General features: G+C 35.9%; 6 protein-coding genes, 2 long non-coding RNA genes and 3 pseudogenes across 15 annotated transcripts in view; 4 read left to right on the top strand and 7 right to left on the bottom strand.

The window, feature by feature from the left end:
• The first annotated feature begins 5,866 nt into the window (after window positions 1-5,866).
• On the top strand, window positions 5,867-8,163 carry LOC146921108 (mitochondrial Rho GTPase 1-like; annotated as a pseudogene). Its single transcript, XR_015011111.1, has 8 exons — window positions 5,867-6,053; window positions 6,219-6,467; window positions 6,597-6,665; window positions 6,764-6,819; window positions 7,015-7,096; window positions 7,486-7,697; window positions 7,784-7,853; window positions 8,131-8,163. The product of XR_015011111.1 is annotated as a mitochondrial Rho GTPase 1-like (transcript).
• Window positions 8,164-8,226: 63 nt separating this feature from the next.
• LOC146921107 (mitochondrial Rho GTPase 1-like) lies at window positions 8,227-11,046 on the top strand. The gene is made up of 4 exons (XM_085711249.1): window positions 8,227-8,255; window positions 8,851-9,001; window positions 10,031-10,217; window positions 10,628-11,046. The coding sequence occupies exons 1-4, from the start codon at window positions 8,227-8,229 to the stop codon at window positions 10,717-10,719; spliced, it is 459 nt and encodes a 152-aa protein (XP_085567375.1). The 3' UTR covers window positions 10,720-11,046.
• Window positions 11,047-14,407: 3,361 nt separating this feature from the next.
• Window positions 14,408-18,903, bottom strand: LOC146921106 (uncharacterized; annotated as a pseudogene). The gene is made up of 4 exons (XR_015011110.1): window positions 18,775-18,903; window positions 16,697-18,295; window positions 15,929-16,514; window positions 14,408-15,054 (listed from the first exon to the last, which is right to left on the bottom strand). The product of XR_015011110.1 is annotated as an uncharacterized LOC146921106 (transcript).
• Window positions 18,904-22,618: 3,715 nt separating this feature from the next.
• Window positions 22,619-25,041, bottom strand: LOC146921105 (uncharacterized). Of its 2 annotated transcripts, none has more exons than XM_085714523.1 (5): window positions 24,471-25,041; window positions 24,336-24,373; window positions 24,012-24,113; window positions 23,012-23,068; window positions 22,619-22,846 (listed from the first exon to the last, which is right to left on the bottom strand). In XM_085714523.1, the coding sequence occupies exons 1-5, from the start codon at window positions 24,925-24,927 to the stop codon at window positions 22,718-22,720; spliced, it is 783 nt and encodes a 260-aa protein (XP_085570649.1). In that variant the 5' UTR covers window positions 24,928-25,041; the 3' UTR covers window positions 22,619-22,717. The 2 variants fall into 2 exon arrangements, with proteins under 2 accessions (XP_085570649.1, XP_085570648.1); XM_085714522.1 differs by having other exon boundaries at window positions 23,012-23,071; window positions 24,471-25,040.
• A 4,216-nt stretch (window positions 25,042-29,257) lies between these two features.
• LOC146921104 (uncharacterized) lies at window positions 29,258-30,994 on the top strand (annotated as a pseudogene).
• Window positions 30,995-38,984: 7,990 nt separating this feature from the next.
• On the bottom strand, window positions 38,985-40,988 carry LOC146921103 (uncharacterized). The gene is made up of 4 exons (XR_015010758.1): window positions 40,925-40,988; window positions 40,592-40,651; window positions 40,299-40,368; window positions 38,985-39,213 (listed from the first exon to the last, which is right to left on the bottom strand). It is a non-coding gene; the product is annotated as an uncharacterized LOC146921103 (long non-coding RNA).
• A 17-nt stretch (window positions 40,989-41,005) lies between these two features.
• Window positions 41,006-47,233, bottom strand: LOC146921102 (uncharacterized). The gene is made up of 10 exons (XM_085711248.1): window positions 46,479-47,233; window positions 46,335-46,372; window positions 46,144-46,233; window positions 45,264-45,323; window positions 44,937-44,984; window positions 44,619-44,675; window positions 44,280-44,336; window positions 43,944-44,000; window positions 41,251-41,322; window positions 41,006-41,017 (listed from the first exon to the last, which is right to left on the bottom strand). Exons 1-10 carry the CDS (start codon window positions 46,915-46,917, stop codon window positions 41,006-41,008), a joined length of 930 nt encoding a protein of 309 aa, XP_085567374.1. The 5' UTR covers window positions 46,918-47,233.
• Window positions 47,234-50,421: 3,188 nt separating this feature from the next.
• On the bottom strand, window positions 50,422-52,042 carry LOC146921101 (uncharacterized). The gene is made up of 3 exons (XR_015010757.1): window positions 51,961-52,042; window positions 51,726-51,782; window positions 50,422-50,857 (listed from the first exon to the last, which is right to left on the bottom strand). It is a non-coding gene; the product is annotated as an uncharacterized LOC146921101 (long non-coding RNA).
• Window positions 52,043-52,154: 112 nt separating this feature from the next.
• On the bottom strand, window positions 52,155-53,215 carry LOC146921100 (uncharacterized). The gene is made up of 4 exons (XM_085711247.1): window positions 52,717-53,215; window positions 52,518-52,555; window positions 52,258-52,317; window positions 52,155-52,169 (listed from the first exon to the last, which is right to left on the bottom strand). Exons 1-4 carry the CDS (start codon window positions 53,186-53,188, stop codon window positions 52,155-52,157), a joined length of 585 nt encoding a protein of 194 aa, XP_085567373.1. The 5' UTR covers window positions 53,189-53,215.
• Window positions 53,216-59,957: 6,742 nt separating this feature from the next.
• Window positions 59,958-65,131, bottom strand: LOC146921099 (uncharacterized). Of its 5 annotated transcripts, XR_015011999.1 has the most exons (6): window positions 64,741-65,131; window positions 64,601-64,638; window positions 64,400-64,501; window positions 62,721-62,780; window positions 62,372-62,580; window positions 62,172-62,222 (listed from the first exon to the last, which is right to left on the bottom strand). XR_015011999.1 is itself a non-coding variant. In XM_085714517.1 (5 exons), exon 5 carries the CDS (start codon window positions 61,191-61,193, stop codon window positions 60,084-60,086), a length of 1,110 nt encoding a protein of 369 aa, XP_085570643.1. In that variant the 5' UTR covers window positions 61,194-62,580; window positions 62,721-62,780; window positions 64,400-64,501; window positions 64,601-64,638; window positions 64,741-65,131; the 3' UTR covers window positions 59,958-60,083. The 5 variants fall into 5 exon arrangements, 4 of the variants coding, with proteins under 4 accessions (XP_085570643.1, XP_085570644.1, XP_085570645.1 ...); XM_085714517.1 differs by having other exon boundaries at window positions 59,958-62,580; XM_085714518.1 differs by having other exon boundaries at window positions 59,958-62,580; window positions 62,721-62,777.
• Window positions 65,132-67,115: 1,984 nt separating this feature from the next.
• Window positions 67,116-70,150, top strand: part of LOC146921098 (uncharacterized) — a 13,744-nt gene continuing 10,709 nt past the window's right edge. The window contains exon 1 of the mRNA XM_085711245.1: window positions 67,116-67,198. Coding sequence (XP_085567371.1) covers window positions 67,116-67,198 — 83 coding nt within the window. The remainder of the gene's footprint in view (window positions 67,199-70,150) is intronic.

Here is a 70,150-nt window from a genome sequence, read left to right as displayed (position 1 = left end):
TCAAGTATAATGTTTTGAATTTGATTGCTCGAAGTGATTTAATGACTGGAGAGTTTAGCATGTCCGCCTAGCTTTTTGTTACCTTGACTTGATGAAATCAAAGTTTTGCCCTTTTCTTCCCAAGTAACTTTGTTTGGAAAGTTTTTACCTTTGCGTTGTTTTGCAAGGAAGAGTTTGGGCAGGAGGTTTCCAACTGTTTATGCGGAGTATTAGTTAGAAGTATTGCACATCGAAGAGATCGTTTATCTGAATGTGTGTCCAAAGTTATGGACGTGTAACAGCGGATGAACGAAGAAACCATTCTAAGTTCAACGCACTGAGGCGTGAATCACCCATCGCGAGCTGGAGTTCTACCTAACATCCGAGCAGTGATGTCGCAGCGGTAAGCGTACATACTGAGGAGTGAGAGGATTTGTTGTGTTAATTTCTCTCATCCTTTTTCTTTTTGAATTTGGAGTGGCACGATTTTCCTCCTCCGTTTATTTGCTCGTTTGAGAGCAATGAGTTCGTTGCATAGAACTGAGTATGTACACTAGAGTAAATTGGCGTTGTTTGCCATCTAAGTGTAATACCTTTTGAGTTTTTCTGCATTCCAAGTCCTTGGAATTGCGTTTTGGTGGAGATCTTCGAGTCCGTAAGCCCCCGTCCCGGTCTTCATCCGGATCCTGTAGGGGCCGTCCCAGTTGGCAGCGAGTTTCCCTTCTTCGGAATCCTTCTGGTTTCGCCGAAGGACTAGGTCGCACACTTCGAATTCTCTTTTTATGACCTTCTTGCTGTGACGAGCGGCTATCTTTTGTTTCAGCGCTGCCTCACGCAAGGTCGCTCCGATCCTGACTTCATCAACAAATTCGAGCTCCTCACGTAGATTTGCCGTGTTTGCAGGGAAGTCAGTGTTGGCGTCGGTACGCCATGTGAGTTCGGTTAGCTCAATGGGTAAGACGACCTCTGTCCCGTACGTGAGTTGAAAAGGTGACTCTCTAGTCGTGGAATGGGGAGTAGTTCTGTAAGCCCAAAGGACCGCGTGTAACTCTTCAGTCCACTGAGTTTTGGCCGTGTCTAGCCTTCTTCGTATCCCCCGTAAAATGACCCTGTTTGCAGCCTCGGTGAGACCGTTGGCTTGAGGGTGTTCGACGAAGGTGAAGATTTGTTTGATGCCGATATTCCTTAGGTAGTCCTGGAACCTCTGGTCCGTGAACTGTGTACCATTGTCGGATATGACTAGGGCAGGTACTCCGAACCTTGCTAGGATGTTTCTCTTGAAGAAACGGAGTACATTTTTAGTTGTGATTTTAGCCAGTCGTTCAGCTTCGATCCACTTTGTTGAGTAGTCGATGGCGACTACGAGGTATTTCAGCTATCCGGCGGCTTAAGGGAACGGTCCCAGAAGGTCGATGCCCCATCATGCAAAAGGCCAAGGAGAAACCAAAGATGTTAACTCAGCGGGGGGCGCTAGATGCATGTCCCCATGTCGCTGGCATTTATCGCAGAGGTTTACGTAATCTTGGGCGTCTTTTAACATGGTGGGCCAATAGTACCCTGCTCGTAGGACCTTTTTTGCGAGAGCTTTGGCACCAAGGTGTTGTCTGCATATGCCGTCATGAACGTCGGCAAGGACTTCTTGGGTCTCGTTGGGTCCTAAACACTTGATTAGGGGAATGATGAAGCCTCTTTGGTATAGAGTTCCTTCCACCAAAGTGATTGAGCAGGCTCTTCGCTTCAACCTTGTCCTTTCTTGCGGGTCAGAAGGGAGTTCCCCATTCTCTATGTATCGGGAGATGGGTCCCCTCCAGTCTTCCATTCCGATGATTGTATTGATCTCTTGAGGGAGAGTTCCTCTATCCTAGATGCTTGGTTCGCTGAGAACCTCTTGTATGACTGTTTTGTTTCCGTTCGCAGTTCGTGTACTTGCGAGTTTTGAAAGAATGTCCGCTCGAGTATTCTGTTCGCGAGGAACGTGGGTTACTTCGACGGTTTCAAACTCTTTCATTTTCTCTAGTGCCAACTGGACGTACTTTTGGAGGTGGTCCTCTTTTACCTGGAACTATCTGGTGACTTGGGAAGCCACGAGTTGCGAATTGGTAAATATTTTCACCTTTCGAGCTCCCATGTCTTTGGCGGTTCGCAAGCCAGCCAAGAAGGCCTCATACTCTGCAGTGTTATTGATAACAGGAAAAGACAAAGCGAGGGAGATTTCGACACTTGTGAATGTGTGGGGCAGCGTGTCAAATTGGAGATGTCGGAAAAACAAATATCTTAAGTTTTTTTTTTTGACAGAAAATATCTTAAGTTTTATTAAGTGTTTTTGTTTTTGCTAAAAAAAAAAAGTGTTCTTGAGGATTTAGATTATGTAAATTTCTTTTTGACCAAAAAAAAAAAGATCATGTAAATTTCTTCTATATTTAACATCTTTAATAAAATATGTAAATGTAAAAATATCTTTAACAATTAACATGTATATTTTATATTTGGTAAAATCTTGATAATCAAGTCAGTAACGACTTGGTAGTTAAGACTCTTGTATATATACATATATGTTCATGCAATGAAATAAGTGAGGCATGTTGAACCAAGATGGGTTTTAAAATAATGACTTTAAGTTTTGACAATAACAATGTATAAAAGAACAATTTGGTATTCTAAAGTTTGTTCAAGTGTGCAGGATCATATGATAAAATTCTAACTTCTGAAGTCAACACTTTGGCTTTGAAACACTATGCTATAAACAAAGAACTTATTTGGTACCAAGACGAAGCTCCGATGACAAAGCTCTGATTTGAAGATGGTTAATAGAAAGTCAAACCAATATTGATCAACTATGCATTAAGTTTTGAAGACAATCTCTTATCTGAAGATGAAGATCTAAAGCATTAAGTCAACGGTTAACGCTCTGAAGAATATTTGACCAGTTTTGTCCCCTGCTTATGTTTTGTCTTCTTTTGAAGAAATTTCATTGTCTGCGTTTTCCAATACGTTCTTGCCCATGCTAAATTAAATAAAGAAACGTTGCAGAAACATGCAAAGCTCTTGTAAGACAAAGAGAATGCATCATATAATTCTAAATGAAGCAAATAAATTATGAAATGTTCAACATAATTATCCCTTACAACCAAAAATTTCAAATCTAAAGAAAGCTCTTGATGCGCTGGAAATTCCTTCAAGAAATTTTTTTATTCATTTCTCCTATAAAAGTTGAGTGACTGAATCATAGAGAACTACACACTTTCAATTGTGTTAAATCCCTGATCAAATCACCAGCACAAATAGAAACTTTTATTTTAGAATTTCTTAAGTGTTTGGAAAGAGTCTATGCTTAATTTAGTTTACTACTCTTTGAGTTTGAAGTGTAAACAAACATCAATTCTATCGAAAACTCTGATCTTGTTGGGTTGTAGGAAGTCCTGAAGGAGAGGCAGGAAATCATAGACTAGTGTGTCTAAGTACTCTTTAATCAAGGCTGATTAAAGGTGAAAAATCTCTCAAGTGTGAGAAGATTGGACATAATCCCGGATTGTGGGGTGAACTAGGGTAAATATTTGTGTTGATTTTCTCTCTCACCGTTGTTATCTTTTCTCAAACGTTGTTCTATCCTTAACCTAGAAAAGATTTTCAGAAAAAGTCAACGCAATTCAACCCCCCTACCCCTTGACTTTGTCTAATGAAGAGTAAAAAAGGGGTTGGCGATCTTAATTTGTTGATCTGAAGAAGATTGTTGCAAAAGATTTCTTGTGATACTTTAGTTTGAAAGAAATCCGAGAGGAGGATTTGTATTCTTCATGTTGAATAGACTTGCTGAGGATGAGATGCGAGGCTATCTCTCAGCTGAGCATAGGATCTCGGAAAAAAAGGACCTGGATGAACGTAGTTTGTTGTGGTAATATTTGTGATACCTTAATTTGTTTTCACTGACATTTGTTTTCCTAAATGATATCGGTGGTCGTATGAGTTTTCTGCCTTGATGTGTAACTAATCCCATTTACGAAATTCAGAGTCTTGGGCTAGTCCACAACAGTGCATACCCACAAATTTGGCATTTTGTAGTTCAAAAAGATGATTGTGTATGATGCAAACACTACGAAGGTGTGTCAAACAAAACAGACAATTTGTATCTGGTATGCATCAGATGAGGATGGATTAGAGAATTAAATCATGTGTTGAACATCCATTCGAGTTATTTATGTTCGACGGAAAGTGTTGAGAATAAATTGTATCCATAAAAAGAATTTGGTTGACATGATGTGTGCCGAGGTAGATAGCCTTTTATTTCTTTGATAGCCTCGCGGGGAGACGGTGTACTGGAGAATTGTTTTGATATCCTTATGTTTTGAGTGATTTAACGGTGGAGGAACCTTCATTGGTTCACCGTCCTGAGGCATGAACATCCCATCTCGAACTAGGCGTTCTGCTCGACTTTCTTGTAGATGGAGGAGTTGTTGGATGCTTCCTACCCTGAAGCGTAAGTTATATCTATCGAAGAGATAATGCCTTGCCTGATTTTTCTTTGACGAGAGTGAACTAGCATGAAGGTATCCATGGTATTTGTGCTCCATTGTCTTAAGTTTTTATGAATTAGTACCTGGCTACATAAACAAGTTGTGGCAACTTATAGTATTGTTAAATATTGTATTTTTTTTTTTGTTCAGGGTTCGAACCTCGAACCTTGCATATATTATGCATTGTTTGAGTTAAGCTCACGAGGACATTAAATATTGTATTTGTATTGGGTAGGAACCTGACAACTTGTCGTAGTTTAGTTGATCTAATATATGGTGATATTATCGAGGTGTCTAATAATATAGTATATGAAATTTTTATAATGTTTTAAATGTCTTCAATAAATATACATGAATTTAACAACAAAGATTAAAACACAAATTTTACAAGGACGAAAACATGTTACTTTCTTAAGGATGAAAAAATTTATTTAATCCTTTTAAAAAATATTTAATTTAATCCATAAATAATAAATAAATGATCACAAAAATAAAAAATTAAAAAAAAATCTGCCAAATTTAGTTTTTGAATTTGCGTGAAAAAATATCACAAAGAAAAAAGGGCGAGTTGTATTGGTTTCTTCACGTAATTTTACCCCCCATTCATTCATTCTTTCGCGTTTTGATTTTAGGTTTCTTCTTCTTCTTACTCCATGCTGGGAGTGAGACGCGGTGGTGACGTAGTTCGTGTTGTTGTTGCCGGAGACACTGGAACCGGTAAAACCTGCCTCGTTCAAGCCGCGCCTTTATTTCCCCATTGCAATAATGTCCCAATCACTATCATCGACACTTCTCCGCGGTAAGGTTCCTTTTTTATCAAGATTCATTCTCATAGTTTTCAAATTCCAATGATTAGAAATCTAATGCTCTGAATTCATGCTTGTATTTTTATCTACCCTATTGCGCTTCTGAAATCAAATGTTTGTGCTGCTTGTTTGTTCCAGTGTCAAGGACACTGATGTAGTTGCTGACGAACTACAGCGGGCTGACTCGGTTATCCTCACTTATGCATGTGATCGCCCCGACACACTTCAAAATCTAAGCACATTTTGGCTTCCTCATCTTCGCCAATTAGAGGTTCTCATCTCTCTTTTTATTGTTTTTCCATTTTTAGAGGATGTTTGCTCGAAATAGATATTTGAACGTCATGAACAGGTCAAAGCTCCAGTTATAGTGGTTGGTTGTAAGCTTGATCTTCTAGATGAAAATCAGCAAGTGAACCTAGAGCAGGTGATGTCACCACTAATGCAGCAGTTTTGTGAGATTGAAGCATGCATGGAGTGTTCATCATATAACACCGTCGAGGTATCTTTTATTCCTTATATTGCAAATCAAATTCTTTTTTTTTTTATGTATACTATTGTAATTAAGTTTCCTTGTTGAAGGCCCTCGAAGTTTTCTTCTTTGCACAAAAGGCGGCTCTTTATCCCATGTCTCCTTTGTTTGATTGAAAGTCACAGACTCCAACGCCTCATTTTGTGCGGGCTTTGAAGCGGATTTTTTTTCCTTTGTGACCGTGATAGAGATGGTTCCCTTAGCGATGTTGAACTGAATGATTTTCAGGTTTTAATTTTTCTTTTCATATTATATGTCAAAATTGTGTGTTTTTTACTATCCGGGTGTGATAGTCTGTCACCTTGTAGCTTGAATATAAGCTTGTTCACATCATCTCATCGTGGGTTAACTTAAGTATAAGATTTGTGAAAAATCTAACTAAACTATCCACAGGTTAAATGTTTCGATGCTCCTTTGGAACCATGTGAAATTTCGGATGTAAAGAAGGTTGTACAAACAAATTTGTCTGAAGGTGTGAATGAACGAGGACTTACTTTGAAAGGATTTTTATTTCTTCATACCTTTTTCATAGAAAAAGGGCCTCTTGAGGCAACATGGACGGTACTCAGGAAGTTTGGATATAATTATGATATCAAGCTTGCTGATGATTTATTTCCACCTTTGAAACGTGCACCTGATCAGGTGTTTCTTTTGAGATAAATTGTGGCATCATGTATTATATTCTTTATTCTTTATATGTTATACATGTTTGTATTCAATTTGTCGACAACAGGGAACTTATGCTACTCTCATTGGATTTAATGTCTGCAGAGTGCTGAATTGACAGATGAAGCATTTGATTTCTTGGAAACAATATTTCATGAATTTGATGGTGATTTTGTATGTCATGCTTCTCCCCAATCATTTTTGGGCATTATCTCAACTGGACTGTATCGTTGTACGATTTGCAAATTAATTATATCTTTTCCTTTCTCCAGGATAAGGTGCTGCAACCCCGTGAACTTGAAGAACTGTTTTCTACTGCTCCGGAAAGGTAGATTGCTAATGACCTTTCCTATGTTGAGCAATTTTTCAAAGGATCTGGCATATGTACTTGTGACTTTGCTTCTTCATTGTTTTTTACGAAGTCCAGCTATGACATTTTTTTATATGTATGCCTTTCCCAAGTCTGAATGCCAATTAGGACTCTTGGCAATGTTATTTGATATTTTGTGACTTTTAATTGCAGTCCCTGGATTGAATATCCATACAAGGATGCTGTAGAAAGGAATGCATTTGGAGGACTATCACTTGATGCATTTTTGTCAGAGGTGCACAAGTCTTTTATCTTTGTCTCTAGTCCCTCTTCCTTGTGATTTGTTGAGCAATGTTCTTAGAAAAGTGGTGGGCTTCTATGGATAGTTTATGACTGCATGTCTGGTTTGTGTATCTTTCCAGTGCATATATCATTTCATTTGCATCATCATTGATTTTTATAATATATATTAAATAGAACTGGGACTAATGTAATATAGGTATTATTGAATTTTATTGAAACAGAGACATACACACAACTCAAGAAGTTGGAAACGGACTTAACACATACATAATAACAGATTGACACATATGTATATTAAATGATTGACACATATACATAAGTGCTTTCTAACGAACACTTGGAAGTCTTTGACTTCTAACAATATTAATGTTTTCTGGACAGTGGGCACTCATGACACTTCTAAACCCAATCTTCAGTGTGGAAAGCCTTATAAACATTGGTTACCCTGGTGATCCATCATCTGCTATCCGTGTGACTAGGAGGCGGCACATGGATTACAAAAAACAACATTCAGAAATAAATGTGTTGCAGGGCTTCATTTTTGGGCCTCGGAAGGCCGGAAAATCTGCGTTGTTGAATTCATTCATTGGAAGGTATTTTAGTTGTTACCGTGAAGATTCCTGGTAACAAAACTTTAATTATTGAGCATCATCTTACTCTCGTTGAATTCATATTGCAGACCATATTCTGAAGCTTACAATCCAACCAACGAGGATCGTTTTGCTGTAAATATAGTTGATATTTCTAGGGTAAATGATACTTGATTGATTTTGGACAATAGCTTCTAACTGTGACGGAATGATATTTCATTTCTTTTGCCTTTTCCTGCACAAAGTCTTCATTTGATGTATTCATTTTGTATATATCTTGGCATATATATCTTCCAATTCACAGTTAATCATTTTGTTTGTAGGAAAACAAAAAATATCTTGTGCTGAGAGAGATTTCTGAAGGCGGAGTCACACAGCTGCTAGCCAATAAGAACTCTTTGGCCTCATGTGACATTGCAATTTTTGTTTATGACAGGTGACCACTGATATTAAAGTTTCATTATACTAGCATATGATGAAGTTATGGATTACCTTTTTTTCTGTATTATAAGGATAAGTTTCTGATAGACCCATGGCACTAGAGGCTGGTTCGCATATGAAGTTAAAACATGCCTAGTCCAAACCTATGGTGTGGAAAGTTTATGGGAGAGGAATAAAAAAAGGGGGAGTTAGGAGTAGCCATTTGACAGGTTGCACGGTCGGTAAGAGTGTAACTTGATGAGGGAACTTCGAGGAGAATAGTGCGTATGAGATTGCCGTAGAATAAAGTGAGAGAGGGATTCTATGGAGAAGTGCTAAATGTGAAATGTTAGTAACATTTGGTTTAAATTATGTTGTCAGATGTGTTTAATGATAAGAGTTAGTAACATTTTCTAATGGAAGTTTCCGGTCCAATGTTACCAAAGGCCAATAGTTGTGTTATTTTGTTGTTTTAGTTATAAGAATTAGGGGAGAGAATGAGTTTGTCATTAAATTTGTTATCTTTCTTGTTGTGGAAGAGGCAGTGTATGCACTCTGAAGGAGCATAGCCCTTGCAGGGAATCCATCAATTTCCTGAGTTTTTGTTCAAATACATTCAATAATATACTCTACACCTTTCTCCAATATCTATTCTACTTTGTTATTGCTATTTCTCTGTTTCCAAGAAAAATGTTAGTTGTATAGAAGTGCTCAACTGACTAAATATTCATCTCAGGTATGACGAGTCTTCATGGAAAGCATCGTATGAGCTCTTGTTAAAAATCGTTAGACATGGAGAAGATACTGGCTTTCAGGTGCCCTGTCTTATGGTTGCAGCTAAAGATGATCAAGATTCATTTACAATGGCTATAGAAGAAGAAACTAAAGTATTTTTCATTCACTTATTCATTTGCATGTTCATATTCATAATTCTACATGCATATTACTATAAATAATTGTTGGATGGATTAGATAAATAGATATCTAATGTGGTGAATGGCACGTCTTGGAATTATGATTTTGTTAGGAACCTCTCCTCCAAGGAAATAACACTTTTATTGATAAATAGAAAAGAATAGGAGAGAAATCTCTCCTCCATAAATTTCCCCTTCAAAATAGACTTGCTACTCTATTAGAAAATGATTACAATATTCAATAAAGATCAACTCTACATTGTATTCTCCTACTTATACAATAGCCCTATAACAAACTCAACAGCCTAACTAACTTCTATAACAACTCTTAACTACTTATCAACTCTAATTAATCAGATTTCATCCAAACTTTATGATTAGCAATAATTGTACAACATGTAGTAGTTTGTGTATACATATGATTTGATCTTCAGATTGACATTTAATTAAGCAGATTGAAAGATAGTTTAATTCTCTTGTATACTATATTGTGACATTTTTTTGGGCATTTACATTTACTTTGTCATATTTGAATGGCAATTTCAAGCTATTAGCTAAGATTTTGGAAATATTGCTATATCTCATTTACATAAATATTGCTATACCTGTTTCAACTAGAAGTTTGATTTGGTTCTACAGATGATCTTTGATTTGTTAACTGTGACTGTTTTGGTAAGCTTTATCAATTACAGTTGCACATTGTAGCTCGAAACCTGTTGTTGTTGGTGTCCAGTTTATGACTCCAATCGCATTTGATCTGGTTATATTTGAAAATTTATAATGGTCAACCTTTTTTACTGACTTGCAAGAGACGCCCGAGTTATCTATTCCATTTATGGTTATGTATATCTGAGTGTTAGAACAGATTGAGGAAAAAATATTGTATTCTGATTTCTTCCTCGCTGTATATATAATCTTGGAATATGATTTTCTTGATGCTGAGAAATTTTCAAGCGAATGCTTTATCGTGGATCAATGTTGACATGCCAATGTGCTTTGTAGGTTAGCCAAGACATGGGGGTTGAGGATCCTATTCCAATCAGTGTGAAGTTAGGGGATTTCAACAATGTATTCCACCGAATTGTAAGTGCTGCTGAGCATCCTCATTTAAGTATTCCGGAAACTGAAGCTGGAAAAACCCACAAGCAGTTCCATAGGGTCATAGATCGATCTCTTAAGTTTGTTTCAAGTAAGTTTTCAGGTTTACTTGTTATTTGTTCATTAAATTCCTTTTGACTTTGTATAATAGAGTTTTTCAATCTTGTATGGTCCAAGTAAATAAAATGAGCCTTTTAACCAGTTTAAATTTTGGGTGATGTGAGGTTCATGAGTTTCTCTCTTTTGGTTTCATTGTTCATTTTGTTTTTTCCAATGTCTTATAATCTTGAGGTGTTATGAAACTGAACTGGTCCTTCCAATGTCTTATAATCTTGAGGTGTTATGAAACTGAACTGGTCCTTACTGTGTTTCCATTTAGATTGTTTTGTTTCTGCTGGTCCATATTGGTTTTTCCGAAGAGTATTAATTTAAATCACAAGAAAATATAAGTGTAGATATTGTTTCTTTGTTTAATGATTTTATCATCGCATCATATTACAGCTGTAGTGGCTGTGGCGTTTGTGGTGGTTGTTGCAAGGAAGAATGTTGCTGCTCAGAAGAATGTTGCTGCACGGAAGAATGCGTCTGGTTAAAAGACAGGTTTTGTGAATGGGTCGTAATCCCGACGTTGATCTGGATGCATCCTGCACTTGGCTAAGCAACATTGTCTTACCATTAAAGGCATATTTTACGCCACATATTGTAGAGTTTGAAATCTTTTTAAGGATTATATTACAACCTTGAATTTTATTTTTGTTAGGGTTGAATTAGATTAGCTATAATTAGCATATCAATGTAGTGGTTGTACATAATAAGATTATAGGGAGTTTGGAGTGCCAATCTAGTTGAGATTCCTTGCTTGCTTCCTTTGTGATGCTTTTAATTATTGAAATTGTAAGCAAGAACCATGCTTTCATTGATTCCTTAAGGCTTTGTTTGCGAGTTGGGTTTTGGAGGGGAAGGGAGGGGAAGGAAAGGCTTATGGAGAGGTAAACCCTTGTTTGCGAGTTTTAAAAAACAAGGGAAAGGTTTTGGGGGGTTTAGAAGGGCTTCAATTGTTTAATTTTAAAGTTCCCCCAAATTGGGGGGTTTTGTGGGGTTAAGCATACAAAATGACAATTTTGCCCTCATAATAATTCAAATTGACAATTTTAGATATAACCTAATTATTACGATCTCTTTTCAAAACAACTTTTTCTACACAGCTTATTTATCAAAAACAGCTTATTACAACATCTTTTCAAAAAACAACTTATTTATGCAAATTAGCTTTTAACGACATCGTTTTCAAAATCAGCTTATTCAAAACAGCTTATTCATCAAAAACAGCTTATTACGACCTCTTTTTCAAAAACAACTTATTGAAAACAGCTTATTCATCCAAAACAGCTTATTACAATCTCTTTTTCAAAAACAACTTATTCAAAACAGCTTATTTATCCAAAATAGCTTATTACGACCTCTTTTAAAAAAAAAACAGCTTATTTATGCAAAAACATCTTATTACCACGTCTTTTTCAAAAACAGCTTATTCAAAACAACTTATTTATCCAAAACAGCTTATTACAACCTCTTTTCAAAAAACAGCTTATTCAAAACAACTTATTTATGCAAATCAGCTTTTAACGACCTCTTTTTCAAAATCAGCTTATTCAAAACAGCTTATTCATCAAAAACAGCTTATTACGACCTCTTTTTCGAAAACAACTTATTGAAAACAGCTTATTCATCCAAAACAGCTTATTAAAATCTCTTTTTCAAAAACAACTTATTCAAAATAGCTTATTTATCCAAAATAGCTTATTACGACCTCTTTTCAAAAAACAGCTTATTCAAAACAGCTTATTCATCAAAAACAGCTTATTATAATCTCCTTTTCAAAAACAACTTATTCAAAACAGCTTATTACAATGTCTTTTTCAAAAACAACTTATTCAAAACAGCTTATTTATACAAAACAACTTATTACGACTTCTTTTCAAAAACAGCTTATTCATCAAAAACAGCTTATCACCACGTCTTTTTCAAAAACAGCTTATTTATGCAAATCAGCTTTTAACGACCTCTTTTTCAAAATCAGCTTATTCAAAACAGCTTATCCATCAAAAACAGCTTATTACGACCTTTTTTTCAAAAACAACTTATTGAAAACAACTTATTCATCCAAAACAGCTTATTATAATCTCTTTTTTAAAACAACTTATTCAAAACAGCTTAATACGATCTATATTTCAAAAACAACTTATTCAAAACAACTTATTTATGCAAACTAGCTTAATACGATCTCTTTTCAAAAAACAGCTTATTCAAAACCGCTCTTTTTCAAAATCAGCTTGTTCAAAACAGCTTATTCATCCAAAACAGCGTATGACGACCTCTTTTTCAAAAACAGCTTATAAAAACAGCTTATTCATCCAAAACAGCTTATTACAATCTCTTTTTCAAAAACAACTTATTCAAAACAACTTATTTATGCAAAGGAGCTTATTGGATGAATAAGCTGTTTTGAATAAGCTGTTTTTGAAAAAGAGGTCGTATTAAGCTGTTTTGTAATAATAAGCTGTTTTGAATAAGTTGTTTTTAAAAATTGATCGTATTAAGCTGTTTTGTATAAATAAGCTGTTTTGAATAAGTTTTTTTTGAAAAAGAGATTGTAATAAGGTGTTTTGGATGAATAATCTGCTTTCAATAAGCTGTTTTTGAAAAAGTGGTCGTAATAAGCTGTTTTGGATGAATAAGCTGTTTTGAATAAGCTGATTCTGAAAAAGACGTGGTAAATAAGCTGTTTTCAATAAGTTGTTTTTGAAAAAAAGGTCGTAATAAGCTGTTTTTGATGGATATGCTGTTTTGAATAAGCTGATTTTGAAAAAGAGGTCGTTGAAAGCTGATTTGCATAAATAAGCTGTTTTGAATAAGCTGTTTTTTGAAAAGAGGTTGTAATAAGCTGTTTTGGATAAATAAGTTGTTTTGAATAAGCTGTTTTTGAAAAAGACGTGGTAATAAGATGTTTTTGCATAAATAAGTTGTTTTTTTGAAAAGAGGTCGTAATAAGCTATTTTGGATAAATAAGCTGTTTTGAATAAGTTGTTTTTGAAAAAGAGATTGTAATAAGCTGTTTTGGATGAATAAGCTATTTTCAATAAGTTGTTTTTGAAAAAGAGGTCGTAATAAGCTGTTTTTGATGAATAAGTTGTTTTGAATAAGCTGATTTTGAAAACGTTGTCGTTAAAAGCTAATTTGCATAAATAAGTTGTTTTTTGAAAAGATGTTGTAATAAGCTGTTTTTGATAAATAAGCTGTGTAGAAAAAGTTGTTTTGAAAAGAGATCGTAATAATTAGGTTATATCTAAAATTGTCAATTTGAATTATTATGAGGGCAAAATTGTCATTTTGTATGCTTAACCCCACAAAACCCCCCAATTTGGGGGAACTTTAAAATTGAACAATTGAAGCCCTTCTAAACTCCCCAAAACCATTCCCTTGTTTTTTAAAACTCGCAAACAAGGGTTTACCTCTCCATAAGCCTTTCCTTCCCCTCTCTTTCCCTCCAAAACCCAACTCGCAAACAAAGCCTAACGAGTCTATATAGGTTTGAGCAAATAGTCACTTTAGTCCCTGGATCTGCACCTCGCTGTCACACAGGTCCCTGACTCAGGATTAAATGCAAACAAGTCCCAGACTCTCCACTTCCGTTATCACTTTAGTCCCTGCCGTTAAAAAAGTCTGTTAAGTGATGATGTGGCACGCTGACAAGGAGTATGACGTGTCACAGGGACTAAAGTGAAAGTAAAAAATGGTCACTTTGGTCCCTGAATCGAAAATCAATATCCTCAATTTACTGTTAGATCCCTGACTGTGTATACTTACTGTCAGTTAGGTCCCTGAATCGAAAATCAATATCATCTACTTACTATTAGGTCCCTGACTTTGTATACTTACTGTCAGTTAGGTCCCTGACAGTAAAAACGAATTTTCACTAAGATCCTTGGCAAGTTGTTAGTTTTAACATGCTACTTACTAACAACACTAAGATATCTGCGCTAAATACCAAAATATTATTATAACACATAAAATGATTCCATAGTTTAATAACAAATGTTTCCATAACATAACTATTAAGTCATTAATGTCAACCATAGAGTTATCAAAAGATTGCACCATATTTGGGCATATAATTCAACAAGTCATTACATAATGATTCAGCAAAATATTAAACAAAATATTACACCACAATTGTGCTTATAATTTAGCAAGTTCGGTACATAAATAAACTAACAAACATCACTTAGTTGGCCTCGGACCCCTTGGAGTAAATCTTGGAGTTGGCATGAAAGATGTAAGCATTTGTTGTTCATTCGGACGTGCATTTGGATTTTGACCCCTAATAGGTGGTGGCCTAACTCCAACCGGTGCTGGATCAAAAGTCCCTTGTCCAATTCCTATTGGTTGTGGTCCTTGCACGTTCACATCAAATAATTGCTCTTGTGTTTGTGGGGCAGATTGTGACAAATCTAAAGTAACTTGTTCTCCTTGACCCTCATTGTTGGGAGGTGGTGGTGGTGGAATCCAATTGGGAGGCATAGGCATCACACCTTGATTAGTGCAGCCGAACCTATTGTGGTTACCTTCTAGACCACACCTTGAACATGTTATCACTGGATATGACCTCCGAATATTACCTGAACCGGAAGGACCCTCGGATGCATCTTTCCTTCTTTGTTTCTTTGGCGTTCCAGGTTGTCTTCTTTTTGGCGCAGGCACTGGTTTCACATAATCAGTTTTTTCCCAAAACTCTTCACCTTGTGTTGGCTTTATGAAATGCTCATATGTTGCATTGTATGAGCCCAAAGTAAGCAACCCATGACAATAATTTTCAGGTTTGTCATGCCTCCATGCAATGGCTGCTATTCCATGAACACATGGCATGCCTAAAACAAATTCAAACAAATTCATCATTATATGATTTGTAAACAAGAACACCAATCTCTGTGTATATTATTAGACTATGAAAACAAACCATAAAAGTAAGAAAATATGGATACCGATTCCAAGAGATATTCATGACAGAAAATGTGGTGGCATACTGTTCAGATACTCTAAAAAAATTATTTCTGATATAAGGGAATAAAAAGTTTCTACTATTTTATAATGTCTTTTTTGCTTGTTCTCTATTGAAGTCATAAAACAGTAACTATATTACAAGGCACACATTTTTTGGATATAAGGGATTTTTTTTTCAAATATTTACCATTTTCATAAGCTATTTTATTACATTCAGTGGTAATGATTAATGTTTATGGAACATGTAGTGTAGAACTTGTTCATGCTTAAATCATATATGTTTTTCTTTTGCAAACAGAATAGGAGTTCTCTATATATACTAACTAAGAGAAACATAGAGTTTTAAAGACAAAATGAAGAGATTTTGCCCTAAAGCTTCTTTTATTTTCCTGTACTAAATCCACCTAAACTCGATAAAAAACCTCCTATGTTCATAACCCAAACCAAAGGCAGGAACTAAAACACAAACAACACTTAACAACACAGACAGAGAGCTGAAGAGCCTATAAAACAACACAAAAAAACGCAGACTGCTGCACCATAACAGAAGTGCACTGCAGCCTGCCTACAGAACACAAAAAACGCAACACAGAAGCACACAGACTGCACGCAGCAACTCAAACAGAAATTATGCAGAACCTGCACCCTGAAATTATGCATATGCGCAACCAGAAACTATGAATTAACATCTATTAGACCCCAATGCCTAAACTACATATGAATAAACAAATTGGAAAATACCTGTTAGTTGCCACATTCTGCAGGTACATGTTTGAGCATCCAAGTCAACATCGACGTGTGTTCTCCAATTATTTGCAACTTGAAATCTCCCTTCACCAGCAAATATTGGTGTCCATTGATTACTCTCCCTTTTTAACTTATCCAATCTAGACTGCTGCATTGGACAAAGTAAACCAGTTTTGTTGGCCAACTTTACTTTGCTTGCACTCAGTGTCCTCATAATGTAGCATCTTATCTCCTCGGCCATGGTCAGAACAGGTTTGGCTCTATATTTGTTAATACTTGAATTAAAACTCTCACAAGTGTTATTGCATACGTTGTCCACCTTTGGATCGGTACTAAAGTATGCCTTGGTCCATGACTCCTTAGGCCACTTGTTCAAATATGCCCATGCCTTCTCACATTTTCTCTTTATCCTCTCCATCACTGTGTTGAACTGGGCTGGTGTAGAAGCTCTTGCAGCCTCCCAAACTGCTCCTCTTAATTCTTTGTCTTTCCATTGCTTAGTGAAATTCCTCCATAAGTGCATGACACAATACCTATGTGGGGCTCCTTTCATCACTTCTTGTAAAGCAGGGATAAGACCCTAAGCATACAGAATAAACAAACACAACATTATATGGTCATTAGCATAATTCTCTTTAGTCCTTGACTGTGTATACTTACTGTCACTAAGGTCCCTGACAGTAAACATTTACTGTCACTAAGGTCCCTGACAGTGTACATATACACCTATAAAAATAAGCAGTACTATAATTCTCTACGTACCTTTTGCATGTCACTCATGAAGTTCAATCCACGTTGTGCATAGGGCCCCACATCAGCATCCAATAAAGATAAGAACCACTTCCAATTTTCCTTGTTCTCTACTTCAACAATTGCATAAGCTATCACATAGTTATGGTTATTTGCGTCTGTACCAACTGCAGTTAGTAGTTGCCCCCCATAGTATCCCTTTAAAAAGCAACCATCCAACCCAATAAAGGGTCTACACCCAGCCAAGCTTCCAAACACACATAAAATCTCTTAAATTGTGGAGGACCTTCGAGTACCGGTGTGACATTAATTTTAGCTGTTGCACCCGAATTACTCCTTTGTAACTCAGCAGCATAGTCCCAAACAAGACCATATTGCTCTTTGAAATTCCCCTCAACCTTGGCTCTCGCTTCTTTCAATGACCTAAACAACTTTGTATCATTGATTTGCATCCCATACTTTGTTTTGAAGTGATCAAATGCCTCTGTATATGTGATTTTTGGAGACTCTTTAATCTTTTCTGTAAGCATGGCAACCACCCACTTCCTCCTTGCTTCAGAGCTTTTAAAGTCACGACAACAAGTGTGCAATGGCTGGGGGAAAGTCTTGATTTGAAAACTTTTAGTTACTTTACTCCAAGCACAATATATCATCCAATTGCATGTTTCATCCTTGCATACGGCTCTACACCTTTCTTTGTCATTTTTCAACCACTTTATATCTCTTCCATGGTATATGGTGAAGTTCCTCACGGCTTCTTTGAAAATATCCAAAGTTTCAAATTCCATTCCTAGCTCCAAGTGGACTTGACCAAACTCTGCATTTGAATTAAACTGAGGGAACACTTCTCTTCCATTTCCATCACCTTCATCATCGGTACTAATAGGGCTCCTTAGTTCTTCAGAATGGTAACTGTCATTGTCGTTAGGAAAATCATTCTCATCGACATTCTCTTCAACATTGATACCCGTGCCTTGTCCTTCTGTTGGTCTCTTGTTCCTTCTTCTAGATTGTTCAGGTTCCAAATCAACTTCCATGAAAGTATCATCATCTCCACTAAAATATGAAGGTGAGTAATCAGAATCCTCATCGGTTTCATATTCTTGTGCATCATCATGAGCTTGATCTTCATTAACTGTTTCAACTTCATTGGCATCAACTACCCCTTCATTAACATCAATTTCGGCCTCAACCACATTCTCATTAACAACATCAGCCACACTTTCATTAACAGCCTCAGCCACAATTTCAACCTCATCATCAACAGTCACAACTTCAGGTTCATGAACCTCCTCTTCTGGTTCAAATATTGGATGCTCATAATATATATGAACTTCGTTGCCACAACGACGGGCAGTGTTACCCAAATCCAAAATATCGGCATCTTCAATAACTTGAAGGTAACCTCCACAGTCAGGAACCAACCACCATATTTTTTCAATACCCGCGTAGTTTCCACATAGTTTTGCCATCTCTTCCAGTTGATGCTTGCTAAGGTAGGCAGTGTCATACTTTTCCCAAACACAAAATTGACCATTTACACACTCCATGTTACCATTACCATATCTTTGAAAATAACCACCATGGTGCAAAATCAGAGTTGATTCCATTCTAAAAACAAAATAACAGATACATATGTTAACAAAAAAGAAAAAAAAACTTATAACCCTTATATTCTTAAACATAAACTTTTTTCCGACAAATGGTTGAAACATAAACTTTTGATTCTTTTTTTTTTCTTTCTTTCATCATTTTATTCGTTAATTATTTGTGGAAATCAAATCTATATTTTCTTCCATCTTTGGAACCCAGGGGTCATTACGAGGATGACAAGCACCATGAAGCAAAGTGTACGACCATTTCAAGAGAATGAAAAACAATGTCTCAACAAAAACTTGTAGCACGTACACAACTAATATTTTCAGTTCTTTAATGACACAACTTATAAAAATAATTAACCCTAAAACCTAAAATAAACATAACAACAACAAATAAACCAAAACTATCAAACATTAAGCATAAGAAACATGAAAAGTTATGATTTTGCATGATCAAAACAAATAAAATCATAGAATTTGTTGTTCACTGACCTTATGATGTTCAGGCGCGACTTTAGCAAAAACAGAAGGGTACAGCGGCGTGATGAGAAGAAGCCACGACGGCGACGGCAGACGGCGGAGTCGCGACGGTGGTGGATGATTTCAACGGTGAGGGTTTTGAGTTTTCAGTTCAAAGGTGTTTTATTTAGGGGAAGTTCAACGTGTTTTGTGTTTGTGTTTGGAGGGAGAAAAGAAAAGAAAAACCCAATGGTTACTAATAAAGCGACTTTTGAGTTTCTTTAACTTAAGTCCCTAACACATCATATGCCAAGTCAGTATAACACATGTGCCACATCATCATTTAACAGACTTTTTTAACGGCAGGGACTAAAGTGATAACGGAAGTGTAGAGTCAGGGACTTGTTTGTATTTAATCCTGAGTCAGGGACCTGTGTGACAGCGAGGTGCAGAGCCAGGGACTAAAGTGACTATTTGCTCATATAGGTTTTATTTATTGGTGTTACCTTTAACCTTTTAAAACAATATTTTATATTTCTTAAAGGGCTAAGACAATCTACTATTCCTTTATCATAAGTTGTTGTAACTAAGTTCACCTTTGTTTTAAACAGACAAATATATTGAAATCGAGTACAAGACGTATTCGGCGAGAGCAAAAAAATACAACAACACTGCACTAACAGTTAAAAATACAAAGAATTAATAAATGAGAGCAAAGTCACAAACATGTGAGAAAACCAAAAAAAAAAATTACAGTTTCACTCCTCTTCTTCCCATTGTGACTAAAAAACTTATTCATACTAAGATGAAACCACTCACAAGCGGTCACCGATCAAATGTGAGCTTGGGGTAGATTAGTGAAAGTTGAGTCAAGTACATGTGCTAGCTCTTACTTGTTATATTTAACTTGTGTTGTAACACTAGTAAGAGTGGAAGTTGGAAGATTAAATAGAAAGATCCGCATTAGATAGAATTAATGTCGTATAAATTGAAAAAATGTGGAACTTTCATATAGGAGAGAACACACACATTAATAGTATTTATATAAGAGGGAGATCACTTTCAAGGGTGTGTGCTTGGGGTACCCATATTTGTGAATAGAGTAAGCACTTGAGAAAATATATATCCGACTTAAATGCAACTTTTCCTACTATATTCTCGACTATTTTTTTTTTTGACAAAAATAAAAGATATTCCATTCATTCAAATTGATAGAGTACATCGATACAATACAAATCCAAATTCGCTAGAAACAAAAAAGATGAATCTATGAACAAACTCACAACATCCATGTTAATAGCATAAAACGGCAAAATACATATGCCTACAAATAAGACTAATATGACTATATTCATGTCTCCGGAATATTCATGTCTCTGGATCTGCAACGTTGACGACGCCAAAGTCCTTGTCATTGATCAGATCTGCACTTGCTCAAAGTTAATCTTTCAACCTGAATCAAATAAACACCCCACTAAGACGAGAAATCAAAAACAAGACAGGAAATCAAAACAAACAGAGTTGTTCAGAGACGACGAAATCACAAAAACAAACGAAAGAAAACAAAAAATATCTTAAATCACTTATGCAATTAGGATAGAAGGAAAAACAATTTGGAGGGGTGATTTTTGGGTCAAAGTTGACCTTAAATCACCCCTCTAAAAGAAGAATAAAGGGGTGACGGCTAGGGTTTGAGAAGGAGAGAAGAGAGAGGAAGAAAGGAATTCACGCAGCACGACTCCGACTATTTATTACTCTCACTTATAATTACTTATAATTTCTCTTTCTCTTAATGAAGAATTACTTATAATTTCTCTTTCTCATACTACATTGATTACATATCTTAATTTGTGTGAAATGACCAAAACGCATATAATTTGGAACGGAAGTCTAATTACTTATAAAATTTTCCAATAATAAAACACAATTCAAATCCAATTAATAGTTATAAAATTTCCCAATAATAAAACTCAACTCAAATCCAATCAACAATTATGAAAATGACCCTTGATGAATCTTTTCTTTATCAACTTCCGAACAAAAACTTCTCATCAAATGTGTTGCTCCTGCATCAAGGCAAAGGAAAACAATAATATAATATTACTCATACACCTTATGCAAAAAAAAAATTAAATAGTTAATGAATGTTAAAATTTATAATAAGGAACCATTTTCCATATTAATTTAACACAATTATCAGTAGCGAGATCAAAGTAGCTTACACAACATAGGACGAACATTCATCAAAAGATAAAATGATTCAGTACCAAAAATTCATTATTGACATTTATGTGAGAACTACAAATTTCCAGCTTAAAGAAGTTTGCAAAATTCAAAAAGGAAAGAGAACAATCCTAGCTAGAAATTTGAAACCAGAAAAGTGCCACAATCCCAGCAGTAGCACTCACTAGTTACAGGTGCCCAACAAAGAGTAAAAAAATATAGAGGAATTATTATTTATACCAAGTACAAGAATGAAATTATAATTTTAAATTATAACAAAAGCCAAAAGATAAACCTTGCAAACCAGACACAGAGAAAATAATCAACTATATATGATATAAATAACTAAACAAATTATTGGTTTTTTCATATATGATATATGATTAATATACATATATGCTTCATGGACAGAATGTGAAGACCAAATGCCAATAGTAGAAATTATAAAGCTAATGGTAAAGAGAAAATATAAGTAAAGAAGGAGCATAGAGAAAGACTCCCATTCCCATTCATGGCAGACTCTTTGGGATCATCAACTACAATAGAATAGACATTTTAAATTTTAGCATAAATGAAATAAATTGGAAGAGAAGTTATTGGGAAGACCCTATAACTCACCTTGTGGCAGGGTCACTCTCCGGTTTATATTAAGTAGTCACCATATTTTCATTACCTTCCAATTTATTTTTATCTTTATGCATATTTTAAGTTGAATCAAACAACAAAACCAACATTATCACCAAAACAACATAGACAATAACATCAATAACATCATCATCAGATACAGAAGTTTTGTTATTTAGTTCAAGATTGATAATCAACTCCAGTTAGAAACATTCAGGGCCGGCCCTAGGCATCGGCCGGGGGTGCGAAGGCCTAGGGCCCTTGCCGGTAGGGGCCCTAAAAAAAATTTACGAAAGGCGGTGTATATAGAAATATTTTCTTTTTGGGGAGTGTGTATAGCAAAGTTTACTGAAAGGCCCAAACATGTTGAAAGGCTGTGCTGGAGCCTTTTAATGTTTATGGCCCTTTTGTCTCAATTTGCTATATATACTCCCTAATTTACAAATATTCTATACACACCCTCCTATAAATTTTTAGTTTTTCTTAATAATTTGCCAAAAAAATTATTATCGAATAAATTTTTGATATTTTTTTGGGCCTTTTTTTTCTAAAAATGTGCTTCACTAATATTAAATATATTGGTCATATTTATTATCCGAGAAATTGGGAATTTTATAACAAAACAAATTATATTTTAGTTGAAAATAAGCCTAATAGAGAAATTAATTTAATGTTGTCTTTCAAATGTTCCAAAAAATTAAATTATATCATTATGCTAAATCATGTGAGACAAATTTAGGATCATGTGGTCCACTTATCTTTCTTTGTTTTTTTGTTTTTTTTTTTTTTGTAGTAAAAAGCGGGGAAAAAACGAAAAGAAGACCTGATAAAATCACAACAATGAGCTAAAAAAAATTACGATGTATTATGTAAGGGGCCCTTTTTTTATATTATGCCTAAGGCCTGTAAAAGTCTAGGAACGGCCCTGGAAACATTGCACAGTAAAACACTCACACTAAAATTAAAATAGAGCATGAAAATCACAAGTACAGGGATACATCATACATGTTTATATTTTCATTTACTATCTTTTGAAGTCGAAAATATAGTAATTGAAACACTTCCCTTTTGCAAATTTTCTTCCATAAAGGGATCCAAACTTGCACTTCAACTCTACAAAGAAAACCAACTAAAAACCGGATGTGTGCATACCAATAGATCTCCTGATTGGAACAACTGCTCTCGAAGTGCCTTCCTGATGCTGCTCTGCTTCCATGTTGCTTCCTCGACTGTAAATTTCTCCAATGCATTTAAGTCCCTGAATCGAAAACAATATCATTTAACATACAATATTTGTTAGATTTCAAAATACAAGTTAGGGAGGCAGGATTAACCCATAGCATATAGCGATAAATATTGTCTTAAACTTGTTATCGTTAGAAAAAAATTAAAATAGAGAACAAAGTAAGAGATAGATTAACACCTCCAGATCGCGACTATAAGGCACAAAGTTGGGCCTCCTCAGAGGTCTTGGTTGGTCCTGCTGAGAATTTATTAATTAACATGAGAACATTATCTAAAAGGGAAAATATGGGATATAATCAATAACAACGGCACAAGAAACAACACTTTTTGCCCCCTAGGTGTACCCCTTTTGAAGAACGCTCATTTTGACTTGGTCAATTATAGGTGGCACCTGACTTAGTTGAGTCAAATGCCACATGTGTAATTTTTTAATTTAAAATAAAAGAAAAACAACTTGTTAGTGTTTATTTTGTTTTTGTTCTTTTTTTTTTTTTTCCATCTTCTCTTCTTTCCTGTTAACAGTTTCAACCCATCAATCCATCAAACCAATAAAAATCAAACCTCTTTTTCTTCAGCTCATCTTCCAAAATCGACCATAACTGGCACCTACAACACCCTTTTTCATCACCCTCGTTGACCACTACCTCCCTTACGACACCCACAACTTCTACGACATCACCATCAACTCCACCCTCACAATCCCAACCCTCCACACCTCATCCCCTTCCCATTAATGATCATATTTCAATGAAGGGTTGAGATTCCAATACTTATTATTTTCGCTTAGTTTTCTGAAACAACGTTGTTTCCACAGTTTAGTGTAGTGTTTTTTTGTTTGTTTGTTGCAAACAAGGTGATGGAGTCGAAAGGTCGAGCACATCAGACTAAAGAAACTTGTGGTTAAACTAGGTTTTAAGTAGTAATAGAAAAGTCAATGTATGTATTTAGTCCATATGCATCAACTTTTTAACTATATTTTTGCATATGTTTCATTTCAGAGGGAGTAGTTCAATATTTTAAAATAATATCGGTCAACAAGTTGGCACAACCTAACTTAAGCTAGCATGTAACGAGCTAGCCTAGCTCATACTGCGCTAGACAAAAAATCCCATCGGAGATTGGCACAAATAGTTTGAAAACAAAAACATTGCAACATAGACAGGCGAGGAGTTTGTTACCTGAGCAGTATTGGTAGGGACGATGACAACTTGTTCTGGAGATCTCAATGTTGACCAAGTGTGTTGCATTCCTTGAATAAAGGTAATAGTTTCGTAAATCCTCTGGGACCAAAACAAAGATATAATAAAGAAAATAACACAGTTAGCTCGGGAAAAACATCCTAACACCAAAATAATGATGATAATAATAATAATAAGAATAATAATAATAATAATAATAATAATAATAATAATAATAATAATAATAATAATAATAATAATAATAATAATAATAATAATAACAATAATAATAACAACAACAACAAAAATAATAATAATAATTACCTCTTTAATCTTGGAGTAGATTAAGATGCAAAGGATACCTAAAGAAAGGAATGAGATGATGATCAGTAACATAATAAAATTGGATGAAGAAGATAAATAATTAACGTGCCCTGTGTGAGAGAGATAGGGAAGTACCAGCTCCGATACATAAAAAGCCATCGACGATCATAAATGCGGTTTGATTTTTTTCAACGAAATCGGCAAAATCATGAACCAGTTTTTCGTGTGTAGTAGCGAAATCAGTAGCTAAAGAGCTCAATACTGCGTCCCCGGTGCCATCGAAGAATTTGGATATCTCGGCTTTTAGGAGGCAAAATTTCTCGTCGTCAGATAGGCGAGATAACTCGGTCTCGATCAGACGACCTATCTTGTCGTCCGAGAGTCGAACTATCTGGGATTCGGTGAGGCTAGTGATTCTGCTTGCGACGAGGTTGGCGACAGCACGAAGGGCCGGTTGATATATGTTATCATATTCAGTGAGAGCGAGAGCAAAAATGCAAGATGGAGACAAGTCGTCGGGGTTAATCTCGGCGGGAGGAGGAGGAGGAGGAGGAGAGAGAGGTATGCCGGAGAAGGGGTCGGAGTAAGACATCCTGCTTTGCCGCTTGGTTTGTTTGGCAGGGTACACGTAACTTGCGTTTTCAAATATCAAATATCTAACCCTAATGTTTTAAACTCCAAATATGATCATCGCTCAATCAATTATTCCACTCAAATAAGCAGAAACGTACTTGAAGAGGAAATCACCTATAAGGGTCCGTTTGGTTCGAGAATTAGGAGGGGAGGGCAGGGGAGGGGAGGAATTTTAACGGAGGGGAGGAGAGATATTTATTCTCTAATTATAAAACTTAATGTCTACCAAAAATACAATCTTACCCCTTTTTAATTTTTTGACACGTCAACAAAATTATATCCTTGTGTCTTTTACTTCAACATCCCTCTATTTTTTCTCTTTTAAAAAACAAATTAAAACAAACTCTCCCTCAAAAAAAAATTAAATTCTCTAATTATAAAACTTAATGTCTACCAAAAATACAATCTTACCCCTTTTTAATTTTTTGACACGTCAACAAAATTATATCCTTGTGTCTTTTACTTCAACATCCCTCTATTTTTTCTCTTAAAAAACAAATTAAAACAAACTCTCCCTCAAAAAAAAATTAAAACAAACTCATTCGATAAAAAACACTAACTTAATCTTTTTTTAAATAACAAACAAACTTAATCTTTTATTTTCTAATTATCTATTCTCTAATTATGAAACTTAATATGTACCAAAAATACAATCTTACCCCTTCTTAATTTTTTGAGTCGTCATCAAAATTATATCCTTTTGTGTCTTTTGCTTCAAACTCCTCCTATATTTTCTCTCTTAAAAACAAATTAAAACAAACACACTTGATAAAAAAAGAAGATAAAACACTCTAACTTAATCTTTTTAAAAGAACAAACAAACTTAATTTCAATCCCAATCAAAGTAAATTTTTCAATAATTCAACTTCTAAATATCTAGAGAGTTAAAAACAATTTACAATCTATTATCTTTCTCTAATTATTAAAGTTAATCTTTCTCTAATTATTAAAGTTGATGTAATTTTGTAACAAAAAAACTATTTTTTATAGTTGTATCCAAACAAATTAAATTATTTAGAACATGTGATTTTAATTACAATAACCAAACAAAATAAATCGTGATTTGTTTTTATAAATTCTCTTAATTAATAAATATCAAAATCACTTTTATTTATTAGTAACAAAACGGGTCCTGAATTGTTTTTTATAAAGAGGTGTTTTTTATCATGATAAAAAAATCTATAAATTATTGAATGTCGTTTTTTTAATTCGTAACAAATTCGTCATATATTTAATTTAAATTTACTAAAAATAAAATTTATGACGTACATTTGATTTTATCTCATCGTGTGTTTCTAATAAAAAAAACATTAATAAATACATTTTATACTGATACTTAAAAAAACACGGGAAAAAAAGAGTAAATAAAAAAGAAAAAAGCACATGACTTTTTTTTTGACAAAAAAGCATAGGATTATTTCTCACTGATACATATTTTTACATATAAATTTATTCAATTATATCCAATTGAATGATCAGAAATAACATAATTTGGGAGAGTTACAAAATCTTTCTCATTTATAAATTATACACGGGTTTTTTTTAGGGAAAATAATATACTGGGTTAGTGTTTATTATGAGAAATACAACTACTTTACATAAAAAAACACATCTTCAAGATTACTTCTTTTGTATAAATGATTTTCATACGTTTTTTTTTGCTTATCTTAATGTCATATTATAAAATTATTATTTTTAATCGTTATTCATTATTAATCATTATATCCTTTTAGAGAATGACTATAAAAAAAACACAAGAAAAACGTTACTCTCTAATTAATTAGACACTAACTAATATTGTTGTACAAATCATACATGGGACAACAACCGGTCACATATTAATTAGTTAAATTGATTTTTTTTATGTATTGTATTTAGGCATGACAACAAAACTCATACCCACGAGTATCCATCCGAACCAATCTAAATTTGACGGGTTTTTCCCCTCTTTGACTCAGTTTGGGTTTTAAATTCATATTTATTGTTTATAAATTCATATAAAAATAAAAAAAATACTAAAAAAATTATAAATATTTTTCAATGATATATAAAAATCATTGGGCTTATTAACGCCCCCGTTATCATTATTGTGATTTTATTATTTATAATATTTTCACATATTTTTGGTCTACCACTTTATATTATTTAATAACAACTATTTCAATATTTTTATTATTATCTTCATTCTTATAATTAATTTTTTTCTTATTTCTCAATGTAAATAATATTGTAAATGAGTTTTGACGCATAAATCACAATTTAAGAATCAGCCCGTGCGGAGCACGGGTCTGTTGCTAGTTTTAATTAAAAGTGTGTTTGGTTCACAAGGGGAGGGGAGAGATTTTTTTACTGTTTTACCCTTAAACTTAATTAAATAATGATCGTACCTGATCAGAAGGTGACTACCGGTGCTTTGAATGCGGTGGTTGCTATGGTGGTAGAATGTGTTGGTGGGATACTTCCTGGAACGGATGGGGGGTGTGTACCTGCAGACACTCCGACGCTCAAGTCAGTAGAGATTCAGAGAGTGAGGGTTTTAGAGGAAGAAAGAGTTCTACCTTGGGGACTGCATTGAGTCCCCTATTTATAGAGGTGGAGGGCTGCAGAGCCGTTGTGGTGCGGTTACGAAATCGTGGGAAGTGTAACCGCCAGGGAGTTTATTGCGGGAATGTGCATAATGTGCAAAGAGACGTTGGAGTTCTTTTGAACCGGTCTCGTTTACTTCATGCACCCCCTCGCGGGGAGGAGGTATATTGCGAGCAATGTTTCCAAACGTGGAGTTTGGGCTTTGGAAAATGTTGGGCCTAAGTTAATGGGCCAAAGATCCTTTGGGTCGGTCCAGAACAGTAGCCCCCCAAGTCGTTGCTCTTGACTAAGAGTGATGACTTAAGTGCGGGCATTTGATCTTTGGCGACCGGTCGCTTGGAGGATATTTTTTTGTCGAGCATCTTTCCCGTTGAAGGGTAAAGAGAGTCCTGCCCGCCAGACTTGGAGACTTTGTTGATTCAGAGTGTAGTTTTCACGGGTGGTCTAGAGCGTTAGTAGGGTTAGACGAGCGGACTCGTTTTTCCCTAGCTCCGTTCGCTCTGCGCTTGAATGAGTTTGCCAGTTTTGATGAGTCGTGCTCGGCATACTGATGTTCGGAACGGATGATCGGACGGAAAGATTCCCTCGCTAGAGAGTTTGGTCGAATGTCATTCCGCAATTAATGCTCTCGTTTCGAGGGAAAAATTGAAGAGACATGATATTTGGCTTCTGTATGACACGTGTAAAGGCTATTGTAGTACTTGAGTACCTATAGTCTGTAGAGTGTTCTCGGTTTGTGTTTCTGTGGTGTCATCATAACCGTTGATTCAATCCTGACGATCCATGAACCGCTACCAACAATCATAGCCCTTTGATGAATGGTCTGATCAGATCTGGACCGTAGGAATGCTCCAGGGAAGCAGAGTTGTATGTGAAGGACTGTATTGGATAGAAAGTCGTGACTTTTGAGTGGTTTATGAGACGAGTATAAATAGCCCAAACGTTGTTTGGAATATTACTTCGTTTCATTTTCTCAGAGAGGTAGAAGTTTTCTCCGGAGTTTCTCAAGGGTGAAATCTTTCCAGTCTTTCAACTTTCTACTTCAAGTCCAAAACCATCCATCGTAACAGGTAACATTCCGATGACTTTACCTTTCTATTTCTGCGTTTGTGGCTTCTTTAGTTTCTGCTCTTTTAGAAACCGTAGGAATGCGTGTTTAGGATGAAAGTATTTCTGACTCGGTGGTTATCGTCGTTGGTTACGGTGGTTTCCACCGTGCATCAGAAAGACTTTGAAATATATGATGTCTGTTTTCTACTAGTGTTTAGAAGAACATTGGCGACATGCTTAGGCTTCATCCATAAGCTTTTCGGGTCTGTTCGTCGAGAGTAGATCTCCCTGATGTGTGAGTCGAGCTTGTAGTTCCCCTTGTTTTCTAGCGGTAGTGTTTCGATCCCTTCCTTTCCGTGATCGACCTGATGGGTGAAGGAAGAGTGGATCTGAATGTTGGATTCACTTTTTTCCCTTGCTTTCTCCAGGTCTATCATGGCAAATGAAGGAGTTGTTGCGTCTGTTGTTTTGCGGCCCAGAGAGGAGCCCTTGGAAACAAAATCTGTGTTTGCTACTGATGGCGTGGGTGAAGCCCCCTTTGATACCATCGGAGAAGTGAAAGATTAGGAGCTGGTTCTGTCGAGCACGTCTAACAGGGTGTGTTCGGAGTATGAAAACTATGTCTTTCCCATGTATGAAGTGGTTTCAAAGACATGGGTTTCCGGATCCCTTTCTCTAATTTCCAGCGGGAAGTGCTTCGTTGGACCAAGCTGTCCCCCACCCAGATTCATCCGGACTCTTATGCCTTTATGAGGACCTTTGAGTTGTTATGTAATTATCCTCGCATTCCTGCCTCCAAAAATATCTTTTTCTCCTTCTTCACCGTGCAACGGGGCGCGGATTGGGTTTCTTTTCGCCAGACCCAGAAGATGTTTGAGATTTTTGCTGGGAAGGTTCGGAGCTTTAAAGAGCGCTTCTTTCTGGTTCGACCAAAGAGCGTGGCTTCTCTGGATAACCTTTTGGAGGTCGTGAAGGATGGCGTTCAGGAGCGTCGTCTTTTCTTCCATCTATGCTGGTCTCAGGACTATTTTGTCTACGAATCGAGGGATTTCGGTCGTACTGTTGCTAATCTGACTGATGAAGAGAAAAGCCTGCGTCAACAACTTTGGGCTTTCATTGAGTCTCTTCCGTAGAGGGTTAAGACCGAAAGACGGGGGAACCCTCCGATGATTTTGAAGCCTGCCTTGGTAGTTTACTTTCTTTTTGTTCTCGCCTTCTTGTTTTGTTTCCCCTAACTGACAAAATTTCCCTATCTTTGTGTTGTAGAAAAAATAAAGAAGGATTTGGGGGCCCTCGTGAATGCGGCGAGCAAGAAGATATCGGCCAAGAAGAAGCGGAAAAATGTTCAATCTCTGGAACATCTTATTGCTGGTTCTGCTCCCGGCTCGTCCTCTGGACCTGTGGTGGATTTGGAAGGCGAGGAGCCTTCTGAGGAGTTGGTGCAGGATTCTGCGAAGAAGCAGAGGGTGAGGATGCCTTCCGAGGACCCACTCACTCTGATCAAGGCTGTTCTTGTCCGTTCTGAAAGAGGGGACTTCCTCCAGCTTCCAAAAGTATGGTCCGAGCCGGAGCTGTGCGGCCCCTAGTCGACCCTTTTCTTGGATGACCCCGAGCTGAAGATCATTCAGGATCTGGGTCCAGCTGGCCGGAGTAAGGCGATAACTGATGGGGTTATTGCTACCATGAAGGCTTTGGAGGTCGCTGCGGCCCTGAACAATGCTTCGCTGGAAAGTGAAGTTTGGGTCGATGCTTTGGTGCGGGAAATGGATGCTTTGACCGCTAGGGTGGCCGCCCTTGAGGAGGATCAAAGGAGCAAGAGGTCAGTTGCGGAGGAGCGTGACCGTCAGCTTGCTTCTTTGAAGGAGCAGTTGTCTGGGGCTCAGGCTGCTCTCTTGAGCAATTGACCTTGTCTTCTCGGAAGCTCGCTGAGGAGAAGGTGTCCCTGGAGGAAGCTCTGAAGAAGGCGGACCTCCCTGGAGAGGATGAGGCGGAAGACCTTGCTGTCCTACGGCATGCCGGTCTTGTGGACCGGATTGGTGAGCTAAAAGGAAGCTTGGTGGACGCCGTCAGGCTTGGTTTTGATTGGGCGGTGGCTCAACTGAAGGTGGTGAACCCGGGGATCGAGCTGAATGTCGAAGAAATTCATCCCCTCGGTGAAGTGGAAAATGGGGTGATCACTCCTCCCCCCGACCCTGAGGAAGATAATGGGCATGTTGATGAAGCCCAGTCCTGATGAGGCCTTGTAATTAATTTCTTCAACAATTATGCTTGTAATGACATTGTGCGCCCTTCGCGGTTTTAGCACTTTTATAATATAATTGCTTCATTCTCAATTACACTTGTCTGAAATGTATGTTTTACTTTCAAGTATAATGTTTTGAATTTGATTGCTCGTTGTGTGAGGCTTTTTAATACTTGTTTGAAGTATTTACTGAGAGAGAACTATATATCTTGTGTTTTTCACAGACTGCAATAATTCGTATGCTCTTAACTGTTCTGCTTGTATTGTTGTTCGCTTTTTGAAGTGCGAAGCTTTTAAGCCAAAGTGTGTTTTGTTGCGGTGTTATGGACTACACCCCGCAGTCATTATATCGACGAAGTGATTTAATGACTGGAGAGTTTAGCATGTCCGCCTAGCTTTTTGTTACCTTGACTTGATGAAATCAAAGTTTTGCCCTTTTCTTCCCAAGTAACTTTGTTTAGAAAGTTTTTACCTTTGCGTTGTTTTGCAAGGAAGAGTTTGGGCAGGAGGTTTCCAACTGTTTACGCGGAGTATTAGTTAGAAGTATTGCACATCGAAGAGATCATTTATCTGAATGTGTGTCCAAAGTTATGGACTGTAACAGCGGATGAACGAAGAAACCATTCTAAGTTCAACGCACTGAGGCGTGAATCACCCATCGCGAGCTGGGGTTCTACCTAACATGCCGAGCAGTGATGTCGCAGCGGTAAGCGTACATACTGAGGAGTGAGAGGATTTGTTGTGTAAATTTCTCTCATCCTTTTTCTTTTTGAATTTGGAGTGGCACGATTTTCCTCCTCCGTTTATTTGCTCGTTTGAGAGCGATGAGTTCGTTGCATAGAACTGAGTATGTACACTAGAGTAAATTTGCGTTGTTTGCCATCTAAGTGTAATACCTTTTGAGTTTTTCTGCATTCCAAGTCCTTGGAATTGCGTTTTGGTGGAGATCTTCGAGTCCGTAAGCCCCCGTCCCGGTCTTCATCCGGATCCTGTAGGGGCCGTCCCAGTTTGCGGCGAGTTTCCTTTCTTCGGAATCCTTCTGGTTTCGCTGAAGGACGAGGTCGCCCACTTCGAATTCTCTTTTTATGACCTTCTTGCTGTGACGAGCGGCTATCTTTTGTTTCAGCGCTGCCCCGTACGTGAGTCGAAAAGGTGACTCTCCAGTCGTGGAATGGGGAGTAGTTCTGTAAGCCCAAAGGACCGCGTGTAACTCTTCAGCCCACTGAGTTTTAGCCGTGTCTAGCCTTCTTCGTATCCCTCGTAAAATGACCCTGTTTGCAGCCTCGGCGAGATCGTTGGCTTGAGGGTGTTCGACGGAGGTGAAGATTTGTTTGATGCCGATATTCCTTAGGTAGTCCTGGAACCTCTGGTCCGTGAACTGTGTACCATTGTCGGATATGACTAGGGCAGGTACTCCGAACCTTGCTAGGATGTTTCTCTTGAAGAAACGGAGTACATTTTTAGCTGTGATTTTAGCCAGTGGTTCGGCTTCGATCCACTTTGTTGAGTAGTCGATGGCGACTACGAGGTATTTCAGCTGTCCGGCGGCTTTAGGGAACGGTCCCAGACGGTCGATGCCCCATCATGAAAAAGGCCAAGGAGAAACCAAAGATGTTAGCTCAGCGGGGGGCGCTAGATGCATGTCCCCATGTCGCTGGCATTTATCGCAGAGGTTTATGTAATCTTGGGCGTCTTTTAACATGGTGGGCCAATAGTACCCTGCTCGTAGGACCTTTTTTGCGAGAGCTTTGGCACCAAGGTGTTGTCTGCATATGCCGTCATGAACGTCGGCAAGGACTTCTTGGGTCTCGTTGGGTCCTAAACACTTGATTAGGGGAATGATGAAGCCTCTTTGGTATAGAGTTCCTTCCACCAAAGTGATTGAGCAGGCTCTTCGCTTCAACCTTGTCCTTTCTTGCGGGTCAGAAGGGAGTTCCCCATTCTCTATGTATCGGGAGATGGGTCCCCTCCAGTCTTCCATTCCGATGATTGTATTGATCTCTTGAGGGAGAGTTCCTCTATCCTGGATGCTTGGTTCGCTGAGAACCTCTCGTATGACTGTTTTGTTTCCGTTCGCAGTTCGTGTACTTGCGAATTTTGAAAGAATGTCCGCTCGAGTATTCTGTTCGCGAGGAACGTGGGTTACTTCGACGGTTTCAAACTCTTTCATTTTCTCTAGTACCAACTGGACGTACTTTTGGAGGTGGTCCTCTTTTACCTGGAACTATCCGGTGACTTGGGAAGCCACGAGTTGTGAATTGGTAAATATTTTCACCTTTCGGGCTCCCATGTCTTTGGCGGTTCGCAAGCCAGCCAAGAAGGCCTCATACTCTGCAGTGTTATTGGTAACAGGAAAAGACAAAGCGAGGGAGATTTCGACAACGATACCTTTGTTGTCTTCTATGATTATCCCGGCTCCGCTTCCATTGGAGTTGGATGATCCATCTACGAAGACGGTCCAATCCTCAGGGCTATCCTCTGCTGAAAAAGTCATCTCGGCGAGGAAGTCCGCGAACACTTGTGCCTTCAGTGCCATTCTGGATTCGTAATGTATGTCGAGCTCAGATAATTCGAGTGACCATTTCATCATCCGACCGGCTACGTCAGGGCGACCCAAGATTTGTCTGATGGGTTGGTCCGTCTGGACCACCACAGTGTGAGCTAAGAAGTACTGCCTAAGCCTTCGGGCCGCTGTGAGGAGTGCGAGTAGACTGGCTTTTGTCCTTCCGTCGTTTCTCTGATGAGCACGGCGCTTACCGCGTCAGAAGAGACGGATAGGTACAAGTACTGCGTTTCACCCTGGTCGGGTCGTGAGAGTACGGGAGGCGCTGAAAGGGTGTCCTTGAGATGCCTCAGAGCATTCTCGCATTCCTCTGTCCAATCGAACTTCGTTTCCTTCCTCAAGAGTTTGAAGAAGGGAAGTGCGTGTTGGGCGGACTTGGCCACGAATCTGAAGAGGACAGTCAGCATTCCGTTGAGTGTTTGGATGCACTTCTTGGAGTGGGGTGTTGGAAGCTCAATAAATGCACGGCATTTGTCTGGATTCGCCTCGATTCCTCTTTCTGTCAGATAGAAAACAAGGAATTTACCCGCTTGGACTCCAAAGGTGCATTTTTCTGGGTTGAGTCGCATGTTGTATTTCCGAGTTTGCTCGAACACTCTTTTGAGGTGGGCGGCATGATCCACCTCTTGTTGGGATTTAAGATCATGTCGTCCATGTAAACCTCGAGAATGTCGCCCATAAGTGTCTTGTCATAAACTTTGTTCATCATACGTTGATAAGTAGCCCCCGCGTTTCGTAGACCGAAGGGCATTATGTTGTAGTAATAGTTCCCTGATTCGGTCATGAAAGCTGTTTTCATTTTATCTTCTTCAACCATGGGTATCTGGTTGTACCCAGAATAGGCGTCCATGAAGGATAAAAGTTTGTAGCCGGAGGAATTATCCACGAGTTTATCGATGTTAGGAAGAGGATATGCGTCTTTAGGGCAGGCCCTATTAAGATCGGTATAGTCAACACACATACGCCATTTTCCATTAGATTTCTTGACAAGTACAACATTGGAGAGCCAGGTAGTGTATTTGGCCTCAGAAATAAAGTTTTCCTCTAGGAGGCCTTTTACAGCTTTTTCAGCAGCCTCTGATTTTTCAGGAGACTGTTTCCTAAGTCGCTGGGCTACAACGCTAACTCCGGGATCTACTGTCAACTGGTGACAAGCGACGCTAGGGTCGTTTCCGGGCATGTCAGCAGCGCTCCATGCGAATAGGTCGGCGTTCTCCTTGAGGCAGGCGATCAGCTGGTTCCTGACGAGTTCAGGGAGATCTTGCCAATTTTGAAATTTTTCGAGGGGTCGCTTCCGAAAGGGACCAGCTCGAACTCACCATCAGGAATAGGTCTAAGAAGTCTCGCGTTGAGCGGATCATTCTTCTCCCATTTTTGTTCCTTCAGGTCCTCCTTGGTGAACCTGGGGTCAAGTTCGACCAAGTTGGCGTCCAGAGTGCTCGCAGCAGCTTTCCCTTTGTCTTCAGCAGGTTTGCTGGATTGGGAAACCAAGTTCTGGGATTTGTTGGCTTGGAGGAAACATCTCCTTGCAGCTTCGATGTCTCCATTGAGAGAGGCGATGATGCCCTCCTTTCCATGGTACTTCAACTTCAGGTGAGCGGTTGAACATGCAGCCCCTAGCTGGGCATGCCTGGTTCTCCCTATAATGCAATTGTAGAGGGACGAGCAGTCGATCACCAAGAATGGGACCTTTATTGTTTTCTTGGCCTCCTTTTCGCCGAAGGTGACCAATAGTTCCACATATCCCCAGGGCTGAGTGGATGAGCCGTTGAAGCCGTAGAGTTCGTCCCCAACGTAGGGAGAAAGGTTTTTCTCCGTTAGTTGAAGAGTTTTGAACAGGCTGGTGTACATGATGTCACACGAGGCCCCTGTGTCGATCAGGACTCGTCGGACGTCTGCGTTGGCCATTGAGGCCCGTACGAGCAAAGGAATTTCAAGCCCCACTAGGTAGTTCGAAATCATAGAGCGCCAAAGGTGGCCTTCCCCCGCGATAGGAGGGAGCCATGGTATTGACGCTCACGAGCTCCTCGAATTTCCTCTTCATGCTTCCCATGGAAATGTTCAGCGCCCCTCCAGTAATGACGTTGGCGGTGGGAAACTGTTCCCATGTGCATGAATAGGGGGTGATTTTCACGTTGTCATGGAAATCTCCAAGGTGTTCTACGGACATGGCGATGGTTTTACCCGGTTCTGATCCGTCACCGATGAGTTCGACGGTCCTTCTTTCCGCCTCCGGGTTCTTGATGAACTGTTTGAGCTTGCCTCTCTGAATGAGAAGCTCAATGGCATCCTTCAGATGGATGCATTCATCGGTGGTGTGGCCGTGGCACTTGTGGAATCGACAGTACTTTGTTTTGTCGATCCCCTTCCTCTCCTGAGATGGAGCCTTTGGTGGCTTGATGCCAACTTCTGTCAGATCGGCTACTGCGATCTTGGCGAGGATTTTCTCCCTTGACATGGCCAAAGGAGTGTACTCGGTGAAGTGACCGTTGGGTCTTTTGCTTTCCCGAGCAGCTTTGCCCTCCTTCTTTTTCTCAGGGAAAGGCTTTTTAGAGGATCCAGCAGCAGGCTCCTCCTTCCTGTATTTATTGAGGCGGTCCACGTACAGCTCCTCTTCATAAGCGATGTAGATCTTGGCGATCGCTAGGAACTCGTTGAGGGTCCTTGGGAAATCCAAGCGGACAGCCTTCTTGATGTCGGTGTCCTCGCGCAGACCTTTGGCGATGAGGTACAGTTTCATTGTTTCATTGGCACCTCGTACCTGGACTGCTTCTTTGTTGAATCTCTCGATGTAGTCTCGGAGGGGTTCACTCCTTCCTTGAACAATGGCTTCAAGGGATGCGACCGTTTTTGGTTGCGTCCTTGAAGCTGTGAAGTGGGTTGTGAACTCGTTACAGAGGTCGCTCCATGAATCGATGGAGTTTCTCCTTAAGTTCTTAAACCAGGTGACCGTTCCTCGTCTCAGAGTAGTGACGAAGAGCTTACATTTGACGACGCCTCGCACTGACCTGTAAGTGAGAACTGTCTCGATGTTCTCGATGTGCTTGTCTGGATCAGTCGTTCCATCGTACGAGTCCATTTGCGGAGGTTTCTTCAGTTTGCGAGGGATATGAGCTTCTCGGATGCGTCGTGTGAAAGGACCGTAAGAGTTACGGTCGTAACGAGCATCGCAAGTGTCCTCGGACCCGAAGGGAGACCGAGAGTGTCCGTTTCGTCTAGGCGGGGATCTAGAACGGGGCCTGTGAGGGCTCGTTCCGCTTCTGTTACGTGTTGGGGGAAGGAGTTCGCCTGGTTGAGACGACGAGACGCGCTTGCTCTAGATCCATCAAGTGTCGGTTCTGTTCCTCGATTAACGACGTCTGCCGTTGAACCGTGCGGATCAGGTTACCGACGAGGACACTGGTTGGCGTGGCATCCTCGGGTGTCTCCGTAGGTCGTGGGGGCCTTGTAAAGGCCTTTGTTGGAGAGGAACAATGTGAGTTGGTTCCTCCCTGTTCGTTTCTACAGGTGAAGGCGTAGATGTCATGCCATCCTGTTGGAGGACGTGCACCTCACATTGTAGGTGGGAGTGAGCACCGTTGGTAGTCATGGTAGTTTTTTGGAAAGCTTTGGTTTTCAGGAGTATAAAAACGGGGGAGCTTATGTATTTCCCACAGACGGCGCCACTGATCGTACCTGATCAGAAGGTGACTACCGGTGCTTTGAATGCGGTGGTTGCTACTGTGGTAGAATGTGTTGGTGGGATGCATCCTGGAACGGATGGGGGGTGTGTACCTGCAGGCACTCCGACGCTCAAGTCAGTAGAGATTCAGAGAGTGAGGGTTTTAGAGGAAGAAAGAGTTCTACCTTGGGGGACTGCATTGAGTCCCCTATTTATAGAGGTGGAGGGCTGCAGAGCCGTTGTGGTGGCACACCTGGCCCTGGCGGTTACGAAATCGTGGGAAGTGTAACCGCCAGGGAGTTTATTGCGGGAACGTGCATAATATGCAAAGAGACGTTGGAGTTCTTTTGAACTGGTCTCGGTTACTTCGTGCACCCCCCTCGTGGGGAGGAGGTATGTTGCGAGCAATGTTGCCAAACGTGGAGTTTGGGCTTTGGAAAATGTTGGGCCTAAGTTAATGGGCCAAAGATCCTTTGGGTCGGTCCAGAACAAATAAGGATAATAAAGTAACGAAACAATAACGATGTAATCGATAACAACATGATGTAGACGATGAAATAATGGATTAGTAATAGGGTTGTTACAAGGAGTAATAAAAGTTGTTACAAGGAAAATTTGTTAATAATATGGAATAAAAGTTGTTACAAGAAAAAATTGTTAATAATATGGAATAAAAGTTGTTACAAGATAATATAACCTATAACCTAATAATAGTAAAAGTTGTTTCAAGGATAATATAACATAATAATAATAATATTAAATGTTGTTACAAGGATAACATTGAGATTTTAAATTAATATAAGGATAATTTTGACACTGCAATAAAATTTGCTCCCCTCTTCTCCACTCCCCTCCCTTTCTAAAAATTGAACCAAACACTTTAAATTAAAAATCTCCCCTCCCCTCCAAAACTCTCGAACCAAAACGGACCTTAAATGATCATCTTTGCTTTCGAAGCATGAACATAATTTAATTACTTTTTTTCATATAGGCTTTTCATCTTAATATTTTAGTATTTCTTAGTAACTATAACTTTTCACAACAATTTTTTCAATTATTCCCCTCAAAGAAAAACAATATTCTCAATTATTATCTTTATAGTAACTATAAAAAATTATTATCTTTATAGTAACTATAAAAAACATAATTTTATATAACAATTTTGTTTTAAGTCATTTATGACTTTTTTGTCGATTTGCATATGAAAACATCAAATCTAAAATTCATATAAAAACATGAGTAAAAGAACATATACTTGAACACTAAGAGTTCATCTCGAAATCGATTCGTAGATTTGAATCTTAAAAAGTCCATATATATACAACATGTTGAAAAGAACGTGACGTGAGAAAAAAATAAAAGATGAAATTGTTACTTGAATTCAAGTTAAGGAACAACGAAAGTGATGTTGCCTAACTTTTCACAAAACAATTTTTTTAATTTTAAAGAACTGAATATATAAGCACAATGTTATTTTATCATGTAAAAAATTTATATAGAGAAAAACTACTTTTGTATTTAAACTAGATTTGGACCGACACATTTTGCAGGTGAACATACTACACATACTATTTAAATATCCTATAAAAATTATTTAAACTCATTGAGTTTGAAAATGCTAGATTTAATATAGGCTTAATAGCAGTTTTCGCCCCCTAACTTTTCTAAAGTTGTAATTTTGACCCCCTAAGAAAAAAAACTACAAAACCGCCCCCTAAGGTTTGCACTTGTGGCAGTTTTGACCCCTAATGTCACTTTTGACTCGGTCTACGCTGACGTGGCACCCTAAGTGAGGTGCCACGTGTTATTTTGAGGTGCCACGTGTTATTTTTTATTTTTTTTATTGTTTTTGCCACGTGTTAGATTGATTAATTTCCCATTACGTTCATTGTCATGTACAAGTAAAACCAAAGATTAGCAATAGATTTGTCATAAAAGATGCCGTTGTGAAGAATAACAATACATTCCCAATTTAAACTTAAAATCAGTTTTGGGAATTGTTATGTGGTGTTTTGGGAAATAAGGTATAAAAGTATAAAAAGCGATTGTGGATCCGAAATAGGGTATGTGTCCTATTGTTCTTTACCTTATCAACTTCCAAGCAAACTTCTCCTCACCAAATAGGAATACCTTGCTCCTATGTCTGCGTCATGGGATAAAAACAATTATATAACATATATAGAGCTAATGAATGTGAAAATTTTATAATAAGGAACCATTGACTAAGTGAACACAATTATAAGGAGCAACATCAAAGTTGCATACACAAACATAGGACGAAAATTCATGAAAAGATAAAATGATTCATTATTGACATTTATGCGAGAACTAAAAAATTTCCAGCTTAAACGGGTTTGCAAAATTCAAAAAGGAAAGAGAACAACCCTAGCTATAAATTTGAAACAAGAAAAGTTGCACAATCTAGCAGTAACACTTGTTGATACACGTACCCAACAAAGAATAAAAATATAGGGGAATGGTTTCCACCAAGTACAAGAATATAATTTCAATTTCATAGAAGAGAATCAACTCTGATACAAATAACTAACATTTGTCATTCAAAAAAATGATTGGTTATTTAGTTATCAACACATTTGAATCCTTTGCGATGTAACTTTCCTCTTTTGATCACTTTATATATGATATATGATTAATATACATATATAATAATAGAAATGATATAGCTAACTGGAAAGAGGAGATATAAGGAAAGAAACAGCAAAGAGAAAGAATCCCCTTTAGAGACAACATTATAGATAAACAACTACATGTAGAAATAGAGCAAGTGTGCCAAACATTATTTATTTTGTAGCTCTTCTTTATGTCATATGATGAATATCACATATCGATTGTTTCTAACGAGATAGATTGCCTATCTCACTCAATAATCATGGATTTTTAGATTCTAGTGTTTAAGATCATGTAGTCGGTAATCCCTCTCTTATCTCTAACTTGTTCACGAGAGGACAAAGCATATTGAAGTTGACTGTCACTTGGAGAGAAGATTATCACCGGAACAATCAAAACCTCCTTCATCAATTCCATGGATCAACTCGCTGATATCTTTACTAAAAGCAAAAGGGTGCATGTTTCTATTGTCATAATTAATCTTTCTAGAGTGAAAAATACATTACTTGAAATACTTCCCTTTGCAGATTTTCTTTCTTAAAGGGATCCAAATTTGCAACTCCACAAACAAAATTAACTAAAAACAGGATGTGGGCATACCAGTCAATCTACTGATTGGAACAACTCTAGATGTGCCTTCCTGATGTTGGTCTCCAATGTATAGGCGACCCTGAATTGAAAACAATATTTTTTAGCATACAATATTTGTTAAATTTAAAATTATAAAATTAGGAAAACAGGATACCATGGCATATAGAGATAAATGCGCTCTTAAACTTGTTACCGTTAGAAAAATGAAATTAAATAGAGAACAAATACTTATTAACATGAAAACAGCCAAACTTGTTAGCGTTAGAAAAAAATAAAAAACATAGTATGAGATAGAACAACACCTCCACATTTCGACTATAAGGCACAAAACTGGGCCTCCTCGAAAGTCTCAGTAGCTCTTGCTGAAAAATAATTAATTAACATCAGACCATTGTCTAAAAAGGAAAATACAAGAGATAACACCAATAATAATGCCACTAGAAGAATAAGGAAAGGTGATGGCCACTGTAATTTTAAAGTCAGCTTAGATTATAAATGCTTGTTTGGTTTCAGCTTCTGTTTTCTGTTTCATGTTTTTAGTTCTAATGACAAATACTTTTAACATATTTTGACAACCAAACTTGTTACCGTGAGAAAAAACAAAATGGAAAATAGAGTACGAGATAGAACAACACCTCCAGGTCTGGACTATAAGGCACAACATTGGACCTGCTCGAAGGTCTCGCTTGCTCCTGCTGAAAATTTATTAATTAACATCAGACCATTAGCTAAAAATGAAATTAAAAGAGATAACATCAATAATAACGCCACCAGAAACATCAGATGGGCAATGTAATTTAAAAGTCATCTCAAAGTATAAAAGGCATGCTTGATTTCAACTTTTGTATTATGTTTCTTGTTTTTAGTTTTAATAACAAATACTTTTAACATATTTTGACAAACAAACTTGTCACCATTAGAAAAAATAAAATAGAAAACAAAGTAAGAGATAGAACAACACCTCCAGATCTAGAGGAACAAGTCTATAAGGGAAAGGCACAAAACTGGGAATCCTCGAATGTCTTGGTTGCTCCTGCTCAAAATTTATTAATTAACATCATACCATTATCTAGAAAGGAACATACAAGGTATGACATCAATAATAACGCACGAGAAGAATAAGGAAAGGTGATGGGCATTGTAATTTAAAAGTCAGCTGGAAGTATAAAAGGCATATTTGGTGTCAACTTCTCTTTTTTGTTTCTTGTTTTTAGTTTTAATTAACAAATACTTGTTAATATATGATGAAAGCCAAACTAGTTACTTTTTTTTTTTTTTTTTTAATGAAGCCAGAGAAAAATTAATAGATGAAAAGAAGTACAAAGAAATATTGGGGGGGACAAAAGCCTATAATACCCAATGAAGAAAAGAAGCAAGGAACTAGAAGGAAGAACTACAAGCTAAGAGAGAACATTCTAGCCACTAACAGCAAAAAACAACAACATCATTTTTTATAGGCTTTGGAAATTCAACTTTTGGCGCGGGTGTGAACGCAATCATCTTTCAGCCCTTTAGACTTATCAGTTTTACAATCATCCTCCTTGTCTATCTGATACTGATCCGCAGATGTAGTATGCCCCCAAAAAATTAAATTTAAATTTCAACACTTGTCAAAGCAGCATCACTATGGGTAAGAGCAATGTTGGTGTCTGTCAGTACTGTTACCAACATCTCATCATTCATATCCATCAAATTACTAGTGTGAACACTTTTATCAGGACACAAATTTAAGAATTGACTATCTAGACAAATAGATGAATTCTCCACTAGGTGGAAAGTTAGCTCCTTCTCTAACGTAGTATCGGTTACTTCATCAGTAAGGTCTCCCCAAGACTTTGGCATAATGGCCAAACTGTTTTGAACTGCTGCAGATGAAGCAGCAACAGCTTCCAATCTAGAATTCACAGGTTTTATGACAGAAAAAACCGGAAGCTTGTCACATGTTAGAGAGATGTAATTGATAGTGATAGGTTTCTCCAGAGACTCCATAGTTAAATCAGCAATAGAGGTACCTATGACTAGGTTCTCTGAATAGCTAGTTAACTTGGGGCTTACAACCAAAGATTGAATAGCAGCTTTATTCACATTGATGGAGTCAAAGCCACTCTTCTGTTCCTCAACCAAAGCCTCCCGATCCGAAGAGTTATTCTAATCATTCAAAAGGTTAAAAGAGTTTGTCAAAGGTACAATATTCAAGGGTGCATCTAGGTTACTCTTTGATATTCTCTCTGGGGCTAGATCATTAAGCTGAATAGATTGTTGGTTGTTCAGATAACAATCGTTGCTCTGAGTGATGAACTACGACATCTCCATCAAGAACGAAATTAATGAGAGGAGTAGCATGATATATAAGGGAACCTTCAGTATTCAACAATTCCTACCGAGGCTTACTATCAAGGATAACTGCAGGTTGCTTGTCAGCCAAGTCAAGTTTAGATGGATTCTTATTGTTGTGCGTAACAGGTTGAGCCTTTTTTGGTACCTTAGTTAAACCTTCATTCTTGTTAATTGAGCTTTAACTTCGAGCAATTTTGAATGCTATTTCCCAATAGCTTGCAGTGAGCACAAAAGGAAGGTTGCTTTTCATATTGCACCATGATAGACAAAGCATTACCTAGTTTTTCAGACAAATCCACATCAATGAGTTGCTTCATCAATTGTTAATAGTGTGCCAATGTCGGAGGCAATCTCATAGATGCTTTTCCTCCTCCAATATTCTTGGGGAAAGTGCACCAATCTCACCCAAATTTGGGCATGAGTCTGGACCTGAGCATGAGGTGTGAAATCCCTAGTCCGACAGTAAAAACGCAGAAATCCAGGCTTCAAATTCACCACCCTCAACGCCCAAACCCTACGCATATCTTCCACAAAGCTAAAATTGAACTCAAAGAAACCCTTACCAAGAGGAATCAAATTCCAATTGTGCAAATTTGGCCACCTTTTCATTTTCAGACTTTGAGTTGTTAATGGTGAATCACCTTTGTTCAGGGTCAAACGTCCATGAAGATTGCATTTGCAATCAGCAGTGCCTAATTCATATTCATCCTGAGAGATCCTAACTCGCACCATATCACCCATCACAACCTTAGGAGGTAACTGATTAAGCTGAATTTCAAAAGAACCGGATAAAGCCTGTGCGAAGGATTTCCCAGATTCCGACGGTTTCGCCGCCGTAGTCACCGTCGAGTCCAGAAACGCAGAAGCAGGGAAGTTTCGCCGGAGAGAAAACCAAAGAAAAAAATAACACAAAACGAGAAAATTCAAGGGTAATCTACGCGCAAGAAGGTGGGACACAAGGGAAATTAACCAATCACCAAAAAAGCATAGAAAATCCGCGAAAAAACGGTGAAAATGGCTCACCGAAGCTTCATCGGAGCTTCGTTAGAAGTTAGTCAGGTAGCCGAAAAATGACAGTTATGGAGATAGAATAGAGAATTCCGGTGGAGCTTCATATTTAGTTGTTTTATTTTTAACTAATCATGAAGTATCTACTTAGACTTTAACCAGACGCTCATAGGCTCAATTTTCTTTCTCTATATTTCGAGTGTTTGTCTTTGAATTTAGACCTCATTATTTCATTCCCAACTAGTTACTATTAGAAAATATAAAATATAAAATATAAAATATAAAACGGAGTACGAGATAGAACAACACTTCTCGATCTAGACTATAAGGCTCAAGATTGGGCCTCCTTGAATGTCTATGTTGCTCCTGCAGAAAATTTATTAATTAACATCAGACCATTATCTTAAAAGGAAATTAAAAGTGATAACACACATAATAATGCCACCAGAAAAATACGGAAAGGTGATGGACATTGTAATTTAAAAGTCATCTCAAAGTATAAAAGGCATGCTTGATTTCAACTTTTGTATTATTTTTCTTGTTTTTAGTTTTAATTAACAAATACTCATTAACATATGATGAAATCCAAACTAGTTACCATTAGAAAATATAAAATAGAAAACAAAGTACGAGATAGAACAACACCTCCGGAACTAGACTATAAGGCTCAAGGCTTGACCTCCTTGAATGTCTCTGTTGCTTCTGCAGAAAATTTATTAATTAACATCAGACCGTTATCTAAATAGGAGATTCCAAGAGATAACATCAATAATAACGCCATGACAAGAATAACGAAAGGTGATGGGCATTGTAATTTAAAAGTCAGCTCAAAGTATAAAAGGCCTATTTGGTTTCAACTTTTGTTTTCTGATTCTTGTTTTTAGTTTTAATTAAGAAATACTTATTAACATAATATGATGAAAGCCAAACTAGTTACCATTAGAAAATATAAAACAGAAAACAGAGTATGAGATAGAACAACACCTCCTGATCTAGACTAGAAGGCTCAGTACTAGGCCTCCTTGAATGTCTCTGTGGCTCCTGTGGAAAATTTATTAATTAACATCAGACCATAATCTAAAAAGGAAATTCCAAGAGATAACATCGGTAATAACGTCACCAGAAGAATAAGGAAAGGTGATGGGCATTGTAATTTAAAAACGCTTGTTTGGTTTCAACTTTTGTTTTCTCTTTCCGGTTCTTAGTTTTAATTAACAAATACTTTTTAATATATGATGAAAGCCAATCTTGTTACCGTTAGAAAATATAAAATAGAAAACATAGTACGAGATAGAACAACACCTCCGGATGTAGAATATAAGGCCCAAAAAAAGGTGATCTCAGTAGCTTCTGCAGAAAATTTAATAATTAACATCATGCCATTATCTAAAAAGGAAATTCCAAGAGATAACATCAATAATAACGCCATGAGAAGAATAAGGAAAGGTGATCGGCATTGTATTTTAAAAGTCAGCTCAAAGTATAAAAGGCCTATTTGGTTTCAACTTCTGTTTTCTGTTTCTTGTTTTTAGTTTTAATTAACAAATACTTATTAACATATGATGAAAGCCAAACTATTTACCATTAGAAAATATAAAATAGAAAACAGAGTACGAGATAGAACAACACCTCCTCCTGATCTAGACTAGAAGGCTCAATACTAGGCCTCCTTGAATGTCTCGGTTGCTCCTGCGGAAAATTTATAAATTAACATTAGACCATTATCTAACAAGGAAATTCCAAGACATAAAATAAATAATAACGCCACCAGAAGAATAAGGAAAGGTAATGGGCATTGTAATTTAAAAGCCATCTTAGAGTATAAAAGGGCTGTTCGGTTTCAGCTTCCGTTTTCTGTTTCATGTTTTAGTTTTAATAACAAATAGTTATTAACATATGATATAAGCCAAACTTGTTACAGTTAGAAAAAATTAAATAGAAAACAGAGTATGTGATATGTTGTAAATAGTGAAGTTTAAATTTTGTTATTAGTAATTTAAAATGTTTGGTTTCTGCTTCTTGTCTTTAGTTTTAATTACAAATACATATACTTATTATTTTGCTTAGTTTTCAGAAACAATGTTGTTTCCATAGTTTAGTAGTATTGCCTTTCTTTGTTTGTTTGTTGCATGCACGGTGATGGAGTTGAAGGGTCAGGCACAATCAAGCAAAAGAAACTCGTTGTTAAACAGGGGTTTTAATTATTATATACCCCCTCTAGAATGAAATATAAATAAAAGTGGCAGTTGAAAGATTGATGTGTGTAGTTAAAAAATTATCAACGACCTTTTTGTTTATATTTCATACCGGAAGGAGTAATTCATCATTTTAAAATAATCTGGGTCAACAAATTGGCACAACCTAACTTGGGCTGGCACGGAACGAGCTAACGCCTAGCTCATTTCAAAGCCAGAAAAACCATCCCACCGGAGATTGGCACATATATTTTGACAATTATACATTTTGGAAACAAAAACATTGAGGCGTACACAGGCAATGAGTTCGTTACCTGAGTAGAGACAAGGAGATAACGTCTAGGAGGTGGCAATCTTGACAAATGTTTTTTAATATCAGCAGATCTAGCTCTTTGCTCAAACCACTAGGACCAAAACAAAGATATAATAAAGAAAATAACATTAGCTCAGGCAAAAAAATAATATCCTAACACCAAAATAATTAATAATAATAACGAATATATACCTTTTCGATCTTGAAGTTGATTTTGAAGAAAAGGATAACTAAAGAAAGGAATGAGATGATGATGAGTAACATAATAAAATTGGATGAAGAAGATAAATAATTAATGAGAGAGAGAGAGAGAGAGAGAGAGAGAGGGGGAAGTACCAAATCCAATACACCAAAAGCCTTGGAAGATCTTAAATGCGGTTTCTGGATTTTGTTTTATGAACGAGGGAGTTAATTCTTCGATCATACGGCCGACAACTGAAGCGAAAAAGCTCGATATCGCGCCTCCGATGCTACTGCAGAAGCCGGATATATAGGAACTGATAAGGCGATTTATCTCATCGTCTGAGAGGCGAGATAACTCGGCGTCAATAAGACGAGCTATCTTGTCATCGGAGAGTCGAGCTATCTGGCTGTTAGTTAGGCTAGAGATTTTGGATGCGATGAAGTTGGCGAGAGCTCGAAGGGCCGGTTGAGATATGTTGTTGGTGTCGGCGAGAGTGAGAGAAAGAGCGTCAGCAAGAGATAAGCCGTCCGTGTTGATGTTGGAGGGTGGAGGAGAGAGAGGTATGCCGGAGAAGGGGTCAGAGTCAGCCATCCTGCTTTACGGTCGTTTGTTTGGCAGTGTAGCTTGCGTTTTCAAATTTCCAATATCTAACCCTAATGTTTTAAACTTTATTCAAAAAAAAAACCCTAATGTTTTTAAACTCCAAAAATGATCATCACTCAATCAATTATACCACTCAAACCAGGTTTTAAACTCTGTTTTACTTATCAATTATACCACTCAAACCAGGTTTTAAACTCTGTTTTACTTTAGTGTCGAACTGTTTTTGTAGATTTCCTTGCATATAAAGCAAAGTTGAAACGTACTTGAAAGGAAATCACCAATAAGGGATCAACTTTGCGTTCTAAGCATGAACATAATTTAATTAATTTTTTTCATATTGGCTTATGATTTTTTGCAGACGACATATAGGCCTATCATCTTAATACTTTTTATTTATTTCTTAGTAACTTCTCACAAAACTATTTTTTCAATTTCAAAGAAATGAATATGCACGTTGTGATTTTATCATGTAAGTTTTTTATGTTCACGGAGTCCAAATCCCTTACCACATGTAAGTTCTTTGTGAAGGAGTGCCTGAATCAGCTGACCTTCTCTTTGTTTTTTTGGCCCGTAACTTCGAGTGTCCAGTATAGTGTCAGTAGGTGGTTGGGGTGGGAGCTCCTTATATCGGGGAGTGTGCTAGGCTTTTTTTCCAGTTGTTTGTGTCCTTAGGAGGGAGTGCTTGGTGTAGATCAGGCTTCTAGTGGATAGCATTAAATTCCTCTTCTGGAAGTGGTACTTCTGTAGACATCATGGGCATCGTTGTTCCTTGTATGAGTGGGGGGCGGAACCAAAAGGGGGTGTAGCTGTCAGAGATAGATTGAACATGTGTGAGGGGTTTGGATGGTGCCCAGATCTTTGAGCAGTTGTTGTGGGAGGGGATTTGTCTCGTTTCTTTCCCTGATTTTGATCCTTCTGCTTCTTGTTCATCTCGAAGTTGTTTGGGTTTGTTTGGTGTTTGGGTGGGCTTATTTTTGCTCTTCGGGACCCTTTTTCTTTCTTTTATTGCTCTTGGTGCTCTGGTGGCATGTTCATGTCTTGGGATCGACCGACTGAGATTATATTCGGTTACTTTTCTTGTGCCATTCAAAAAAAAGTATTGATATTTGTAAGTCTCGAACCGAAACAAATCCAAAAAAAATCATATTTATCTTTTTCAATGACACCAATAATATAGTAAATATAATATAAATTTTTTTTAATGACACCAACAATATTAGGGATATATGATGTGCGGTTTAGTTAGGTTTTGAGGTTAAAAGTCATTGAACTGCAAGAGAAAAAAAGCATGTGGTTTGGTTGGTACGATTTTTTCAAAACAATACAATTTTTGGTTACGAACATTAAAATCTAGTTAAAAAGATAAAACACTACATATTTCCAGCAATGTTTACAACAATATATTAAATTCATCCAACATTACAATTTCATTTTCATCTAATAATGTTTTCAATAACATAGACCAAATTAAAAATGTGAACAAAAAGTAATCTTATTATATAAGAAACGCAAAAGGCTAAGAATTTATCATTCTCTAAACATTCAAGTAGCATATAAATACATTTTTGAAATAAAAAGCAAAGAATAAATTTAACAAGAGAAAAAATATATGTCATTCTATAAAAGTTTTCATTAAGTTTCTATGACTATTAGACTAGGTGACATAGGTTTAATTAGTGTTTTCCTTATGTTGCAGTTTGGTTTGGTTTGATACGGTAGGTAAAACAAAACCACAAACAAAACCAAATTGTGCAGTTGAGTAAGAAGATGACTTGAATACAACCAAACTAAATGTGATTTTTTGCGGTTTTGGTTTGGTTTGTGGTTATTCTATTGAGTTGGTTCAGTTTTGAACGCTCCTAAAGAATATTATATAAAAATTTGTTTAAAATAATTAAAATAACCATGTATTCTTTTTATATGTAGTATGGTACTTTGTGTTTTTTTTTTTTTGATGATGTACTTTGTGCATTTTAAAATGAGTGTCGTTTGAAAGTCACAAACATGTATATCTATTCTATTAATTAAAATCAAAATTTCATGATTAAAAAAAAAACACAAGCCATAATTTACAAGTGCTAGCATAATAAATAAATAAAAAAAAAACGGACAAATAGGTACGTGAGTGTTCTCCCATCTTTCATCTAGCATCATATATCTATTTTTATCGTGTAAATTTGTATCCACTACAAAAAATCATGTAGATAGACCAAGTTAAAAGTGATTTGAAAGTGCAAGCGTTAATTGAAAGAAATTTTTTTACAGGGACTAAAATTAAAGTAATCTTTAATTGTAACTAAGAATCTTTTGCATATTTAAGTCTCAAATAAAATAGCTAATGAATACAGACTCAAATCCAATATAAAAGGACAACCTTGATGAATATTCCTTTATAAACTTCGGAGCAAACTTCACATAACTTGTTTCTCTTGGCCACCAACGTCTTTTTAAAATAAAATAGAAAAACAAAAGAGTCACTTGTGAAAAAGGGAGAAGAATGCAAAAAACACAACGTCGCATAAGTAGGATCCCCAACTACATTTCATACATAAAAATATACAAACATTCATTAAAAGATAGAATGATTCAGTACCAAAAATTTACGATTGACATTTATTTGAGAACTAAAAATATTCCCAGCTTAAAGGATTTGCAAAATTCAAAACGAAAAAAGAATCATTTTAAAGGTTTTGGGTTCAAACTCGAACGAAGGAGTAAATATTCATCTAACCCTGAACGAATGAGTGAATATCAATCTAGCATTTGTCATTAAAAAAAGGGTTAAATATGTTTTTGGTCCCTATAAAATGGCGACCTTCTAAGTTTAGTCCTTACTTAATTTTAATAGCTTTTTTAATCCCTACAAAAAAAATTTACTTATAATTTTAGTCCCTGCTAAAATAAATTTTGTTTAATTATCCTTAAACTCTTAAATTTTTTAACGATTCTTTTTATACAAGTTTAGAACACTATGAAAGGTTCAATTACTAAAATCTATAATTTTTTAACATGAAATAAATTAAATATGAATTTTTTAAAACGACAAAAGTTTAAGATATAAGTAACAAAAATATGGATGTAGAAATCAAATTTTTGCGAGATTTTTTTCGGAGGACCTTTTAATAACGTTCTTAACACGCCTGTAAAAAATTGTTGAAAAACTTAAGAGTTTAAGCATAAATTAAACAAATTTGGATTGAGTAAGGACTAATATTGAGTGCAGAATTTTTTTGTAGGAATTAAAAATGCTATTAAAATTAAGTAAGGACTAAACTTACAAGGTCGCAATTTTGTAGGGACCAAAAACATAATTAACCCTTAAAAAAATGATTGGTTATTTAGTTGTCATCACAAATGAAACCTTTGTAATGTAATTTTCCTTTTTTCACTTCATATATGACATTTGATTTATATACATAATACATTTATGCCTCATGGTCAGAATGTGAAGACCAGAGGTTATCATGTATCTCAACCTAAAGTAAAAGACAATAAGCAGCAGGAGATTTGTTAATGAGGAACTTGCAATTACATAAACAACTACATTAGCGACAAACTCTTGGAATCATCAAACTACAATTGACATTTTCAATTTTCGCATAAATAAAATATATTGGCGAAGAAAGAAAAAAGTGTGCCAAAGATTATTCCTTATGTAGAACTTCATTATGTGGCCTCTCTACCCTTAACCTTATGCCAGGGCAGGGTCACTCTCTGGTTTATATTAAGTCATCACCAGATTTCTATTAGCTTCCAATTACCGTTGGCTATTTTAGTTCTCGAGCTATGATCAACAACTATTTAGGATAGAAAATGGTTTGCTTGAATTTATTCAACATCACAACACGCTTACGTATGTGCGGAAATGAGGAAAAACAAATCTCTTGGAAAAACGGCTCTAGATGTGCCTTTGATGCAGCTGTACTTCCTGCAGTTGGCAGATCCAACGGACAAAACAAAATTTAAAGGGTTAATTTGTATAAATGGAATATCCAATTAGTGGACAAAACAAGATGCAATAATTCTACTAATTATGATATGCATCAACAGTAGTTAGTAACATTAACAACAATAATTCTATTCTTTATTTCAATGCCAAAGAGCTACATGGAAGAAAATAGGTTGCACAATAATGACGAATTGGTGGACATACAAGAGGAGTAGGAGGAGGACAATACATAAATTCTTGGTGAATTCTGAAGTCTATTGATAGTTAGTAACAGCGAACAAGAAATTCACGATGAGTAGTTCAAGAGAATGTTCCCCAAGCGAATTAAGAGGGACAATGTGGAAAACTACAGAGTTGTCAGTGAGATGTTGATGGCAAAAAGGAATTGTGTTGACTTAATGTTGGAAGACATTGAGAAAAAATGCCCCCATTCACCAAGAGACAATTCCAAAGGATAGAAGAATTACAACCTATATTTCTTCCAAGACTTCTCTAATTTCTCTCCTGCAGCACTTCACAAAGGGAAAAGATTTGGTGAGACCAGGGCTAACTCGCTTTGCAACATCGTACTTAATTTAAGGTGCCTTCATGGGTCTTTTGATAAGAATGTTCACAAGTGACCAATGGAAGACCAGAAGGTTTGCAAGATCAAGGGATTGGAAATTGATTGAGGATATGAAGCTCAAGCCATTCAAACCTCAACAATAGCCTTTGCTATATGACAGAATATGAAGCTAACCTTGGGGCATCTCTGCTGCTCGGTCTTGGTTGTACTTGATTTTGTTTTTTATATACTTTATACCTAATTTTGCCATTCAAAAAAATAAAAACAAAATATGAAGCTGACCTATCTAAAGTTCAGGTCGGTTCCTCGATTGTAGATTTCTCCAATGCCTTTAAGACCCTGATTTGAAAACATCATTTCGCATACAATATTTGTTAAATTTCAAATTTGGAAAGTAGGATAACGTACAATATAAAGATAAAAACTGTCTTAAACTCCAAATTAACACATGATGACAGCCAAACTTGTTACTGTTAAAAAATCAAAATAGATAACAAAGTACGAGATAGAACAACACCTTGAGATCTGGAGACAGAGTACATGAATATCTAGACAGAAAAGAGTTCTTCATAAGTTTCTGTCGTTTCTCCTAAATTTTAATTAATTAACATTAGACCATTATTTAAAAAGAAAAATACACGAGAAAACAACAATAATAACACCAACAGAAGAATAAGGAAAGATGTTGCGCATTGTAATTTAAAAGTCGGCTCAAACTATAAGGTTCTGTTTGGTTTCCGCTTCTTGTTTGACAGTCGTACAATTCGGAAACATAAACATCAAGACAACCACAGGCAAGCAGTAAGTTAATTACCTTAAGATTAGTGACATTGTCTTTAATAATGGAAGATTTAGCTCTCGGGGGGGCAATCCACTAGGACAAAAACAAAGATATAAATAAAGAAAATAACACCGTTAGCTCAGGGGAAAAAAATCCTAACACCAAAATAATAATAATATATATCGAAGCTATGAGTAAAAAAATTGTGAGAGGCAGATGAAAGATTTAAAAAAGAATGTTGTGAAACCCTAATAATAATAATAACAACAATAATAACAATAATGATAATATACCTCTTTGATCATGATACTGATTACGATGACAAGGATAACTAAAGAAAGGAATGAGATGATGATCAGTAACATAATAAAATGAGATGAAGAAGATAAATAATTAATGCGCCGTGCTTGAGAGAGAGAGAGAGAGAGAGAGAGAGAGAGAGAGAGAGAGAGAGAGAGAGAGAGAGAGAGAGAGAGAGAGAGAGGGAAGCACCAGCTTCAGTATAGAAAAAGCCTTTGAAAAACATCATCAATGGGGTGTGTTTATTTTTTTCAATGACATCGAGCAAGCTATGAGTTATTTCTGCCAAAACAGTAGCGAAATCCGGAACTAGTTTTTCAGTAGCTAAAGAGCTCGATACCGCATCGCCGGCGCCATCGAAGAATCCAGATATCCCGGCTTTTAGGAGGCGCCATTTCTCATCGTCGGATAGGCGAGATAACTCGGTCTCGACGAGACTACCTATCCTGTCGTCAGAGAGTCGAGCTATCTCGGTTTCAGTGAGGCTAGTGATTTTGGTTGCAACGATATTGGCGAGAGCACGAACGGCCGGTTGATATATGCAGTCGTAGTCAGTGAGAGCGAGAGCAAAGAGTTGGTAATCAGATAAGTCGTCGGGGTTGATCTCGGCGGGAGGAGGAGGAGGAGAGAGAGGTATGCCGGAGAAGGGGTCAGAGTCAGACATCCTGCTTTGCCGTTTGATTTGTTTCGCAGGGTACGTAACTTGCGTTTTCAAATATCAAATATCTAACCCTGATGTTTTAAAATCCAAATATGATCATCAATCAATGATTCCACTCAAATAAGCTGAAACGTACTTGAAGAGGAAATCAACAATAGTGATCAGCTTTGTTGTACCAAAAATATATGGAAAATGATAAAGAGTGTCCTTAGAACATTGTTAAATAGAATTATTTATTGAAAAATGGTGAATTTAACTTTGGGTTAAATATGTATTTGATGCCCGTAAAATTAGGACCTTTTAAGTTTATTCCTTACTAATCTTGTAGTCCTTACAGAAAAATTCTGCACTTAGTATTTGGGCCCGTTTGTTACGGATTAAAATAAAAGTGATTTTCACATAAAATAATTTAGAGATTTTATGAAAAATCAGAATATATTTTGCGTTTGTTTACCACGATAAAAATCAATTTTTTTAAACAAATAATTTAATTTGTTTGGATACAACTATATAAAAGGGATTTTTTGTTACAAAATTAGTTCAATCTTTTAAATCATATTTTCTCCCTCCTCTAAAAAAATCTATTTTTTGAGAAGCTGCTCTTAACAACTTCTCGTTTGAAGCTGTTTTTAGATTTTTTTTAGAAATCCCTCCTCAATTCAAATTTGTTTAATTTATGCTTAAACTCTTGAGTTTTTGAACAATTTTTTTCAAACATGTTAAGAACATTACTAAAAGTTCCTCTCCAAAAAATTGTCGCAAAATTTGATTTCTACGTCCATATTTTTTTAATTTTATATTTAACTTTTGCCGTTTTAAAAAATTCATATTTAATTCGATTCATGTTAAAAAATTCTAAAATTTTGTTAATGAACCTTTCATAGTTTCCTAAACTTGTCTCAAAAAATTGTTCAAAAATTTAATAGTTTAAGGATAATTAAACTAACTTTATTGTAACAGGGACTAAAATTAGAAGAAAATATTTTTCTAGGGAATAAAAAACCTATTAAAATCAAGTAAGGACTAAGCTTAAAAGTTCCCGATTTTATAGGGACCAAAAACATATTTAACCCTTTAACTTTTTAAAATTCAAAATATTGTTGAATACAATGCAAATCTACTATTTTGATTTTATTAACAAGTGTCATTTAATGTTATAAAGGATACTTGTTAGCATAACCCAAAAAATATATATATCATCAACTTTGTGTTCCAAGCATGAACATAATTAATTATTTTTTTTCATAGAGGCTTATCATAATATGTTTTATTTATTTTTTTAGTAACTTTTTGGCAAAATCACATTCGTCATTCATTAACTTAATTTTAGATAACTATTTCGTCTTTATCTTTTTCTCACGTCATTTTTGTCCTTTTGATTTGTTTGCAAATGAATTTTCAAGCATCAAATATATATAGACTTCATATAAAAACATGAGTGTAAGAACCTAGATTTGAACAGTAAGAGCTCGTATCGAAATAAAACCATAGATTTAAATCTTAAAAATTCATATACAACATGTTCAAAAGAACGAAAAATTAGGTGAAATTTTTTAAAGAAATGAATAATAAGTTAAGGAATGGTGAGAAAAATTTTGTTTGAATTTGATGAATAGATGGACTCGCACTTGAGGGGGAGTGTTGTGTGCAAGTGTGAGTTATATGTCTCACATCGGATAGAAAAGTAAAGGTTGAACATCTTATAAGTAAGAGGACCCATAAAGTCATTGTCTTAAGGTTTTGGGTAAGAGTGTGGTTTCTCTCTTGCTTGTGCGGTTGTTCTAGCCTCGATGTAGACGGTCCCCCTAACTCCCCCACAAAACAATTTTTTCATTTTCAAATTTAAAGAACTGAATAATAAAAGCACAATGTTATTTTATCATGTTAAAATTTTATATTAAATGTAGACGGTCCCCCTAACTCCCCCACAAAACAATTTTTTCATTTTCAAATTTAAAGAACTGAATAATAAAAGCACAATGTTATTTTATCATGTTAAAATTTTATATTAAAGAACTGAATAATAAAAGCACAATGTTATTTTATCATGTTAAAATTTTATACGTAGAAAGACTACTTCCATATTTAAACTAGATTTGGACCGGTGTTTTTTGTGCGTGAAAGTAATACACACACTTTTTATATATCCTATAAAAATTATTTAAACTTATTGAGTTTGAAAATGTTAAATTTAATATATGAATGTTTATAATGGATACTAGATGTTTTGAAGTTAAATTGGTTAAAATCCTACGATTTCTTATTGAAACTGTAAGCACGAACCAAACTTTCATTGATTCCTTAACGGGTCTATATAAGTTTTATTTATTGGCGTTACCTTTAACCTTTTAAAACTATATTTTCTATTTCCTAAGGGTTACGACATCTACTATACTTTTTATCATAAATTGTTGTAATTAAGTTCACCTTTGTTTTAAATAGACACATATATTGAAATCGAGTCCAAGACGTATTCGGCGAGAGCCAAAAAAAATACAACAACACTGCGCTAATAGGTAAAAATACAAAGAATCAATAAATGAGAGCAAAGTTTCAAACATGTGAGAAAACCAAAAAAAAAAAAAATTACAGTTGCACTCCTCTTCTTCCCATTGTAACTAAAAATGAAACCACAAGTGATCACCAACCATAGTGCGCTTGTAACTCTTCAAATGTGAGTTATTTAATCTCTTTTATCTTGAATTGTTAGCTCGTAATTAGGTATTAAGTCTTAGTTTGGGGTAGATTAGTGAAAGTTGAGTCAAGCACACCATGTGCTCTTGTAATATTTCACTTGTGTTGGAACCCTAGAATAAATGAGCGGAAGTTGGAAGAGTAAACAAAAAGTCCCACATTAGATAGAATTAATGTTTTGCTGATGCGAACAGATGGGACCGGGTTGTCTTCGAGTCCGAATCATCTACTCTAGTGCAGGCTCTATCGTCTCCGTTCCAGGGTGATTCGGAATTCTATGTTATTGTTTCTAGTATTATTTATCAGTTATCTTTACATTCCAACTTCGAGGTGAAGTTTGTTAGGAGACAAGCGAACATGGTTGCTCATAGTTTAGCTAGGGCGGCCTGTTCTTGGGCTAGTCACCGTATTTTTGATTCTTATCCTTCTTGTATTGAACATTGGATGATTAATGATAATAGTTAACTTTGTTTCGGTCAAAAAAAAATGTTTTGTGAATTGAAAAAATGTGGAAGTTCCACGTAGGAGAGAACACACACATCAGTAGTATTTATATAATAGGGGGATCACTTCCAAGAGTGTGTGCTTGGGGTGTGATCACTTAAGAAAATATATATCTGACTTAAATGCTACTTTTCCTACTATATTCTCGACTATTTATTACCCTCACTTATTGCTCTTTCCCATACAACATTGCTTACATCTCTTAATTTGTGTGAAATAGTCAAAACGTCGTATAATTTAAGACGGAAAGATTACCACATAAGACACTAGAGCTCAGTACAACACATTATATTCCCAATAATAAAACACAACTTAAATCCAATCAACAGTTATGAAAATGACCCTTGATGAAACTTTTTTTTATCAACTTCCGAACAAAAACTTCTCCTCACCAAATATGTTGCTCCTGCATCATGGCAAGGAAAACAATAATATAATATTACTCATACACCTCATGCAAATAAAATAAAATATTAAATAGCTAATGAATGTTAAAATTTATAATAAGGAACCATTTTTCATACTAATTTAATACAATTATAAGGAGCAAGATCGAAGGAGCATACACAACATAGGACGAACATTCATCAAAGGATAAAATGATTCAGTACCAAAAATTCTTGTGAGAACTAAAAAAAATCCAGCTTTAAGGAGTTTGCAAAATTCAAAAAGGAAAGAGAACAATCTAGCTAAAAATTTGAAACCAGAAAAGTACCACAATCCCATCAGTAGCACTAGTTACAGGTACCCAACAAAGAGTAAAAAAAATATGGAGGAATTATGATATAAATAACTAAACAAATTACAACTTCATATTATAACAAAAGCCAAAAGATAAACCTTGCAAACCAGGCACATAGAAAATAATCAACTATGATATAAATAACTAAACAAATGATTGGTTATTTAGTTGTCAACGGAAATGAAACCTTTGTAATGTAATTTCCCCTTTTTCACTTTATACATGACATATGAATTAAATGGCAATAGTAGAAATTATAAAGCTAATGGGAAAGAGGAAATATAAGTAAATTTAGGAGCATAGATAATAAAGACTCATATTCATGGCAGACTCTCTGGTTTATATTAAGTAAGTCACCATAATTCCATTACCTTCCAATGATCGTTGGCTATTTTAGTTCTCAAATCTTAATTCTACAAGCATTGATCAACAAGACATAAACATATATATACTATTTCTTCAAGGTTTATATTAAGTTATTGAAAAATGGCTTGCTTGAATTGATTCAACATCACAACATGCTTACGTTTCTGTGTAAAGGAGGAAAACTCCATTTCAAAATTAGGTGATTGTTACTGTTACTTAAATTAAATAGGGAATGTGTCTGTGTGTGAGAGAGAGACTCTACATTCTTCAAGGCTATTTCAGCAAATATTTGACAAGGCACATTACTTTCTTCTTTTTTTTTCTTTTTTTTTTTAGGAAACAAGGCACATTACTGACAATGCATTAGAGTTGATTTCAGAGGCCAAAATAAACATTACGCAGCACACCAAATACATTTAGATATAATTTTACCATAGTTTAAATCATCATGTTACCAACACTTGATTAAGTTAATATAATAAGTTAAGGAATGAACCTCTTCAAAAGTTAAGGAATGAACCAAATTCCATTTCAAAATTATTAATAACTCCACTGTCTAATCAACACCTCATAAATTGTCAATCCTTCTTCTTAGTGTTGTTGTTTCCTATTTTCTCTCTACATATGATGACATTTTCTCTTCACCTCCCTATATAATACTTAGGTTGTGTTTGATAACACAAATAAGCTAGCTTATACTTGTTGGACTAGCTTATAAGCTTGTTTTGATAAAATAAGATGTGTTTGGTAAAAAAAAAATTTCACTAGCTTATAACGTTTTCTCAAAAGCTAATTCAAGTAACTTTTAGCTTTTTATACTTTCTTCCATTTTTAACCTTTATTTTTATTTTATTATTTTTTTTAAAATAAGTGACCAGTGACCACTAAGCCCACATTATAAAAGTATATGCCACTTTTTATTTTCTTTTTTCTTTTTCGGTTTGCTTAACAGCCATGCACTTTCTTTTTTCCTTTTATACATATAGACCCTCTTGCATTCTATTAGTTTACATACTATTTATAATTTCAAATAAAACAATATAATTTGCAAAAAATAAAAAAGATATATTATATAAAATTCTTTTAAAAAAGATATATTATATCAAAGTTAAAAAGTTTAATTACACAAAAATCACAATTTAATTTAATACCACATTTACCTTTTTAAAGATGAAATTAATTAGAATATTTCAAAATAAATATATTAAGTAAAATTGTTTATAAACAAAATAAATAAATAAAATAGATATGTATTTTTATGTCATTTTATATTTATCAGCTACTTCAACAACCAATTTTACCAAACACATTAATTTTAATAAGCGAGTTTTTTCAGCTATAAGCTAGCTTTTCAGCTATCAGCTAACTTATCAGCTAGCTTATAGCTTATTTTTACCAAACACACCCTTACAAGTTTTGAACCTTTTTTCCATTCATTCAATTCTATTATACACCAACTCTCTCCTTCAAACAGGACATCAGAGACAATTAATTACAACATAGCAACAAGAAGCAAGATACAAAAGATTCATAGCATCAAACTTATTTTTATCTTAATGCATATCTTAAGTTGAATCAAACAACAACAACAACAACATTAACACCAAAAACAACATAGACAACAACATCAATAACATCATCATCAGAAGCAGCAGTTTTGTTATTTTGTTCAAGTTTGATAATCAACTCCAGTTAGAAACATGGCACAATAAATGATAATCAACTCCAGTTAGAAACATGGCACAATAAAAGACTCACACCAAGTCTAAAAGTACAACAGGGCATGAAAATCACACGTACAAGGGTACAAGTTTATATTGTCATTTTCTATCTTTCTCGAGTCGAAAATATAGTAATTGAAACACTTCCCTTATGCAAATTTTCTTCCTTAAAGGGATCCAAACCTGCACCTCAACTCCACAAAGAAAGCCAACTAAACATAGGATGTGTGCATACCAATAGTGAGACGGTAAAAATGGATTCTAGGGACGAACTGATAAAATCCAAGTCTCAATGTAGGAATTCTAATGATTAAGAATAGAATTCGGTACAACAGAGAAATCATTGACAATAGTATTGAGAGTTTTAGGGTTTTAGAGAGGAGAAGATAATTGTTGAATATTGATTGATTGCAAATGAGGCATAAGGTCAAGTTTAAATACAACCCTCGGGTCTAAAAGAGTAAAATGACATAAACTAAGGGCCCATTTGTTTCAGATTTTTTCCAAAAAAAAATCAATTTTTCCCTTAAAAAAATCACTTTTTTCATTTTTAAGTGTTTGTTTAGGATTTTTAGAAAAATCATTTTATCAAAAAAATCTGTTTTGACCCTAAAAAGAAAATTAGGATTAACTTTTCTCAAAATCTATTTTTTTCAACAAGGAAATAATACATGTGCATGTTAGAACTCATTTTTTTTTAAAAATGGATTTTTATGGATAGTAGGCAAACACAAATAACTTCATATTTTCCTTCAAAAAAAATAACTTCATATTTTTTTTTAAAATCTCTAGATTCTTTTAATTCAAAATCTATTTTTTTTTAAAGCTGAAACAAACGCACCATAAATACTATTTAAAATAAACTAATTATTCAATACTTTATTCCTGTAACAATACCCTCCCCTTCAAACATCCTTGTCCTCAAGGATGAATAATCACAAGTGCCATGTTTAGGATGTAAAGTCTTCCATTTAATCAAAACCTTAACAGCTTGAACATTTCCCTTGTGAATCATTTTCCTATGAAAAACAGCCACATATTCTCTTCTTTGATGGACTACACGAGATCCTTGGGAAGTAGTAGATGTGAAACAATCATCTTCAATATCAAGTGGTATATCAGTAGGAAGAGTTGCCTTTACACACATACCCCAATTGACAAAAAAGTGAACAAATTTATTCATCTTCCATAAAAACACAGGATGATAATGATAAGATTCTTGTTCATGAAAAATAGTAGCAACCCCCATAACTAGTGCTTCAAAATTTTGCAACCCCATTGTGTTCAAAAAGGCCAGAATGAGTAGTTCATAAGAGATGCCTTGTATGAAATCTACTACAAAATAAGCTTCAGAGGTCAGTTTGAGATCATTTTCTTGTACTAGAATAATTATCATCTTCCAAAAATTGTCTATAGAAACCAAATCTAGATTGAAAGCATTTAGACTCTTGGCCAAATCTTGACTATACATAGATTCAGTTTGAACATAGTCATATAAAAGAGGATCCACTAGTATCCAAAAAGTTGCAAGATTGTAAAAAGACACAATAATTCTTGCCACCTCAAACTTAACCCAACAAGGGTCTTGAAGGAGAGAAATGAGGACATCAAAAGCATTGTGGAAGTGCTCTCCATTTGTAACTTTGGTACATGTTACTCCATTGACTAACCCCAAAATTGTACCTCTAACATGAGCATCAGTAGGATTTGAAATTCTGTCAAGAATTACAGCACTAGCAGACTCAAAATTGCACCCCAATTTTGTAGCCAGGGCAAAATCCAAGAATCTATTAGTGCCATGCTTAAGAGGTAAATCTCGCCATTTGAACATCCTCTTAGTGACGACAACACTTCCCCTGTTGACACAAACTGCAATTCTAAACAAGATACAGATGGAATTAAGGCTACTTATAGTATTCTCATAATCAAACTTGAAAATGTCTATGGATTGCAATAGTAACAACTGTCCTCTAGGAATCATCTTCCTGTGAAAATTAGCTACAAAAGCAAACCAGTTAAGACCTAGCCGAGATTGTTTTAGTGACAAATGGGAAGCAAGAGGAACCGGTGTAGCTAAAAGCTTCAGTTGGAACACATGGAACAAGTTGTAAAACTCTGAAATTTGAAGCGATGCAGTGGGTTTTGGGGCATAGATATCATTTTCCCTAGTAATACCATGCCATTTTTGGAGTGAAGGGAACCCCACAACAATTCCTATAGCTTCTAACCTTTGAGAGAACAAGTGAACATACACTAACCCTCCAATGATATGTTTAATATTTATGACATGTAATCCAACAAAAAACTTCAATTACAGTAGCAACCAAGTCTTCAAAAGGACTTGTCTCCATTCTACACTTTAAGGACTCCAAAATCATTTGCCACAGTACCTTAAGAATCATGGCCTTCACTTTGTGAACGTTGCAAGTAGGAGCCTCCAAATTACTGTTGAACTTATCCATGTTTAAGAACAAGATTTCAGCTCTGTGTTGGATAGTTTGAGAAAATGATTTGTTGAACAATTTAATTCCTAATGATTTAGCTCCTTTCAATGCAAACCTATTTCCATGTATTGCAAAAACCATCTGCAACTTTAAGAAATCACAAACGAATGGATCATGTGACTTTAGCCACTGAGTTAACAGCATTACATCATAAAAATGCATAGTTTCCTCATCAACAAAATGAATGTCTTCCAAAGTATGAAGCATAAACCCATTTCCATCTTTTCTTCCACTTCCATAACACTAAATTTTCTTCAATTTGTGTTTAGCAGTCATGGTGTGCTCTAGATCGAAGGCTCGTGATACCAATTGATACGGTAAAAATGGATTCTAGGGACGAACCGATAAAATCCAAGTCTCATTGTAGGAATTCTAATGATTTAGAATAGAATTCGGTACAACAGAGGAATCATTGACAATAGTAGAGTTTTAGGGTTTTAGAGAGGAAAAGATAATTGTTGAATATTGATTGATTGCAAATGAGGCACAAGGCCAAGTTTAAATACTCCCTCCGGTCCTTATTATAAGAAAAAGTTGACTTTTTAGGTTCATTGTATAAGTGATGTATCTAGTCTATATTTATAACAAGATACATTAATTATTCTATGAACCAAAAAAGTCAATTGTTTCTTATAATAAGGACCGGAGGGAGTACAACCCATCGGGGCTAAAAGAGTAAAATGACATAAACTAAATAATATTTAAAATAAACTAATTATTCAATATTTTATTGCTGTAACAAATAGATCTACTCATTTGAACAGCTGCTCTAGATGTGCCTTCCTGGTGCTGCTCTGCTTGCATGTTGGTTCCTTGACTGTAGATTTCTCCATTGCAGTTAAGACCCTGAACCGAAAACAACATCTAGCATACAATATTTGTTAGATTTCAAGATACAAACTACGAAAGCAGGATTCCCATAGCATATAGCGATAAATACTGTCTTAAACTTGTTACCGTTAGAAAATATAAAATAGAGAACAAAGTAAGAGATAGAATAACACCTCCAGATCTCGACTATAAGGCACAAAATTGGGCCGCCTCGAAGGTCTTGGTTGGTCCTGCTGAATATTTATTAATTAACATCAGAACATTATCTAAAAGGTAAAATACAAGAGATAACATCAATTATAACGCCACAAGAAGAACAAGGAAAGGTGTTGGCGGTTGGGCATTGTTAGTTATAAGTAGTGGCAGATCCAAAACCCTGAGTTAGGGGGTACTAAAAAGATTAACTTCAGTAAAAATTCTAATCTTTGTCATTAAAAACTTGGCTTAAGTGCACTTTTGACCCCTTAACTTTGCAAAAACAGAGATTTTGGCCCCATAAAAAAAGAGCACTTTTGGCCCCTAGGTTTGCCCCTTTTGGAGAACAATGATTTTGACTTGGTCAGTCATAGGTGGCACCTGACTTAGCTGAGTCAAATGCCACATCTGTAATTTTTAATTTTAAAAATTAAAAAAAAAAAAACACAACTCATGAGTTTTTATTGTTATTCTTTTTTTTCTTCCCTGTTTACAGTTTCAATCCATCAATTCGTCAAACCCATTTTTTTTTTCTTCTTTTCTTCCCTGTTTACAATTTCAACCCATCAATCCGTCAAACCCAGAAAGATCAAACCTCTTTTTCTTCAACTCATCATCCAAAATCGACCATAACGGCACCAACACCTTTTCTCATCACCCTCGTTGACTACAACCTCCCTTACAGCACCCACGACCTTTACGACATCCCCATCGACACCACCCTCACAATCCCAACCCTCCTCACCTCATCCCCTTCCCATGAATGATCATATTTCAATGAAGGGTTGAGATTCCAATTATCAATCAAACAATGAATAACAAGGAACAATGAATGATCATATTCCAATGAATTAATCAATCAATAACCCACTCCATCTTCAATTCATTCAATTTCAAAAAATTCTTGATCGCGATTCCTCACACAATACTCTTCCACTTTCTATTATCATTAACTTTCGCCCTATAAAAACCCACCCTACCGTAACCCCAACAACCCTCTCAAAAATTCGGCGACACCGTCACCCTACGGTGGACCAACATTCGCAATCTACTCCCCGCCCACTTCCAACCACAAAAATAACATCGGCAACCTCTTCCACTCACAACCCCCCACCTGACAATCCGGCTACGACACCCTCTCATCAACCTCCAATCCAACTACTTCTTTCGTATCTTCCACTAGGGCTGGACAAAAAATCAGTATCCGGCCCAAACCGTCCAGACCGCATAGCCCGAAACACATCGGATCGGGTTCACGGGTCAATCGGTTGCGGGTGGGCTGGACCGGCCCAACGAAATCCGCATCCGACCGAACTGTACATGAGTATTTATAATAATACCAAACAATACATCTTCCACTCACAACCCCCCACCTGACAATCCGGCTACGACACCCTCTCATCAACCTCCAATCCAACTACTTCTTTCGTATCTTCCACTAGGGCTGGACAAAAAATCAGTATCCGGCCCAAACCGTCCAGACCGCATAGCCCGAAACACATCGGATCGGGTTCACGGGTCAATCGGTTGCGGGTGGGCTGGACCGGCCCAACGAAATCCGCATCCGACCGAACTGTACATGAGTATTTATAATAATACCAAACAATACAAAAGTCGTATTTTGAAACAAAAACATTGAGACATAGGAGTTTGTTACCTGAGCAGTATTAGTAGGGACGATGACAACTTGTTTTGGAGATCTCCATTTTGACCAAGTGTGTTGCATTTGTTGAATAAGCGTGACAGTTTGGTAAATAATCTAGGACCAGATATAATAAAGAAAATAACACAGTTAGCCCGGGGAAAAACATCCTAAGACCAAAATAATACTAACAATAACAATAATAATAATAATAACCTCTTTGATCCTGAGGCAGATTAAGATGCAAAAGATACCTAAAGAAAGAAAGGAATGAGATGATGACGAGTAACATAATAAACTAGGATGAAGAAGATAAATAATTAATGTGAGAGAGAGAGAGAGAGACAGGGAAGTACCAGATTGAATACATAAAGCGCAACCGAAGATCATAAATGGGATTGGATTACTTTTGACGATATCAGTGACACCAGCGGCTAAAATTTTCAATATCATGTCCCCAATACTGTCGAAGAATCCGGATGCCTCGGCTACTAGGAGGCTGGCATCTAGGAGGCTACCTATCTCGTCGTCGGAGAGGCGAGAAAACTCGGTCTCAATGAGACGACCTATCTTTTCGTCGGAAAGTCGAAGAATCTCAGTGTGAGTGAGGCTAGTGATTTTGGTTGCGAGGATGTTGACGAAAGCACGAACGGCCGGTTGACCTGGGTCATCGTAGTCGGTGAGAGCGAGATAAAAAATGCGAGATGGAGGTAAGTCGTCGGGGTTAGACATCCTGCTTTGGCACTTGGTTCGTTTCCCAGGGTAGCTTGCGTTTATGTAACTTTTCTTAATGTTTTGGGCTCATTGACCCGGATCACATCGACTACTAGGCTTTTGGGCTTGATTAATAGCACGTTTTTTCTCCAAGGTGATAATTCTTTTTCCCACCCCCAACACTTCTACTAGGCATTTTGCTCTGTCCAGATTTTAAAGAAAAGTCCTCAAATTTATATTATATTATATTAGCAAATTTGTTGTCAAATTATATTATAAACTTAAAAATTAATAAAATAATATAAGCATGATCGTGAGTCAAATTGTAATAACTAATAAAAGACTTGTGCATTCGTGTGGGCTGCATAACATTAATGTAGCATTTATGTTAAATATTTTTTCATTTTATATACAAAACACCGTTAAATATTTGCACCGCACTCATTAAAAACTTCATGTGTCTATATTTGCTGAAGCAATTTTTTATGTATCTATATGAGAAAGTTTTGAAAACTCGTGACTATTTTCAACATATTAACATTAATGTATTTTAATACTGTTAAATATTTGCACTGAACTCGTTATAGATTTTATGTGTTCATATTTGCAGAAACATATTTTTATGTATTAATATGTGAAAATTGATATGATAAAATTTTGAAAACTCGTGATTATTTTCAAAATATTAACATAAATTTTGTGTTTCTGTTAAATATTTTTTTATTTTATATGTAAAAACACCGTTAAATATTTGTGTCGCCGCGGATTTTATTAAAGAACGCCTTAACTGTCATGGATACTCCGGTTATTAAAGAACAACCGAAAGAGTAAATTAATTTTTTGAAAGAATGAAAGAGTAAATTAATGATTTTGTATTATAAAAAAAAATTGATTTTGTGACAAAAACCTAAGGAAATAAAATGTGAACAAAAAATTAGAAAGAAAGAGAAAAAAAGGGCAGTATGAATAACAGAAAACGTTAGAAAAAATGCACCATATTTAATTGGTACTCGTTATGGATCGTTTTGGTAAACCGATATGAAATCCTAGTGACAAAACACAGTTTGTCCCTTCAAGTCACAACATATTTCATTTGAAACATGCCATAAATTTTCCATTTCCTTTCAACTCCTCTCCCTTTAAGGAATGAGTTAATTTAAATGAGTTCATCTTTGCCCCATTTACCATTCCTCAATTTACTCCTTTCCAATGCATGATATATGACACATGGCCAGATGTTTTGAAGGAATTAATGTGCCAGATCCGGCTGTGAGCTTGAGACATGCAATGCTAGCGGTCCGGCAGTACAATAATTCTAGTGAGATACTGATGCAAGTGCAAAATCAAGGTTATCCCATACCTACTTCAAATGCGTGATGAATTGTCCCTCCACCCGGCTGGTATAAACTCAACACTGATGCAGCCGGACAGAATGAGGATGGAACATGGGGACTGTCGACGATTGTTAAAGACTATGAGGGTGTTGTTGTTGCTGCAGCATGTTGGAAAACACCGATTCTGCCAAATTCAGATATGGCTGAAGCTACGGCGATTAAAAAAGGTATGGAATTCACAAAGGATATGTTATTTTTGAAAGTGATTGTTGAATCTGATACGCAAAATGTGATATCTGCTGCCACGGATGCCCAATCGCCTCTTTCATACATGGGTACCATTGTTGATGATTGTAGACTTTTAGCTTGTCATTTACAATGTGTACACATTAGGCGTGAAGGCAATCAGATTGCGCATTATTTAGCAAAATACGCATCATCTCATCATGAGGATATATGGATTGAAGATGCTCCCAGTTGTATTGATGTTGTCTTGGCGTTTGATTTATTGTCAGACACCTTATAATGAAATTTTTATCCTTGTCAAAAAAAATATATATGACACATGGCAAAAACAGATCCAGGGTTAAGATTAAAATGTTAAAATGGAGACCAATTTAACCAATTCCTCTCATCATCGTTATACAACAAAACCCTCGTCTAGTTTCTCTCTCATCATCTCCATGGCTGCTCTCCCTTTACCTATCGCTGGCGTCGACGCTGGCGCCCATCTCTTTCCTTCTGGCAGCGGCGACATTTCTCTGGAGTTTGCAGCGGTGCTCCTGCTTCAATAACAACCTGTAGTGGTATCAAACTAGGTTGTTTATATGGAAAATTCTTTGAAACGTGAATTCATAAATTCAGCAAAGTCACCCCATTATAGCATTCACTGTACGGTGTATGTATCACACAGGACAATCGTGATTCTATTTTTTGCTATCAAAGGTAAGTGAAATAAGCAAAAGTTCAAAACTTGATGTTGAAGTGCTAAATTATCATTTAAATTAAATAGAGAATAAGAAAGAGAGGTGTGGCTGAAGTTGGACTTTGATAAAGAGAGAAATTGAACAAGAATTTAGGAATCATGCAAATTGATGAGAGGAAGTGGGAGAGGCAGCCATGGAGATTGATAAGAGGAAGAAGTTAGATGGATATTGTTGTATCAGCAATGACGATGATGAAAGGAATCAAGTAAATTAATCTCTATTTTAAGCTTTTAGTATTAGCCCTTGGATTTATTTTTGCCACGTGTCATATATGCATGCATTGGAAAGGAGTAAATGGAGGAATTGTAAATGTAGCAAAGATGAAATCCCTCATTTCATGTTGAGAATATAAATGAAACAAATGGTAATAATAATGGAAAAAATGGTAGAAGGGAAAATTGCATGAGATTGACTTTCTTAGAATTGTACTTCGTTTCAAAATATATGTCACAATTTTATTATGTGCACCATTCACATAGCTTACTTTGGCTCTGTTTGGTAAAAATAGCGGATAGCTGATAAGCTAGCTGATAGCTTTTAGCTGATAAGCTAGCTGACGACTGATAAGCTAGTTGAAGTGTTTGGTAAAATTAGCGGTTGAACTAGCTGATAAATGTAAAATTACATAAAAGGACATTATTAATTCATATAAAATTTATACTAAGATATTTGATAATTTAAATATTTTAAATTTAATAAATGTTTGTATTTTATTAAATTATTGTTTTTCGGTAAAAATTTATTTTCAATTTATTTCGATTCAGTTTCCAGTTATTATACATTAATAAAAAAAAACTAAAGTTTACGAATTTATTTTAAGAATAAAATAAAAAATAATCAATTCATAAGATTAAAAAAATTGTTAAAGAAAACGAAGGATAAAACAAAAAAAAAACATACGTTACCAAATCGTTAAATATTAATTTATAGTAGTATAAATTTTATATGAATTTACACGTTACCAAAAAAAAAAAAACGGGGCAAACAGCTTATAAAATTTATACGGGGCAAACAGCTGTTTTAACATTTTATAGTAGTATACATGGGTTTTCAGAGAAGCTCTGAAAAGAATATAAATTTCTTTTTTTAGATAAAGTAGTATAAAAAAAAATGGGGCAAACAACTATTTTTAAAACGTTAAATATTAATTTATAGTAGTATACATGGGTTTTAGATAAAGTGGTAAGGGTAAAAATGGAAGAAAAAATGAGAAGCTAAAAGCTATAAGCTCAAACGTTACTTGAAGTAGCTTCTGAAAAATAGCTTATAAGCTCCTGAAATAAGCTATAAGCTCGTTGTAAAAAAGTGTTACCAAACAGAGCTTTTTTTGTCAAACGAGCTTATAAGCTAAAAGCTATAAGCTCATTTTAATGGCTTACCAAACTGACCCTTTGACTATATTTTTTTAACTAATATATAAATACAAATATTAGCATGTAGGATATTGTTTGATTGGTCTCGATGAATATTTTCAATAAAATCAAATTTTTATAATTTTTTATGATATATAAACAAAGATTGTATCATCATACTTACTTTAAAAGCTTATTAGGTCAAGAAAATGCTTAACCCTAATAGCTTTATTAGTTTCCCTCTTAAACATTAAACCTAGGTGTGTGTTGCAAGCTTTTGGTACCTCATTAAATGCTTTTTTCAAATTTTGAAAGCACTAAATCTAGGTGTGTGTTGCAATCTTTTGGTACCTCATTAAATGATTTTTTTCAAATTTTGAAATTTGAATTTCCCTCCTATATGCACATGTCATCACTAAAATGACCTTTGTGTTTCCAACTACTTAACTTAATGATTCATTATTACTACCCTTTGTATGCATACCTAAATAATGACTCTGGCTCTCTATATATACAGGACACACTCATTCAATATCGAAGAGTAATACAAAATTATGTTGTATCAATTATGTTGGCTCTTCGATATTGAATCATGGCGGTAGTTATATCCTTAATTGATACAACACCTTCCATTGTTATAAATACCACCAATTTCGTCGACTAGTCATCTGTGTAGAGTGTAGCAAGAAATGATATGTCAACGTGATCATCGACCATACTATCATTTTCATTGTCGGTCCTCTATATCTCTCAAATGTCTTAAAGCCAGGGAAATTATGTGACTTCTCTCAAATGTCTTAAAGCCAGAGAAATTATGTGAGTTCTCTCAAATGCCTTAAAGCCAGAGAAATTATGTGGTCCACGGAAAACCACATTGTCTCAGGTACAAAATAGTGTTGATCACCGGCATAGTGATCCCATTAACACTGAGCTCTAAATTTTTCATACGTAATACATCAGCTCTAGAATAATGTTGACAACCGACATAGAGATCATGTCAACATTGAGCTCAAATTTTTCACATGTAATGTCTCAGCTCCAAAATAGTGTCGATCACCGGTATAATGATCCCTTCAACACTGAGCTTTAATTTTTCACATTTGATATTTGATATATATAAAAATTCATCTCATCATCAATAATTAAATTGAATGAAAATCCACATCAATATATAAAAGAAAATCAGAAAAATTCATCATCACAAAATTGATAATATAATATTCAAACTCACACTAACCAAATGCATCAAAATAATTCACAAGTTATTCAAAGTGACTCTTGAAAACAATGAATCTAAGCCATTTGGTTAAAAGAACAATTAACATCAAAGTTAGGGAGCCAATAAATAATTTATTACCATAAATTATAGGAGTTGAGTGT

The sequence above is a fragment of the Medicago sativa genome, chromosome 5 (genome assembly GCF_051527215.1).
Source record: "Medicago sativa cultivar Bolivia chromosome 5, Bolivia_mono, whole genome shotgun sequence".
Lineage (NCBI taxonomy): Eukaryota > Viridiplantae > Streptophyta > Magnoliopsida > Fabales > Fabaceae > Medicago > Medicago sativa.
The sequence above is the reverse complement of the archived record's forward strand: the minus strand, read 5'-3'. Positions and strand labels throughout refer to the sequence as shown.

Excerpts from the sequence above, each read along its gene's own strand:
- LOC146921107 (XM_085711249.1), top strand. The coding sequence starts at position 8,227 with ATGGCACTAGAGGCTGGTTCGCATATGAA. Across the intron at positions 9,002-10,030 it reads CTATAGAAGAAGAAACTAAA|GTTAGCCAAGACATGGGGGT; the intron begins GTATTTTTCATT and ends TGTGCTTTGTAG. Across the intron at positions 10,218-10,627 it reads ATCTCTTAAGTTTGTTTCAA|CTGTAGTGGCTGTGGCGTTT; the intron begins GTAAGTTTTCAG and ends ATCATATTACAG.
- LOC146921105 (XM_085714522.1), bottom strand. The coding sequence starts at position 24,927 with ATGTCTTACTCCGACCCCTTCTCCGGCATACCTCTCTCTCCTCCTCCT. Across the intron at positions 23,072-24,011 it reads TCCCTACCAATACTGCTCAG|CAGGACCAACCAAGACCTCT; the intron begins GTAACAAACTCC and ends ATAAATTCTCAG. Across the intron at positions 22,847-23,011 it reads CTTATAGTCGCGATCTGGAG|GGACTTAAATGCATTGGAGA; the intron begins GTGTTAATCTAT and ends TTTTCGATTCAG.
- LOC146921102 (XM_085711248.1), bottom strand. The coding sequence starts at position 46,917 with ATGGCTGACTCTGACCCCTTCTCCGGCATACCTCTCTCTCCTCCACCC. Across the intron at positions 45,324-46,143 it reads ATCTCCTTGTCTCTACTCAG|GAGCAACCGAGACATTCAAG; the intron begins GTAACGAACTCA and ends AATTTTCCGCAG. Across the intron at positions 44,985-45,263 it reads CTAGTCTAGATCAGGAGGAG|AAGCTACTGAGATCACCTTT; the intron begins GTGTTGTTCTAT and ends AATTTTCTGCAG.
- LOC146921100 (XM_085711247.1), bottom strand. The coding sequence starts at position 53,188 with ATGTCTGACTCTGACCCCTTCTCCGGCATACCTCTCTCTCCTCCTCCT. Across the intron at positions 52,556-52,716 it reads CTTTTTCTATACTGAAGCTG|TTATCCTTGTCATCGTAATC; the intron begins GTGCTTCCCTCT and ends TCCTTTCTTTAG. Across the intron at positions 52,318-52,517 it reads TCAGTATCATGATCAAAGAG|TGGATTGCCCCCCCGAGAGC; the intron begins GTATATTATCAT and ends TTTTTGTCCTAG.
- LOC146921099 (XM_085714517.1), bottom strand. The coding sequence starts at position 61,193 with ATGATTCCTAGAGGACAGTTGTTACTATTGCAATCCATAGACATTTTC.